The 72089-nt window shown below is 41.9% G+C and overlaps 1 protein-coding gene across 1 annotated transcript; it reads left to right on the forward strand.

Moving 5' to 3' along the window:
* The first annotated feature begins 1375 nt into the window (after positions 1-1375).
* LOC124798924 lies at positions 1376-54348 on the forward strand. The gene is made up of 6 exons (XM_047262457.1): positions 1376-1500; positions 8338-8473; positions 16332-16509; positions 41586-41805; positions 47866-48001; positions 54152-54348. Exons 1-6 carry the CDS (start codon positions 1441-1443, stop codon positions 54346-54348), a joined length of 927 nt encoding a protein of 308 aa, XP_047118413.1. The 5' UTR covers positions 1376-1440.
* Positions 54349-72089: the final 17741 nt, after the last annotated feature.

Raw genomic sequence — 72089 nt, forward strand, 5'->3', positions numbered from 1 at the left:
ACTGATATCCAGGTTCAAAGGATACCAATGATAAGATGCGCTGATGATTTGCTGCTCTTTCACAAGAGCGACATTTTCTGAATCGGTGCTGGTTATGAGTCAACAGAGTCATTTCGAGCATTGCGAAAGAAAAATAAACAAATAAACATCCGGAGAAGTGCGAGTAGGACTCACGTACCGAGGGTTTGGTACAAACTTTATTATTTATACAGACATTTCATTGACACCAGGAATTGAGAATCTAGACATTTCTGGCTTTTTATCGATATCGATGCAGGCAAGATATACACCTACACATTCCTGAGAAAAGGGGATCTTAACAGGACAGGGAGGCATTCGGATAACAAATGAGAAAGAAGTGATATGATTTAATTAAAAATGACCAATTATGGACTTTTTTCCTTTGCATGTAGAGTGAGACCTTGCTTCCTTGCAGATACTCTATAGTTTTGATGAGCCAGTTTGGGAGCACGAAAATTTGTGACATAAATAGCAATACCTTTTGATTCCATTGAGTTTGAAGCTTACGTTAATTATACCGCCAAGGACTGCAGACCTTGGAATACGTCACAAATTTCAAATTCATACGTCTACCTGTTGCTAATAAAAAGAGGTCTTAAAAGATGGATGAATAGACAGACAGTTATTTAATAAACAACCCAAAAGAATTTTTTTCTTGTGTTATAATTCCGATTTAATAATTTTCGGATTTTTTTCTTTAGTTGTAATGTGAAATTTTGATTCTTGTCAAATTTCATATTTCTAGGTCAACATGAAATACTGTATAGGTTTTGATGAGTTAGTTAACGAGTATCGAAATATGTGACATAAGTGGCCTTATCTTTTTGACCTTGTTAACCTAGAAGCTTAAATTCTTTCACCGTCAGAGACCTTACAGATTAAAATATGATATAAATTTAACCTTGATATTTTTAACCATTCTTTCCTTGAGAAAAGTGTGACAGACAGGCACCCAGAGGGACAGATGCAACAAAGTGATGCTATAAGGATTTCTCTTCTACCGACTGAGGTGTGGAACACTAATAACTGGAACAACACAGACTGAGAATTCGCCTAGAAAAAACGAAAGTTACTTTGCAACTCACAAAATTTAATAAGAAAGTTTTAGTCAACGATGATACCTGAACCTTGATGTGTCTTCGGCATTTGTGTGAGGCGGTGGAGAGTGGTTGAGGAGACTAGGTCGTGGCTTGTAATCAATGTGGAACACCGGCCGTGGTGGTGGAGGTGGTAACCGGCCGTGGCCCGCTGTGAACCAGTGGGGCTGAGGTGTCGGGTGATCGACCCCCGCTCCCTCCTCCGGCAGCCGCAGCGCGATACGCCGCCACTCCAGGCCACGCCAGGCCAGCATATAAGCTGCGCCACCCGTCACTGCGGCACAGCCGACAACAGGTAGCTCACAGCACCGACACCACCAGCATGAACCGTCACGTAGCTCTGCTCCTCTGCGCCTCCTTGGCGCTCGTCGCGGCCGCCGAGGTAAGGATCACCTCCCGTCGCCAAGGGCCACGCCGCGTTTCTAGTGCACAGTCTTCAATTAAACACAGTCTTCCTTAAGCACCCACAATTCTTCATACACAATTGTCGACAATGCTTTCAGGTAGCAAACTTACTTTGGGCGCTCCACATAGGAACTGCTGTACGACCTTTATTTTCAAGTATGTTTACAAGTAGCCTGGTGGGTAAGGTCGGAAGCTCCATGCTGCCATTCTCGTACAATAATGTACTGTACGTGGGTCCCAAATATTTCAGATATCGCATTTCACACTTTCTTAGACTGCCGTAGTTTCAATAGGGAATATATGACTTCAGGTTTGTAAGCATTCCTAACTTCAGCTGTATTCTTCAAAACCTACCATGTGGTTGCAATTAATGTGCATCTTCTCACAGAGGCCCAGTGTCAGCTGTGATTATCATACGGCACCGACACTTTATACATATCCTACTGCTTTAAAGCGGAACCGATTTACGCTGGCAACAGAATTAGTTCCAATTCTCGCCACCAGGTGCAAATCTGGCGCTGTGAATGCAAGAAGCGTAGAAATGTTACCATATGTAATGGATTAGGAACAGGACGTGGGCAGAAAATATTAAACAAATGAGAAAGGAATAATGTTGACTTTATTATTAACCCTGCTTACATAATTTGATCAATGTGAGCGCCGGAAACGTTGGCGAGATATTTTACAGGGATAGAGTTGGGAACTAATTTTTTCCAGCTTAAATAGGTTCCACATTAACGCACTAGCATGATTACCAGGTCTGACTACCATCCAATAATTACAGCCCACACAGAACCGTGAGTAGCTGCAGTTTAATTATAACCACCCAGCAGTTGAATATGTCGTACGACAACTTATTTTTATTCAGTCTGTGAAACTGGCAGCCTCGTTTCCATCATGGTATCGAAAATTGCTTCCATATTCAGATATATTTCTATGTTGATCTGAATTTTACACCTTCATTAAAGACTTGTCCTTTGATTTTTCTTCGATTTTTGCATCTATATTTCAGGCTGTAGGTCACTCACATTCACTGGTAGGCATTTACGCATTCTGATTTGAGAACGTGCTGTAGTTCCTAGTTTTGAGATTCCTGTAAACGCACTTGTTTTGCTGTTCTGTTATGTATTCTCGCCCTTCCGCCGTAAGGAGTAATTAGCGATAATAGTGACGTAAGCTAAGACATAATTTGTTGTTATGGTACTCAGTGCGAAGACTTATGTAGCTGTTCCAGTCGTCAATCTGCGGACTCCTCTACGTTTAAGGTGTGTGACACTCCCTATTTCGACTTATAGAGCGACGGTTTTGTTTTTCTTAATGACAACAACCAGCTCAGTAGTCCTCATGTGGAATTCCTAGTGGGGAACTATTTAACCTCCACATTATTTTATCTAAGGGGCTACCATGACCAATAAACGTTACATTGAAGCGTCATGTTCTAGGAAAAAATAATGGCTGTAGACTCCCGTCCTTTTCAGCTAATCACAGTAGCAACATAGCTTCTCCGTGGTGGCTTATGTCAGATACCAGCATAAGTCATTCAGACTGTTGCTACTGCAACTACATGGAAACGTTGCTGTACTACTTCCGGGACCATCTGCTGGTCTGGCCTCTCTACGGATATCTATACCTTGTGGTTGCACGAACCGTACGGTGGCTGAATCGTAGAGGAACACGAACGCGACTATCCACTCCACCCCTCGCCCCTTTAATGGTTAGGTGCGTGGTACGTAAGTAGTGGCATTGTAATCATGAAGCTCACTGTTACGTTAAGAATGGCAGCGAAAGTCTGATGTATGGATACTACCAAACACTTATGAAACGCATTGAATTCCCGTCGCCACTACTGAGAGCTAATTATTCACTTTAAACGTCAACCAAGGGACCTGTGCATAACTTTGTTACTTTTATAGTCTTCAATAATGGCAGTATTTGAAATGAATGTACTCGTTGGGATGAGGGTAGTTGTGGAAATGAAGAGAAAAATCTTTAAGAATGTATCGAACGACGTGAAATAATAATCATGAATTTATGATACGTCCTTGTATACACAGCACCATGTGTCTAAAACTATGTTTTGCATTCAGAAATTTTGTCCGGGTTGTACAGCCTCAGAGATCGGGGAGTGTCAGCAGGGCCACATAACCTGTAATTGCAACTCGACTAACATTTTCAACTACAGCAAGCACGTTAGGTCGTAGTAGCGATAGATATATCACAACTCAAGGCGACAATGACAAATATGTTTATCGCCTAGGAAAGTAAATTCATTTAGAAAAATGAACTTGTACGACAGATCAAGATAATGGACTACCGCAATGGCCACAGTCATTTTCTATGGCAATGCTGTATACATATTATACAGTAAATAAACACTTTCAAACAAATAAAATGTATTTGTAATAAGACAATACGAGAAGGGAGTCTCTAATTCGCAATTAATAAGTTACATTCGTAAACTATAGGTCTGCAGCTGTGCATCCATGATGCCTTTTTGCCTATGATACACTACTGGCCATTAAAATTGCTACACCACGATGATGATGTGCTACAGACGTGAAATTTAACCGACAGGAAGAAGATGCTGTGATATGCAAACGATTAGCTTTTCAGAGCATTCTCACAAGGTTGGCGCCGTTGGCGACACCGATAACGTGCTAACATGAGGAAAGTTTCCAACCGATTTCTCATACACAAACAGTAGTTGACCAGCGTTGCTTAGTGGAACGTTGTTGTGATGGCTTGTGTACGGAGGAGAAATGCGTAGGATCACGTTTCCGACTTTGATAAATGTCGGATTGTAGCCTATCGCAATTGCGGTTTATCGTATCGCGACATTGCTGCTGACGTTAGTCGAGATCCAACGACTGTTAGCAGAATATGGAATCGGTGGGTTCAGGAGCGTAATACGGAACGCCTTGCTGGATCCCAACGGCCTCGTATCACTAGCAGTCGAGATGACAGGCATCTTATCCGCATGGCTGTAACGGATCGTGCAGTGACGTCTCGATCCATGAGTTAACAGATGGGGACATTTGCAAGACAACAACCATCTGCACGAACAGTTCGACGACGTTTGCAGCAACATGGACTATCAGCTCTGCGACCATGGCTGCGGTTATCCTTGACGCTGCATCACAGACAGGAGCGCCAGCGATCGTATACTCAACGACGAACTTGGGTGCACGAATGGCGAAATTTCACTTTTTCGGATGAATCCAGTTTCTGTTTACAGCATCATGATGGTCACATCCGTGTTTGCCGACATCGCGGTGAACGCACATTGGAAGCGTGGATTCGTCATCGCCATACTGGCGTATCACCCAGCATGATGGTATGGGTGCCATTGGTTACACGTCTCGGTCACCTCTTGTTCGTGTTGACGGCACTTTGAACAGTGGACGTTACATTTCAGATGTGTTACAACCCGTGGCTCTATCCTTCATTCGATCCCGGCGAAACCCCACATTTCAGCAGGATAATGCACGACCGCGTGTTGCAGATCCTGTACTGGCCTTTCTTGGTACATAAAATGTTCTACTGCTGCCCTAGCCAGCACATTCTCCAGATCTCTCACCAACTGAAAACGTCGGGTCAATGGTGGCAGAGCAACTGGTTCGTCACAATACGCCAGTCACTACTATTGATAAACTGTGCATGGGCAGCTATACCTGTACACGCTATCCAAGCTCTCTTTGACTCAATGCCCAGGCGTATCAAGGCCATTATTACGACCAGAGGTGGTTGTTCTGGGTACTGATTTCTCAAGAACTATGCACCCAAATTGCGTGAAAATGTAATCACATGTCAGTCCTAGTATAAGATATTTGTCCAATGAATACCCGTTTATCATCTGCATTTCTTCTTGGTGTAGCAATTTTAATGACCAGTAGTGTAGATAAAAAACTCTTTTATGTTAAAACTTTCCACAAATAGTGAACTTCAGCACACAATTTTTGGACAATGTCAGAAACTGGTTAAAAAACCTTTCTGACCACATCGCGTTCGTTTCTGTACGATCAGAGTGTGTTGAGAAAAAGGGATGTTAACTTAAAAAATAATATATATGACCACAAAAAAAGTAAAATATAGTTGCTTGGGAGAGAAATGGGAGACTCAAATATCGTTATAGTGAAGATTAGTTATATCCAGTTCTATTTTTCTGGGGGAACGCTGGCGGATGCATATCCCAAAACTTTTTGATCGGCAAAGTATTTTTTTTACGATGTTGAGAACTTGGAAGAGTGCCAAGGATTTATTTCACGGACGTAAATTTTTTATTTCATTTTTTCTGGTTGGTAATTGCAGTACGAACGACACCAGTACAGTTTTTGGTGGGGAAAGCTATGTTATTGACTGTTTCCAGCATTTCGAAGCTGCGGCAACCGTTCTCGACAACTGAATCGCTGGCAGCCAGGTCGACAAGCATGTAGTGCCCTCTCCCGCTAATAGTGAGCGATGGTAGTGCTAAACTGATATGCATATGCTCAAAGACGAGCTACTGATAGATGTCTACAGTTCCGCTACCGTGATCCTTCGTGATTCATTGCCATCTTTGTTTTGTTATTGTAAATTCGTTTGCGTTTTGCCGTTCCGTTTGCTGTTTCATTTGAGGTGTATTATAGGTCAATTGAAGTGTACGACACCATTTTCTTTTACTGTTCAGGGGTTGATGGGAATCGCATACTTCATTTGAGGCGATGTAAACTGATGTGTTCGATAGCCCATTCTCTTGCATGTTTGGGTGTTTGTCGGTATCGCCTGCTTCATTTGAGCTGTAAAGTCAACTGAAGAGCCCGAAACCATTTTTTTTTCTTTTTTTTAGTTCTACATGTTGATGACGTCATGGCTGAAAGCAGACGGGTGGTATACCATGCTTCAGTTATAAGTAATTTTCGCTGGATTATTTCCAATGTCGGAGGCCCCTCAAACGTTTTTTTAGAAAAAAAGCACTGGTTATATCTCCATGCGAAGTGGTGATTACCGGCTAGCAGAAGTACACTGGCCGCAAAGATACGCTGTATGCAAACCAGATAGCCGTACTTGGCTTTGGAAAACAGCAAGTCAGTGTGGGTCAGCGGCGAGGCGCCAGGTACCCATACATACACACACACAGACGTACGCGTGTTGTGGGTCGGGAGGGAGAGCGGTCCAGTCGGCCGTAGCGCCACCACTGGCGCAGACCGCGGTTTCGCTGACTGGCACACAGGCGTCATGGCGTAATAGCTGCATCTGCAACTGACGACTGAGTAAAACTTTAATAGTAGCATACCACGCGATATCATACCACGCGATAGTATTACATTTATTGGTCCCATCTGCTACTGGATACCTAGGATCCTGAACAAATGTGAGGTCAACATCAGTGTGTCGTTCAAAAGTAACTCAATAATCCATCATACGCAAATAGCAAATAACGTAAACTCAATTAAGGCTTGAGTGTAACATTTTCAGCATAGTTGTCACAACTTGTGTATTAGACACAGGGAGAGCGTATTAGAACGTATGGAGCCCTTCCACGAAGTAATTACAGTAAGTGAACTGTTGGAATCCTTCTGTACCAGGCTGGACACAAAACGACAGACATCAATACCTGACTGACCATTTTGAATGCACAATCAAAAGGCATAAAGTAAAAGAGTGTGGAAAGCTCAGCAGTGCACAGAAACGAAAAACGACAGTGCGCTGTCATTCTGAACGAAACGATTGACAACGAACACGCAAAACTAATAAGGACCTAAGCGAAACATGTTCCTTCTCTCAAACCCCATGGTATGTAACAGATTGCACTTAGTTTTATTTATTATAGATCCTCTTTTTGTAGAAAATGTTATTTTTGCAAACATATCAAATTACAAACCGAGTAAGTTTATCCAGTAGCATTCGGATTTCAAATTCTGTCATACGCTTTAGTGTTTTTAATTAAATGGATGACATATTTGAAAAACAGACTAAACACATTACTCTTTGACGTAAGAAACCGTAAAAAATTTACATCTTCATAAATAGATAAACTATGTAATACCTCTCTTAACGGGGAAACGCTAGGTGCGTGAAACATCTCTAGTGATGTCTGTAAAGTCTGAAGTGTTACGTCCAAATGCATGGCCCTCCAGAAAGGTAGGCAACTAATATTCAGGGAATATATCATTTTTGGAATCCACCAAAAGAATTCTGAACAAAAAACGATAAATTTAAAACCTACATATTTCTACATCGATGTTTTTCCAAGTAAAATGCTACTAGACCTAAACCTGGGAACCAGCAGCTGATGAAGGACCAAAGCCTCAAAAATGCGTAGTCAATAATAAAAAAAGTAGAGGAACTTAAAATTTAGTTACTGTTTACGATGGGTCTATATTTATATTTGAAACATAGTCACAGTAAGTGCCTGCACGGCATGTGTATATGTAAGGCAGCAGAGTTCTAGTTCGAAATATAAGTGACAGTATCAACGATCAATTTCCGCTGTCGTTTTTTAAGTTTCCTCTACTTCTTCTTCTTCTTCATCTTCTGGTGCTGTACCCGAGTTAGGTGACAAACTTTTGGGATGTGGTCGTTAACGACAATTTCACCTTTCGAGGAAGACTTCAGATATGTACTACGTGAGGTGGATCATTGGCAAGGTGCCTAAACATTTTCGGAAGAAGGTGGCTCCAGTTCCCCAACAGGCTCCCGAGTTACAGTTTAAAGCGATTGCCAGGATGGTACCTTTGGAAGGGTACGGGCGATACCGCCACTTTTATTCGGCAATACGAATTAGTGTGCATGCAATGAGTCCTCTGGTTACAGCGAGTGGTGTGCTGTGTTGCAGGAGAAGTACCCGGCCACGTTCGACAGCCTGGACCTGAAGGAGCTGCTGTCGGATGAAACTCGAGTCCAGGATGCGATGCGCTGCCTGCTGGAAGAAGGAGACGCAGCGTGCAGACCCGCCGGGAAGGCGCTCAAGGGTGAGCCCCATCGTAGTCTACCCTCCGCTACCCAGTAGGATGGTATAGCCCACAGCACAAGCTCACGCACTTAAAATGAGGCCCGTGCCGTGGATGCAGTGAATCTGTATTCAGTAATCACGTAGCTGCAGATTGCAGTAACGGGACCCCAATGGAGCATTGACGATTGGAATATGAGTGTTCCCCGAATTTAAATAAGTTTGCTTAGAAAGAAATATATGGGTTGGAATAAAGATATAAGTCAGTCTGAAATTCCTGTCTACTGTCGTTGATACTGCAAGAACTATGTTGTGCACAGTGAACAACCTCCGAGACCATAGTCCAATTCCATACAAAAAATTAATTCTTCTCCCATAATACATAGTGTTTATTGGTCCCCAGCATAAAATTGGAGAAATCCTGATTTACTGCGGTACCAGTAACCTTGTGCGAGGCACGCACATTTGATTAGCTGTGCAGCTTATCTCCTTACGCTGTAACGCAACGCCAGGCCACCTATATATGTTCTTCCTTTGTGAATAATCTAATATTATTTGTTTTACGTGGTTAGCAAGAAGAGAAAGCGGAATTATCTTGATAGGGGGAGTGGCGATAAAAACCGGCACAGTCGATGGCTGTTTTTCCGTCACTAACAAAGTGATGTGTGGCCATGGAAAGAAATAAACGCATATCAACACTAGTATTTGCGTTGGTTAAGAATACTTCTTTTAAAAAGATCGAACTCCTTAAAACGAATGTTCAGTAGACACCGATTCCATTATAGATCATGCATCATCTATTTAAGGCTGCACCATATGCATGCCGATCAATAGCTATGCCTTATTAGCAACACCCAAATCCATTTGGAGTTACTCGTTAAAATCCAGGAAAACTATTTAAAACAGAGAATATTAGTAATACCGAACAAAAGTATTACAGCTTTGGAGCATATTAACCTAAGATGTAGGAGGATCATCAATATGACCTTCTGCTTTCTGTATTGACAGTAGAGAGGCCAAGAAATAAGTTCTACAAGAAACTGAACTAATTGCAGCAAATGCTTTATAGCAAAAGCACAACGAAAAGTTGACATAGGGGTTACAATTTTATACATCACCTCATATCTTGGGAGGCTGTGGATTCTCTTTCATATAATAATGTTCTATTACACTCCACAGGATGCACACAGATATACCCACTGAAGAAACCACCGTTGTCACACTATACACTTTTATCATCAGTGGACTAGTAAAAACAGAACAATTAGATCGATTAAAATGGAACATTGTTTACCGATCACAAGCCTTAATTCTTCCTTAAGGCATGTGATGAATTGCTCTGTAGTTCTCAATTAAAGAGGGCGGTCAGAAACAGTCTGAAAAGCTAGTAAAAGTGTTCCAGGGTAGCTTGTGCTGAGAAACAACTTTTAAGAATGAAATTCCAAACGTTGCGCCGTTTCCGACTTAATTAGCATTGAAATTAGTCAATCAGGTCGTTGCGCGAGCCAGAGAAGGTGTCGCCAAACGTGTTCATCGTTTGAGTTCCTAAAACCGAACAAGAGAGCGATAAAAAAGTTGAATATGGGACGGTAGTAAGTATCGAACTCGAGGAAAAGCCTGCGCTATAATCTGAGCCTGATTAGCTAACTACAATGTTAATTAACTCCGGAACAGCGCAACTTATCGAGTTATCAGCTGAACAATTATTTATTAGCATAACCTAATCTGCAACTCCCTTGCAAGCTTTTCAGTTTATTCCTCACCACCCTGTGTACCATCAACAAAGCTGTCTGGGATCAAAAATCAGCTCAAAATACTACACACACTGTCTCTAAATGAAAGAAGGAATATTAATTGGTTGACCAAAGCATAACACATGACACTACAACACTACTCATGGTGGTAACTCAGTTTCAATTCTATTACATCTTCAAGCTCGCCTAATGACTGTAGTGATGGCGGTATAACAGTTCATTCAGCTAGTCAGAGGCCTACTCTATCGTCCAGTTGTTCATTGTTATTACCGTTAAAAATTGCAAATCTCACAAGTAGACACCCGAACGAGCCAAAATTTTGTCACCAGCTGATTAGTATTCTTTTCGTACACTGTTGGTACGTAATAAGGAAGTGTGCTTGGAAAGATTTTTCAAAGTCCTAGTTGGATCTGTGAAGGTTTATGACACCAAATCTCTACGCACTGCCCACGAGTTTTCTGTAAATCACGGGCTGCAGATATGTAGTGGCGGAGCTGGCACCCTGAAGAGTCACAGATGCGTTTATTTGGTATCTTTTCATACGTATTTGGTGACCAAAATACCAATTTGAGTTCACTGTCTTGCTACTAAAACTGATGTAGCATGATTCTGGTCTTGTGATGCGGGCAGTTATACTGCTGGAAGATGCCATTACGATCGGGTAAGATATCAAACGTAAAGGGATACAGGCGGTCCGCAATAATGTTACTGTGGTCCACAGCTGTGATGGTGCCGTCAATTTTTACCACAGATCCTATGGAAATCCAAGTGAAAGTCCTCCATAGCGCGCTAAGCGGTAATCTTGGTGCGATGAACCTTCGGATTGATGACGGTATATCCAGACATGACCATCGACCTGGAGTAACAAGAAATGTGATTCAGCAGACCAGGTGACAAGCCTCCACTTGATCCACGGTCCAATACCGATAACGGCGTGTCCGTGCTCCGAAACACTTGTGCCCGGAGAGCGAGATATCTCCGAGCTCCACGTTATGTGGTGGAACGTGGACGTCCATCAGCTTGTGGTGTACCCGTAGTTTCACAACCTTCGCCGGCCGGAGTGTCCGTGCGGCTCTAGGCGCTACAGTCTGGAACCGGGCGACCGCTACGGTCGCAGGTTGGAATCCTGCCTCGGGCATGGATGCGTGTGATGTCCTTAGATTAGTTAGGTTTAATTAGTTCTAAGTTCTAGGCGACAGATGTCCTCAGAAGTTAAGTCGCATAATGCTCAGAGCCATGTCAACTATTTTTTTTTTCACAACCTTCAAACAGTTCCCGTACCGGTTCACGACCTAATCACGTGAAAAGCCGACCATATTCACCGTTTCATAGATGCTCTTACCGCAGCGTCGAACCATAACTATCTGCCCTTCGACAGAGTGGCTTATATCATTGGACTTCTGCATGTCGTAGGATAGGCCGCGAACTTACTTTCGCAATGCTTCCAGCAAGAGACATTACGTCGCTCTAACTTCTGGTACTCAGTTAATCACAAGTAAATGCCTAATTACCACTATCATTCTCCGCTAATTGATCTGTTCCTTTCCTAGCCTCAAGTCTCGTACAGTGGAAGATGGCATTCTGTCTACGCTATTCGACTCACTTTATGACAGTTCGCTACGGACAGCTATACGAGGGCGGGATGACTCCCTAGTTAATGTCAGAACCACACTTCCTGGTCCTTCTTCAGCCAGTCGATGCTTGTGTTTTGACTTTAGTTAACTTATTCTAAAGGCACTTGAACCCTAATATTTCTTCAATTCTATTAGCGCAATAGCTTGTTTCTACAAGCGTGAATTACCCAATTTGACACATGTATTCAATGTTTGGAATTACTTTACGTAAATGGTTTTATTGGAAATCTTGTTATTACCTTTCAACATAAAATTAATGCACTAGTTTCCACCCAGTAGGCCTCTATATCTAATAATCTACTGGCATACTCCCCATAGAATTTGGCGTTCGTAAGCGGTGGCTTATTACTCTTGGTGTTTATATTTTTATGGAGCGAAAGTTTCAGGTTGAGACAGATGTAATGTCTTCCCGTATTTCATTAAAACCTGAGCAGTACACGAATGAAAATATTAGTACCAAATCCCACTGCCTCTGAATTCTATGTGCTTCCCGAACAGTTTTGATACTGAAACTCCTTGGCAGAATGAAACTGCGATACCGGAACTCCAGACTCCAACTTTTGCCTTTCGCGGACAAGTGATCTACCGACTGGAATATCCAAGAACGTCTAAAGTGTTACACCGACCAAGCTATCGAAGAGTGACCCACGACTCGCCCTCACAGCTTTAGTTTCGCGAGAAATTCTTCTCCCGGCCCTACACACACTTTTATTCTCCCAGGAAGTTGAGAATTGTCGACTGGAAGACCGCCCCCTCCTTTTGCCACTAAGGTATAAGGTTATTGAGCCACCTGTTTGGAAAACAGTGTCAGTGTCAGTGTCATGTCCTAAGGGTATCTACTAAGGGTTGCTGATAGATGCGTGTGTAAACAGTTGACCTCATTTCTTGACTTTCTGATGACATTGACAACTAATGGAGGGGAGATGGTTATGAAAATTTCAACTCGTATGAAAACAAGCTAAATTTCGACCCTATGTTTTAGTGACTGTTTTCACTGCAGAGTGTCTTATTTGGTCAATAATTATAAGATACCTTTCTGCGAGTCTATTCTTAGACGTCTGTATATACCAAAAAATGTAATCAGCTTCGAAATGTTAACTTTTTTGGAACAAGGATGGGTTTTGGCGAAAAATCGTCTTCCCTGCCTGTCTTTCCAACAAGTATTCTTTTACCTGTATCTTTATTCACAAGCTGTACGCTGGTGAGGTAGTTATCTGTAGGCCTACACTGGAAAAGCAATTGCTATATATTTAGACATCCCTGCGTACAGCCTTTTTAGGAGTTACATATGCTGTGGAAGTGCGCATATTTGTCGTGATATAGTTTATGATAAATTTTCTCTACATACATAAATTAATCCTTTTTTCATAGATCATGAATACGACATTTCGTAATGATGTGGAACGTGTCTTCCTGTGCTCTCAGTTGCCCTGTTTCCCTTTACACAGTATTCCAAATTGTTTTAATTTTATTATCAGATGTGCTAATCTCAGACATAAGGACATACTTCTGAACTTTTTAAAATCTTTTCTTAATACAGTGCAGTAGTTTTTATAATGTTTCATAGTTTTGAGGTCATGACTCCTCCTAGCTATAAGATACATTTCCCTTTTCTGTTTGTAAGATATTTTTATCCCTTTGGTAAGCTATGACTTTTACAATTATATTTCACTGTTTTCTTAGGAAACTATTTTCAAATATACTCTCAAAGGTATTATGAAATAGGTTAAATTTTAAATTAGCATCATGTTCCCTGTGCACCTCATCCCAGTCTGTTGCAAGGTTCCCCTAAAATTTTGAAGTGTTAAATCGTTAATGGGACACACTATTTTGGAGGGCTGTTTTGCATTACTGTACAGAGCTATATCATATACTGTAACTAGCTTTGCATCATGATCAGACAGACCATGCTTAACTGGAAAAATTTTTGTTTAATTAAACTTATTTTCGTCTATGAAAACGTTATCTATCAGTGTGCTGATTTCCTGTACCACCCGAGTAGGAAAATCAATAACTGATGTCAAATTAAAAGAACCAAGTAATACTTCTAGGTCAAGCTTTCTATCTGACTCTTTCAGAAAATCTACGTTGAAATCCCCACAAACAATAATTTGTTTCCTTTTTCTGACAGGATGCACAACAAATAATCCACGGTTTTCTACAATAGTTGAAAATTTCCCAATGGGGAAACAGCTACAATTTTAAAAGTGCCTTTATTTAGTTTCTGCTCATATGCACATGATCTATGCGTTGGTCTGCGCAAAATTTTTTAGTTTCCAAATTTTTCATACTATGACTGATTTTAACATACGTCCTCGTTCCATAGTGACTCTACTTACATGTGCTGAAAGCTTATATCCACTTACATTTACCATTTCCATACCTGTGACTACATGATGTTCGGATGGGCATAGTAAATCTATTCCATCCTCAGTTTCTAAATATTCTGTACAAACAAGAAGCTTATCTACTTTGTTTTTTAATCCCCTGATATTCTGATGCAATATATTAACATTATTTTTATTGTACTTTTATGTGAATCTTGTGACATACAAACATTAATTTCACTGTACCGTTATGAGAATCTTGTGATATTTTCACATCCCTAGTGCCTGCCTGTCTGAACTTTTCATGAAGTTTGATTCCAACCAATGTAGGATGATTGGATACTGATCTTAGCCTAAAAAAGTAATCCCATGAGTTCCAGTGCCCCCAACTTAAAGATTTTGCTATCATCCCAGCCAGTTTACCTTCCCTTTCCTACTGAGATGCAGGCCATGTCTTGTGAAGTCCCACCTACCAATACCATCAGTATGAACCAAACCTATGCTTGAAAAAGTAGCTTCATATTGACCTTCCTGACAGAGCTGTTCAATTCGGGCCAGTCATACAGCATGAGAGCAAAAACCAAGCAAACATTTGTATGGTTCGTTGCAGATGTTATTTTCACTAGGTAACACTTAATATTGTAGCCCTGGTCCCCATCAATACTGTTTCCCGCTCCACCCACTACCACAACATGATCCTGCTTTGTAAAACCTTTGCACAATCATCCTACAGCGTCTATCACTTGGCTAAGACATGCACTGGGCTTGAAAATACTTGTGACTTTGTACCTGTCAGCTAATTTTTTCTGCAAATTCTGGCCTACACCTCTTTCATAGCTACTACCTGACAACGGAACTTTCCTCCTACTTTCTAGGTTTTTTGCCACAGTTGGTTTCCTAGTGAAAGTCTGTTGAGTGCTGAATACACTTTCATCTAGTTCAGACTCTTCCTTAGCTGACTGAGGTAACAAGGCAAATCTATTGTTTGTGCCAATGATGAAACTGTCTGATACTGTTCTCTTTCAGTGGCCCCTGTTCCTTGCTACCACTTCCCACCTGTCTTCACCCTCCTCCGCCCTTAACCTCATCAGTTCCTCCCTAGCACTATCCAGTTCAGCCTGATGGGCTCTTATGTTCCCTTCCCGTTCCGCTATTTTCCTATGCCTTGAAGATAATCTGCAATACCATGAAAGAGACCCATTCACTTCTCCGATTCCCATGGCACTATCGTCACCCCAATGTAAACATCTGCCACAACAGCTGCACAGAACCCCAGAACTGACTTTCCTACGGCAGCTCAAACACTTCTTGCTCATGGTTCTTTAAATATTTTTAACAAAATTTATTTAGGTAAAAACAATAATATTCTATTAACTACAGCTCACAAAAGCCACTAACGTTATGTGGAACACTAATATACATGTATAATATTAATATAGTAAAGTAATACAGTTAAACTAACGTTAAAAATCAAAACTTGTGTACCCGAAAAATTAGGCCTAAGATCGTGTATGTGCGATACGTACTTTACGCGTTTTGAAAGGAAATAAAAGATAGAAATTAAAACCTTTAATTCTGCTAGTAGATACGGTACTACTAAATATATGTGTAATTAAAACAACCTAAATTCTTCACTTAATACTTAATGTAGTACATCTTATAATTCTCTCCGTAATCCTGTTGTTGTCAGACATTTAAACGTCCTCGTAACAAAGTTAACCTGTAAAACATGGCCCACTATTTACTTCACGAATGTTCCATTAAGTTCTTGACTTGATATTTCCCCATAAGAAGACGTAGCAGCTTGATTGGTACCTAAGTTTTTGTTTAATGGCGTAGTTTCTTCTGCAGTATACTCAATTAGCCAAATGGCTATGTTTTAAAACGCCTGGGATCTGTCATTCATCTTTTGTCGTTGGCTACAGCCTTGATACTTCAGACCTGATGTCAAACGACAAGTTTTGAATCTGGGAATGTGATGATGTGGCAGAACTGTTGACGTAGTAGTATTTCCAGAAAAATTAAGGAGTAGCTGTGTTTGACGCCTGAGGACCCTAGCGACTATGTCAACAATTTACGCACTGCTCACCCCAATCTACACATTCAAAACCGGCCTCCATCCCGAAGCACAACAAAATTCAATGATTTTAAATTTTCTTTTGCAGAGGTGCTGCCCGAAATAGTGCGTACAGACTGCGCCAAGTGCACTGAGACACAGCACAAGAAGATCGGAGGTTTCTTCGGAGAGATTTCGCGCCGCCTCCCAGACCTCATGAAGAAGCTGCTGGACAAGTATGACCCATCTGGAGAATACAGGAAGAAGTACGCCAAGTCCTGGGCCGAGTACAGCATCCACCACTAATCCTCATCATGCCTTGTAACTCTTATATTCAATAAATCTATCACCTAACCTATAATGTGAAAGACCATTTCGACCTACCCACAAACACGGAAATACATGGAGCTCCTAAACTCGTTTGTTCTGTGAACACAGGAACGATCTGCTTTCACCTCAGTGATGAAGCAACATTTCATTTTAAAATCAGCGTCATTTGCACTTATGGGTCTCAAGAATCAAAACTGACAATGTTGAATGTCTATGGAAAAAGTTCAAGCCAATCGTAAAATACGTTTTAGACAGGTACGTACCGAGTACAACTGTGAGGCACGGGAGAAATCTACCGTGGTTCAACAACAAAGTTAGGAAACTACTGCGAAAGCAAAGAGAGCTTCACTGCAAGTTTAAACGCAGCCAAAACCTCTCAGACAAACAGAACATAAACGATGTAGAAATTAGCGTAAGGAGGGCTATGCGTGAAGCGTTCAGTGAATTCGAAAGTAAAATTCTATGTACCGACTTGACAGAAACTCCTAGGAAATTCTGGTCTTACGTTAAATAAGTAAGTGGATCAAAACAGTATATCGAGACACTCTGGGATGATGATGGCATTGAAACAGACGATGACACGCGTAAAGCTGAAATACTAAACACCTTTTCCCAAAGCTGTTACACAGTGGAAGACCGCACTGCAGTTCCTTCTCTAAATGCTCGCACGAACGAAAAAATGGCTGACATCGAAATAAGTGTCCAAGGAATAGAAAAGCTACTGAAATCACTCAACAGAGGAACATCCACTGAACCTGACTGGATATCTATTCGAATCTACACAGAGTACGGAAAGAACTTGCCCCCATTCTAACAGGCGTGTACCGCAAGTCTCTAGAGGAACGGAAGGTTCCAAATGATTGGAAAAGAGCACAGGTAGTCCCAGTTTTCAAGAAGGGTCGCCGAGCAGATGCGCATAACTATAGGCCTATTTCTCTGACATCGATACGTTGTAGAATTTTAGAACATGTTTTTTGCTCGCGTATCATGTCATTTCCGGAAACCCAGAATCTACTCTGTAGGAATCGACATGGATTCCGGAAACAGCGATCGTGTGAGACCCAACTCGCTTTATTTGTTCATGAGACACAGAAAATATTAGATACAGGCTCCCAGGTAGATGCCATTTTCCTTGACTTCCTGAAGGCGTTCGATACAGTTCCACACTGTCGCCTGCTAAACAAAGTAAGAACCTACGGAATATGAGACCAGCTGTGTGGCTGGATTGAAGAGTTTTTAGCAAACAGAACACAGCATGTTGTTCTCAATGGAGAGACGTCTACAGAGATTAAAGTAACCTCTGGTGGACCACAGGGGTGTGTTATGCGACCATTGCTTTTCACAATATATATAAATGACCTACTAGATAGTGTCGGAAGTTCCGTGCGGCTTTTCGCCGATGATTCTATAGTATACAGAGAAGTTGCAGCATTAGAAAATTGCAGCGAAATGCAGGAAGATCTGCAGCGGATAGGAACTTGGTGCAGGGCGTGGCAACTGACCCTTAACATAGACAAATGTAATGTATTGCGAATACATAGAAAGGAGGATCCTTTATTGTATGATTATATGATAGCGGACCAAACACTGGTAACAGTTACTTCTGTAAAATATCTGGGAGTATGCGTACGGAACGATTTGAAGTCGAATGATCATATAAAATTGATTGTTGGTAAGGCGGATGCCAGGTTGAAATTCATTGGGAGGGTCCATAGAAAATGTAGTCCATCAACAAAGGAGGTGGATTACAAAACACTCGTTCGACCTATACTTGAGTATTGCTCATCAGTGTGGGATCCGTACCAGGTTGGGTTGACAGAGGAGATCGAGAAGATCCAAAGAATATCGGCTCGTTTCGTCACAGGGTTATTTGGTAACCGTGATAGCGTTACGGAAATGTTTAGCAAACTCAAGTGGCAGACTCTTCAAGAGAGGCGCTCTGCATCGCGGTGTAGCTTGCTGTCCAGGTTTAGAGAGGGTGCGTTTCTGGATGAGGTATCGAATATGTTGCTTCCCCCTACTTATACCTCCGGAGGCGATCACGAATGTAATATTAGAGAGATAAGAGCGCGCACTAAGGCTTTCCGGCAGTCGTTCTTCCCGCGAACCATACGCGAGTGGAACAGGAAAGGGAGGTAATGACAGTGGCACGTAAAGTGCCCTCCGCCACACACCGTTGGGTGGCTTGCGGAGTAGAAATGTAGATGTAGATGTAGAAGAACCATAAGTCATTCGTTCAGCATAAAAGAGACTAGCCATAAGTGAAAGTGTTTTGTTTAATTTTTATGACAAGGTGTACCATATATTCTTTTTGAGGACATGCACAGAAACTGGAAAGATAGTCATGGAGTGCCACAGCCGTAGGTTTTTCAACAAATTCAAGAAGACATTAGTGATTTCATATGCAAACAACAGGGAGTCTCACTTCACTGGCGCAACAACGAGCGGCAATTCCTCAGTGACACACTGCTCCATGTTCTTGATGTCCATGTTTCCAGACACGATACCATCCTATAGTTCATGTGTACCTAAAGGATTCCTTACAACTTCTTCTCGTGACATGAAATAGCTCTTCGGCAGAACAACAAGAGCAGTGACTTTTGTCGTCAGAGGAATCATACTTAGCGTAAGTGAAGAATTTTGTAGACGTCATCTACATGATTAGTGATAATAACACAACGAAAAACTTTGGTCTTGTAAACATTTTGCGGATTTCTCCTGATTTAAAGTGATATTCCACTAGTAAATATAAGTGCTTATACTCATTGTATTCTTTTTGAAACCCAACATCCTAGCACCACCAGTGTCCAACGTAGATCCAGCTAACATAGATAACCAGATTTCCAAGGTATTAGCAGCAGAGAAACAGCTTAGCTACTTGTAACTACTGCATGATATAGCTTATGGAGACAGAATTCATCGACAAGCAAGTCGCTGAAACGGCGTCAGCTAAAGAGACTTGAAATACGGCGGCCGAACTCCGAAGGGAATATCCCGACCAATAAATGCCATACGATAATTTCATACACTGCTGTGGTCCAGACGTTCTTTCTCAGGAATTTCGTCTTCAATTTAAGACCCACGGTTTATGCTAGTAGACATACTTTGCCTGTTTGCCTGTGTTAGCGTTCTCCTTACAGCTTCCTTACTTCATCCATCGAGAACCAATATGCCGCTACGGCATCAGAATTTCTTCACTTCGAGTGCTATTTTGTCAGCAGGATTGATGTTAGGTATATTGCTAGTGTAACTTCAGCTGTAAATTGTTGCAACCACTTTGGTTTCATTTACTTTTAATTCTTATTCTGAGCTGAGTAATTTGGTCATTCTGTACAACAGTGTAATGGGGTTACAATCGCCAACGTCAATGTTAATGGAAGGACTGGACCACAGACCTCTGATTCATCATTCATCATTCATTGCATACAAAACAATTTCTTCATGAAAAGTTTTAGAATTAAAACCATGTATTTTACGTGGAAATACAAAGATCCCGAAACTCAAACAAAGTTTACAATTTTAAAGCAACAATTCGGAAATATAAAGCTTTTAGATATAAAAACAATAATTTAATTTAAAGGAACTTCAAAATTTGTTTGAATGACTTCAATAACAACCTCTTATTGAGCAACAGGTCAATAAGTAATACTTAATTTCAGATGAACCAATTAATAACCAAGTTCCAAATGAATAATGTCAAATACCAGAATATATTTACAACACATAAGAAACCTGAAGGGCTGGCAACCATACTAATAATGCCTTGCCCCTAAAGAGCAAGATACCAAGAGTTCGATACAGGGATATGAGGTGATTGCAACCCCACTCATTAAAGTAAATTTGAACAATACCCACTAATCGCTGTCACCGGGGCAAGAGGACCCCCCATAGTCTTAATGAATACCATTGGAGGGCAAAATTCATGTCCACTAACATTTTTAGGAACACATTAACATGGGAATCTTTTTTTCTTTTAGACGTATAAAAATACAATAGTAAGAAACATGCCAATCTCACTAGAGAATTTCAAGTTACGTTAATATACAAAATTAGAACTCTTTTCCCTAAAATAGAATTTGGTGTCTGCTTGGAGAGTACAAGCTACTAAAGAAAACACTCCCAACTTATGTCAAAGACTTTTCCAGGTAGTACAGAAGGAATTCTACTAATCTTTTGTGTAAGCTCCGTTCATGGAGAGGATCCCGATGATACCGTCGCACACAACAGTAGCCACAGCTAAAGCCTCGCTATCGCGTCGGCTCGCCAGACGCTGTACGGACAAGAAGTGTACTGACAGACTGCGGAGGTGGGAATTAAGGATCACAAGCCCCAACCAGGCTCGAAAACTCAAGCATTACAAGGCCCTTAAGAAGCCAAGTTTAGCGCAGATACCTACAGTACAAACCATCCACTAGTAAATATTCAGTTATGAACACCCCAGCTGCCCGCACACCAAACCAATTTATCACGGCTAATCTCACAACATCCCATTGAACCCCTATGCGCTGACACAATTTCAATTGAGTGTTCAAAATATAAATTAGAAACAGATAGGAGGCTACAGACAAATCATTTGAACAATAAATTTAATTATTGAAATGCTCAGGTCAAAACTACATCAAAAATGCCATGAAACTAGTTCACCAAGTATCCAATTATAAATCTGCCATATAGGCATTATATATCTGGTTCAAAGACAGTATCCAGATCGGCAGTACACAGAGAAAATGTCAGTACGGAGAGAGGGTAAAATAACAACACCCACATTGATCACTGATTTTCAAGGTAACAATGTCAGTGAAGCAACTTTGACGCTGGGCCCGGTAACTTGAATTACTGTTCTACACCACTCCAACACAATAAATCATGAATAAGAATTCTGAATTCCCGGAGCAAACAGGAAACTGCAATTAAACTAACTTCAGGGTAAACACACCGACCGCCGTGTCTTATAGACTGGCTTATGTACTTAAACTGTCGAATTTGTAAAAAAAGCTCCAGCCCACATATGTTTTGATATAAGGTAATTTCATTTTAATCTTTGGTACATACGCTACGTATATGTCTCGAAACTGTTGTGCACCTTAAGTGGGAAAAGCAAAAAAATAAGATTATCTCTATAGAGAAACTTTTAATCGGGAAAATAACACTGCAATACCATCATCTCTATATCGTCGCTGTCAATCCCTATGCAATTGTATCATCTCTTGACAACGTAGTTCCAATCTCAAGGAAGCATTGCAGCATCTTTCATATCTGCTTGTTCAACGTCTTCACAACTTTCTGAAAGAGTTGATCCTTCATCGGATCCAAAAATTGAAAATTACGTGTAGGACGTCACGACTGTAGGATGGGTGTAAGTCAGCTCATAAGTAAAATTTTTAATGCTCTGCAGTACTTCACCAGATGCGTAAAAGAGGGTATCATCCAGAAGTAACTTCGAAAGCTCCACTTTCCTTTTCGGTTTGAGTCAGGTTTTACGTCTCGCAGTAACTCACTGTAGCTGTCACTGTTCACCATTCGACACCACATAGTGCAGTGAACCAGCACTGGACCTTCCATATCCGAAGGCACTGTTATGACAGCCTCTCCTGCGGAAGATTGGTGTCTGAAACTTTTGCTGCGGGCTAAGGTGAAGGTTTGCACAGCATATCCGTCCATTTCGATGGTTCACAGTAATGGACCCGCCTCCCAACACTTACTGGGAGACTGTTAATTATTTTTCTTTGTCTTGAAAATCCTTTAAATCGGAATTCCACATCTCCGAAAGGTTTCTGTTTGCTACTTCTCGTGGTACCAAATGAGTACCAACTTTGCGACAGTTCAGATATTCATAGGCAAATGCAAAACCTGAAGCGTGGCCAAAGTTCAACTCATACCCAATATCACTGAGTCTGGCACGACAAATTCTTCAAGTCATTGGCTCAGCTGAATAAGATGTCTTAGACCAGAGAAGGAATGTAAGAGAACAGACAAAATACGAAAAGAAGATATTCGACAGGAGGTAAAAATTTAGATTGTGAATGAAAAGCTGGACGAAACAAAATGAAATGCAACGAACATCTACTATGAATGGATCCAGAGAGGCTAGGTGAGATAAAGAACTTTAAACCAAAAGCGAGGGATCCTGGAAGACTGACAAAATGTTGGTAACCGTATCAGGACATAACTGGCCTTGTACGGAAAGTGCGTGAGAAGAAGATTTCCCTTTTCAATTGATTTTTTTTTTACTGCCCAATACGACATATACAGTACAACAGTGTTATTCCTGTTTATGGCTGGACATTGTAGTGTAACGAAGTAAGTTTTTTATAACCGATTTTCGTTTGATATATGACCATGTGCAGACTTCGTCACCTACGTCAGTTACAGCCCACTTCAAAATGATTTATATTCTTTTTAAATTGTCATAGAATGTTTCTTGAACGAAACTGTAAAACATCAGTTGAGTCGTATGCAAAGAATTTCATCACTTGGACCAATTGGCTTTCATAAACTTTTTCGATTTAAATTTCTTTTGTTTCTCCTCAGAAATTATATTGACACACGTTATCTTGATTTAATCGATATCAGAATCACACATTAAATAAACCTTTGAGATTCAAAGTTTCGATGAACGCTGTCAGAATCAATAGTCTTGTCAAATATATTATTATTCCGTTCACATAATTCTTCATAAATAATCCTCAGAACACGTGTTTCAACTTTAGTAGCATACACTATTTTATTAGCTTCCTACACATACAGATGTGAACTTGACCGTTGGCAAAATAGGACTGACTTTTAATAAGATTAAGCTCTATATGACGTCATTGTTGTACAAAAAGAGTACAAAAAAATTCATTTTTAATTTTTTTAGAAGCACGACGCAACAACTCGGTTCCAGGATCTTCTGTTGCTCCTTGGCTGTCGACCCGCGACGTATAGCGGCCAGCAATTTCCTCTCTGGTCGCGGCAACGAAGATGCTGTCTCCGTTCATTGCGCCGCCCTCTCCGTACATGAAACACATAAAAAAAATACAAAACTTTTAGATAATTCACATCTATTACAAATAATAAGAAAAATACATAAACAAACTAAATTAAACTAATAGTCACCTGCAAACTGGGCTGACATTGGTGGATGGGTGACGCTTAATTTCGTCCCACTACAACATCCAACCTGGACTTTTTTCCTTTGTTTCCTCCTACATATAGCTCACTAAGAGACGATTAAAGTAAAATGAGAGAGATTCGAGCTCACACAGAAGCTCAGTAACAATTGTTCATTCCACAGACAATTCGCGACTGAAACAAGATTACAGGGAAGTAATAGTGGCAACAGTACGGTGCCTTACTGAGTACAGATATTGACGGAGATGTAGACATGTAAAATTTTACCGTTATGGTTTTAGTGGTTTTAGTTGACACTGGTTGTCTCCACAGGCTGTAAACCGAATCCTAGACATTCGCTCAGCAGAGGGAAGTTGACCTGGTACCTCCTGAACTTCTGTGACTTTTCGTTACCACTTACAGCAGAAATTTCACTACACCTTTGTGTTACATTTCTCTTATCAAAAGTAATCGCTACTGAATTTTATTGGTTTCTTTTAGCTTCATTTTATTGGAAGTTCTTTTTCGTGAGCTATGTGGTGTTGGTTCACAGCGTAGATACACTTACACGGATACCTCGATGTAGCAATAACTGGCTTCATGATTTCCCCGCCTCATTGACCCTCTTTGCTTTCTACAGCGCACTGCAGTATCTGCGGGAGAGCAGGCTTATCTCGTGCATAAGCCCGAACATGGGAGTTGAACTTCCTTCTTTTTCTTATATCGTCTTGTACGCTTTATTCTCACGAACTTCGGCAAGAATAATTTGTTCATCAAGAATCAACAAATTATGTTGTATGAGTGGCTATAAAATAACATGGTTGCTATTCTCACAGAGTAAGTAGGTATGTGACAAAGATGAACGATCAATATCTGTGAATCTTGAGGACTTTTCAGTCGATTTCTTCATCTCTGGTGTATGTAGACAAGTCAGTGCGACCGTGGCCTTCGTTTGTGTAAGGCCCGTTACTTTTCTTGCACGAATAATGGTAATGTAATAATAGAGCCACGAACTGTAGTGTTGTTTCGCACGTAACTTCGAGAAACTGCTGTTAAAACCTGTCTCCTGCTGAAACAACTGTATGGTGGAGACTGTATATCTAGTACACGAGGCTTTGAGTGGTTCAAGCGTCTCCGAAGTGACCTAGAAGACGCTGAAGACGACTCACGCACGAGATGCCCTTCAACATCAACAACACATGAAAATATCGAAAAGTAGGTAAGATGATTCGATATAACAATCGGCTGAGTATTAGACCGATCGGGGAAACTCTAGGAATTTACAAAGAACCAAATAACATGAAAAAAGTTATCGCAAATTCTCACGATCGATCAACAAGAAGTTCGTGAAAATGTTTGTACTCACATTTGCAATACCACTAAAAATGATCCTACTATCTTGGAAAGGACAACAAAATTTGACGAATCTTTATATTTTATTTATGAATTAAACAGTAAGCGCCAATCCATACACCGGAAGCCCCTAACTTTAGGTAGTTAAAGAAACTCGAATGGACATATCAGGATTAAAGCGATGACGATTGTTGTTTTCGATAATAATAGAACTATTATCTTCACTGGGTTCCTGAATGTCTAACTATTAATCAGTATTAGTATCTTGAGGTTACGGAGAAGCAGTTCATGGGTTCTGCATAAAGAGAACGCACTGGCCAACACCGCAGTGCCTGTTAAGGTGAAAAGCATCCTGGGTTTGGACGATCCACTTTATTCTTGGATCTAGCAGCATGTGTATTATGTATTCCCCAAGGTCAAATCTGCATTAAAAGAAACAAGACATCAGTGCGCTGAAGCATCGAAAGAAAAGGGAGTGCGTGCTATCAGGTCCCCACAGTGGAACCTTTCCAGCACTACTATCATCAATGGAAAATTTGTATGGAGCGTTGTAGGCATAGAGGAGGGACTAAGTACGTACGTTCCTGAAGTAAAATGTTTAACAGCAATAATCCCGTTATTTTATAACCACACCTCATTCAATGGACACACTTCTCTGACGTAGTTCCACGCCTTAGCGATAAATTATTTAGGGTTCAACTGTTATGTTTAAGGCATACAGTTACAGATTATATGGCAGAGAAACATAGTCGATTATAATTTTACTGCAGTGTACTCAAGAATAAAGTTACATGAAGAGTGTTTGTTTCCACTAGCCTCAAAGGAACGTTACATCATAACATGTCGCGGTAAACTCCAACCAAGCAAATAAATTCCTTGTGATGCCTCAAGATTTCATGATCTGTCCAACTGTTCTACATTAACTTGCTTAATATCTGCATAAATGGATGCGAGTGCAAATTTAATATGATGGAGGAGTCTCATTTCAGTGCTTTTTGAAATTCGGCCCTATTATTTACGACAAAATTGGACAAGAATATTTTGCCACTTTAAAGCTAAATCCTATATGTGCTTCACTTTCACCGTAAAGTTGTCTATTCGTTTTCCAGGAACAAAGATAGCGGCAAGTAGGGCAGAAACAAGCGGTGATGAGGTGAGTAGCAGCTTTGCGTCAAACAGGAATTGGTAATTGCCCTATTAAATACCTCCTGAAAATATTTTACTTCTAATCTGTCCTTTGCAAATGTCTGGACAGCTCATAAATCATGCAGCTATATGCAAAATCTCCCCTGTGAAACGTTCAGTGACAGTCAGCAAACGGTGACCAGTTCTACGTGTAACGAAGTATCGCGCGCTATCGGCAGTTTTAGGGAATGCAAAAGAGTTTGGGGCGTGGCACAGCACACGCCTATCTCTGACACACAGGCAGTCTGTGATACCCGTTGCTCGAGTTGCCACTACCGTTCTGCTTTCTACAGCTCAGTCGTTTCAATGAGAGTTGTATCCTAACTGCTGTTTTCTGTTGTTTGTTATGACAGAGTAAATGGTGGGCAACTCTATCTTCGTAGAGTGGAAAATTATAGCAAGCGCATGCCATTGCTTGCGTGAATACTACCATTAATAACGGCCTCATAATTTGGGTTAGAGACATCATCCGATACAACTTTTAAATCGCAACTGAAGAAGTCCAGTTATTACTCTAAATGTATGATAACTGAAAATTCTATTGTTGGATATCAAAAATGGCACTTATTATGTGATTTAGTGTTAAATCATGACCGAATTTTTTATTGGAAACCTGTACGCACCTCATAATTAATTTGAAATATGACTTCGTATTTTTGTGATATTATCAGTTTTAATAAAACCCTGCTTTTAGTTTTTCTCCTTGAAATCAATATATTTGTCCCGGGAATGTTAGCTAACCGATCGTAACTTTAGGTATGATATGCTTGGTTACAGACAGAACCAATGGACTAAAATAGATAACTACGACGCGTTCGACGGTTGCAAGTGTCTTTCTCTGCGTCTTCAAGTATCTCAGTTTCTTCATTCCATCACCTCACCAGTTTCCAGCTTTCCGTGTCTTTGCTCTCTGGGTGCAGGCTGTATATAATATTGTGAGGGTACTTTTCCGTCCATCCCTTGTAGTACAATAAGATTTCAGGAATCATGCGTGTTGCCTCCTTTTAATTTAATTCGGACGCCTGAATAGGAAGGGCGTCTGTGCGCTCTCTTCACTGAGCACATTTACTTTGGCGGTGAGAGCATTGGGTAACGCCACAGCAAGAGGTGCTCCACGGGCTGAAACACAGCAGCAGAGAAGATTTTAATGTACGGGTACTGCGACCCACTGCTAGGATTCAATGAGAGGTCATCGGCGCAGACGTACTCTTAAGGCGAAAGGTGGGAAAATGTATTGCACCCACGAACATGATCGTTTTAGCAGCCCAGGTGACATGGTAAGTGGAGGCGTAATGTTGCGTGTGTGTACTGACTAGTCACCAGTCAACGTTTTTACTGCACTGTACGTCTCCCCCATGAGCGTACACTCCACCCTGATCTCATTTTTATGGATGAAAAAGTGCGATCGCATCTAACAGCGCAGGTGAGTAACTCTTGGAACGAGAGAATATTACTCGGCGAATGGACTGTTCTGCCAATTCTCGCTCGACTTGAGTCCCATCGATCAAGTGTTGGATGTGTTGCGAAGACGTACAGCAGCACGTCCATATGCACCAACGGTCCCAACAGTTGTCAACCCGAGCAGGTGGAGGTACGGAAGGAATGTGGCCAGCATGGGAGTATTGTCGTCCGTGGTGATTACTCACCGTTCGTTGAATTAATGAGTCATTCCTGTTCGTCTCGTTTCGTCTGAACTTCACAGAAGCTCTCCTGGCAGGAGGTAGGGGAAGCAGACGAGGTACTGGCGGAAGTAAAGCTGTGACGACGGGTTGTGAGTCATGCTTGGGGAGCTCAGTCGATAGAGCATTTGCACGCGAAAGGCGAAGGTCCCGACTTCGAGTATAGGTCCGACCCACAGTTTTAATCTGTCAGGAAGTTTCATATCAGCGCACACACCGCTAAAGAGTGAAAATTTCATTCTGGGATGCTCAAAATGTCTTCTGTCATTAGGATTCAGACTAGTTATCTCAGGTTAAGTGTCTTCAAAATAGCGAATGTTACGAGGGCTGCTAAGAAAATGGCGTGTTTTGTAAGTAATTGGCAACAGCACAAACAGTACACACATAAATGGTAACATCGCCAGCTATACAAGCCAGATGAATACACACCATGTCGTAAATAAAACCGTCATTACTGCCGCCATGGTAACGGGAACGGCATACCCGGACCTTCTACCGTAACTGCGGAATGCCACTGAGGGAAAGCGAATAAGGGCTCGGCAAAGGCTCTGTTAGATATTCACCACAGTAGCAAATTTCATTAACTTGTTCAACAATTTTTTTGGTATAAGATACGGATCAGCTTAAGGCTTTTCGGTTATCTACATCCGCCGGTTATTTAAATAGATAAACTGAGAGATGAATTCTAAGGGAACCTTTATTACTCAAGCATTCCGTCTGAAATACATGGTAATCAAATGGATCATGAAAGAGATCTTCCGATAGCTGCAATTTTCACAAGTGAAGTGATACTAATGACAGTCAAATGGAAGGAAAGATACTTCTAAACCATCGACGGAACAGCAAAACCATTGTGAATTCAAGGGAAATGAAAGGTGAATATAAGAATATCAAATAGTTCAAATGCTGCGTTTCTATTATGTTCCGGTTTTCCCACAGTCACTATCAAAATGTGCAGAACGGTTCAAATGGCACTGAGCGCTATGGGACTTAACTTCTGAGATCATCAGTCCCCTAGAACTTAGAACTACTTAAACCTAACTAACCTAAGGACATCACACACATCGATCCCCGAGGCAGGAGTCGAACCTGCGACAGTAACGGTGGCGCGGTTCCAGACTGTAGCGCCTAACAACCGCTTGGCCACCATGGCCGGCTATAAGAATATCCTTTCATCCAAGACTATAAGGACTGACGCATGTGCAGGACACTTTTATGCAGGCTTTAATTCAACAACTTCGGACCGCAAAGCCTAGCAAATATTACCGATAATACACCCTAAAAGAAAGAAAAACCGGTGCACCACGAAGGAATTACTCGAATGGAACGGAAATCGGTAGATGTGATTTACAGAAAAGCAAATATTTATAACTTCAGAAGAAACCAATGAGTTGGTCAAGCGAAAGAGCTTCACAAATTGGGCAAGCCAAAATCACGTTAGTCCGCTATATGGAGACAGTTACTCTTCTTGGCACTAATTGACAGTTGTTGTACGTCCTTCTATTGTCAAACTGTGGCGTTAGATCGTCAAAATCCATAGATGGTAGAAGGGACCCGCCTATAATGTTCCAAGGATTGCAGATTGAGGAAAGGTAGGGTTTGGCAAGCACGGAGACAACAATAGAAGCTCTCGATGTGTGCGGACAGGCATAACCTGGTTGAAATGTAAGTCCATGATAGCTCGCCACGAAGGACAATAAAACAGGGTAGTAGAAAATCATCGACATACCTCTGTGTTGGAAGGGCGCCGCGGGTGACTACCAAAGAGAACCTGGTATGAAATAACGTGGCATCCCAGACCATCACTCCTGGTTGTCGAACACTCCAGTGAGGTCTGGGGCTTCACCAGACACGTCTACTCTCGTCATCGGGGCTCAGTGCGAAACGGGACTCATTCTAATAATTCCCTCGTGGTGCGTCGGTTTTTGTTTGTCTTAGAGAATATTTACAAGGAGTTTCTGAGTCTGAAATGTTATATGATAATCTTCCTTGTCCTTGTGATGGACGTTCTCCTTACGGCGTAAAATCGTCTGCCGTTTGTAAATGAATACTGCTCACAAATAGTGTGCTCTGAGATGCACCGATGTACTGTAGCTCAAAATTGCAGTTTGGCACCTAAGGTATAATTTTTTTATATCGTACAGGAAGTGAAGTCTGGAAGCACTCACTACATCGGTATCATGCTCATAAAGTAGTGTTATGCAACAGTTCTGATAAAGACTCATCTAGAATATCGCGTCAAAGTTCTTGAGGAAAAACGATCTTTTAGCTTACAGAAACTAGAGAGGTATAATTTAACTATTATTCGAAGCATCATGAGGAAAATACTTATGAAAAGGTTATAGAAGTAGGTCGACGTTCTTACCTCATACCAGTCGGTATTCGGGAAAGGTACGACAAGTATAAGCAGGATCAGTACTCTACACGTCATCAAGGAATAGTTTTCACAGTTTAACGTAACTTCTTGGATTTTGATCGTGCTTAGGAAATTGATTTATGAAACATCAGATGAAAAATATTGAAACAAGAACCATTGACGTGGATTCACAAGTAAGACACAAATGTCTGCTACCTCTTGTCCTAAATTAAACAGACTGCTTTACTAAGAAAATTTCGTGTCATTATTAGTAATAGAAATTTCCAGCGAACTGCGAATCAATATGGCATCCACGTAAGTGGAAACGCTACAGAGTAAGAAATTAAGTTCACTAATACCAGCAGATTGATGACAAGAGAAGATGGCGGATTATTAGCGCCAAATCAACAGTTCAAGGAGTACGCTGTGACAAACGCAATCTATTTGTGAAGCTTGCCAAATTCAATATCAAACACCCAATATTTAACAGAAACCTTCAAGTATTCGTGTTCTTCAAATATAACTCATCCCTGAAAGAGTTACGTAACCCACCTTTTTAAAGGATTCCTGAAATAATGCTACTGTAGGAGGATCTATGTCTTCTATAGTTAGTAACGTTTGAGAAATACCCACATAGAGACCAACAGAAGAACGAATTAAGAAGAGAATGTGGAGGCTCCTTTCAAATCCTTCACCTTGTCTCAGGGCAACCGACGACTGATGGGGTCGCACAAGCTGGGGGAAACTAGGACGACCTCGGATTACGTGAAGGAGATCTGCGGGCCGGGTACTTAGCAAGACGCAAAAGATACGACTCTAGAAGGCCTTTGGGGCTCTGCGAGGATAGCCTGTATTTAACTACGAATTAGAGTATTCTGTTATCGGCTGTCCACTCGGAACTATTAGACGGCCGGAGTGGCCGTGCGGTTCTAGGCGCTACACTCTGGAGCCGCGAGACAACTACGGTCACAGGTTCGAATCCTGCCTCGGGCGTGGATGTGTGTGATGTCTCTAGGTTAGTTAGGTTTAAGTAGTTCTAAGTTCTAGGGGACTGATGACCTCAGAAGTTGAGTCCCATAGTGCTCAGAGCCATTTTTTTTTTAACTATTTGGATCTTTCAGTTTTAAGTGATCCACAGTGAACATTCACAATCACTCCACTCACATCTAAACCCTATTCTTTCCCTTTTACTGTCCAGTGTTTCATTCCTCTTTCTGTTCATTGAGTGTATTTCAAATTCTGTACTTTTCCACTTTACTAATTTGCGAGCCTCAAAGAGATGGTTTATTTGATGAAAATCGACTCCTAGCTGAAAAAGGTTTGAATGCTGTTGCTTTTTATAGACCAATAACACGGCGATCCAGAGAAGCAATTTTGCTATTCAATTACCTCATACCACCTCACTTTGCTTCTAATCCTTCGAAAAGGCATTTACAAATTTTGAACGTTATGACACGGTAACTTTGTTCTTCTTCTTCTTCAATTGGCACTACATCCCGGCGTGGGACTTGGCCTCCTCAATAATTTTCTGCCATTCTTCTCTGGACTTCGACCTCAGTTACGGCAACCGACTCGGGCAGCGTCCTCTCCAACCTCGTCGCTCCGTCTCAACCTATGACTTACTCTTGCTCTCCTTCCTCCACGTTCACTGCAGCAGGCTTTCCTTGCGGGATCTGTCTCATCGAGTCGCATTACATGTCCAGCCCATCTCAGTCTACACATCTTTATGAACTTTACCACATCATCCGCCTTATAAAATTCGTTGTTCCTTCGCCCTCCCCAGGTCCAAAAATCCTCCTCAGTATACTTCTTTCACGTGATCTCAGTTTCTTTTCACCCTGCTTTGTAATTGTCCATATTTCTGAGCCATAAGTAAGTACTGGGTGTATCAGCGTTTTGCTAAGTCGGCACTTTGTCCCTCGTGATAGATTTAAAATGTCGCAACATTCCAAAGTAGCGACGGTTAGAAGTACATATGCGAGCGGTAATTTCAGTAAAGATGGTCCCATTTGCTTTTATCTTTAACCCCACATAGGTAAAACATTCCAATCGCTCAAATGTCATTCCATCAAGGGTTATCGTGGGCTGTAAGGGATGGTTAGTGCAATTACACATATACTTCGTATTTTCTTCGTTAATTCTCAGGCCTATCTTCTCTGGACTCAATTTCAAAGCTGAAAATATATTTTGTAGATCTCTAAGTGTTTTGCTCATTAAATACAAGTCATCTGCATATCCCAGCAACTGTACAGACTTATAGCGGATTTTACCTCTTGTCTGAATTCCCGTTTCACTTACTTCTTTTTCAAGTGTCAAGATGAAAAGTTGGTAGGAAAGCCCATCTCCTTGGCTTAGCCCAGTTCGAGTGGGAAACTGCGGTGATAGCCTGGGCTGCACCCGCAAGTTACACGGGGGATGCTTTAGGGTGACCTATAATAATTTTTCTCTCATTGCCTCATAAAGTTTGGGCAGGTTTATTGTGTCATACGCATATTTAAAGTCAATGAAAAGATGGTGGACACCAACATTGAATTCATGTGTCTTTTCTACTATTTGTCGGAGAACCAATATCTAATTAACAGTTGACTTTTCTGCTCTGAACCCGCATTGATAGTTTTCAATAATGTCTTCTGCTACAGGTGAAAATCCACTAAACAGGGTATTTTATAGTACTTTACTCGTACAATATTTAAAGGCTGTTATCCCTCTGTAGTGGCTGCATTCAAATAGAGCTCCTTTCCTACGCACCAGACGCACTGTCCCTACATTCCATTCTTCTGGAAACTCTTCCTTTTCCCAGATGAGGCACACAGTCTTGTAGATCCTACGATTTAGCTCAACTCTTTCAGCTTTCAATAGTTCAGATGTTCTATTGGCAGTCCCTGATGCTTTATTGTTCTTGAATCTAACAATTTCTTTGTTCATTTCTCGTTGGGAACGGGTGAGGTACTATGTCATCATCTTCTGGAAGGACTGGGATATCTTCGATAGGGACTCTGAAGCATCCAACAGTTCACTGAAATACTCTACCCAACGCTCCAATACCTCTTGATCATCGGTTAGTAGTGTCCCATTTTACTTTTACTCAGGTTGGTGACGTCTTAAATGCTCTTCTTTCTCAATTAATTTACTGATAAAATTTTCTAGTATCATTTGTCTTTCCAGTTGTCTCCAGTTCTACCATCTTCTTTCTTTCACGTTCCCTTTTCTTCTACCGGTACAGTTTCTTGTCTTCTTTCCTTTTATCTTGATAATTTCTTACCGCTAGACGAGTATATGATTACTCAAGCATTTTCCTGTATGCCAGGTTTTTCTCGCTTTCCCTTACTCCACCACCATCTTCAGACACCAGTCAGCACCTCTGATCACAGATGTTGCACTGAGGGCCGATAAAAGGGACAAACGCGCACGAAGCTGGGCGCATTTACTGAATTCTAATAAGCTATTGAACGTTATCCGTATTTTTCGCTTGTGAACGTGACCGTATACAATCCACCGGAAGTAGCATATTGACGCTCTCAGTTACATAATTTCTTGGTGATTCAAAAAAAAAAAAAAAAAAAAAAACCGCGAGAAAATTGTCACTGACTCCTACGTTATTTAGGAGTTCTTTTGTACTGAAATGTGTTCTATAACGACTGTCTTTGATCCGCTAAGAGAGGGAACTGTTGTTTCCAGTATTTTTCTGCATTTATAAAAAATTATGGACCGCCATTATAGCTGTCACGAGTCCAGTAACTAAATCTCAGATAGCTCATTGCAGAAGGCTGGAAAATCTAACATGTTGTGTAAGTGTTTTACAGCTGTGTATTACAGGTTGTGCTGATTCCTCAACTGATGTTCAAATATCCATCATTCCGGTTCCGGTCACTAGTGACACTTAGTTTCATTCCTGGGATGCTGAAATGTACAGTCAGAAGCTGCTGCGTAGGTAGATCATTGTTACTTGGGGCCGCTGTCAGCTAGGAGTATCGATAACCGTTTGCACACATTTTGGCCTATGAACAAGCAGCCTCGTACCAGGCATCCTCTCACACCTTAATACTGATCGGGCTTCCGTTTGTAGCGTAACGAAAGCTGCCACTGGAGCTATGAATCAGCTACCATTAGCTATTATGCCATGGAGCCCCTTTCAGCTAGGTAGAGGCGGTATATATCCGATCAGTGTGTGTGGTCGGGCCAGTGTGGCCGAGCGGTTTTAGGCGCTTCAGTCTGGAGCCGCGTGACCGCTACAGTGGCAGATTCGAATCCTGCCTCGGGCATGGATGTGTGTGATGTCCTTAGGTTAGTTAGGTTTAAGTAGTTCTAAGTTCTAGTCGACTGATGACCTCAGATGTTAAGTCCCATTGTGCTGAGAGCCATTTGATTTTTAGTGTGAGTGGAAACAACTGGGCAATACCAGGCAGCAGCATTAGTCACAAATCCGTATATGATGTGCAGATCCGTGGAATGGTATAACTGCACTCATTCAGTGTTTAATGATGAGAAGCTATGCATTAGCGAGACTATTAAGTGGACGACCACAACAACATCGTGAATCCTTGTGCAGACAGTTTTCGTGTTGCTTAAAATATTATTAGCATTGTGTCGAATTGTGTCATAAAAACTGGACAAAAATTCAATGAGTCAGTCGAACATATAGATGACGAGCAGCAGCCTTGTTGGAATGTTGCACAAATTCTATGACAGCATATGCCATATGCAGCTGCTACGACCAAAGAGTCTCAAACAGGACATTTTTCACGCTGGTCTATATGGTACAAAATGTTTCTGGGTTACTCTCTCCATCGCAGTCAGAGGCATGAGATGCACATCAGAGGTGGTATGGGAGAGTCATTAGTGGACGGCGATCGATCCACACTACATTACCGAGAAAATCCTTTGACTACGTTTATTTTATTTATTTATTTGTTTTTTTTTTTTTTTGAGTCAACAGTCATCTGACTGGTTTGATGTAGCCTAGCACGAATTTTCTCAGAGTAGCGCTTGCAACCTACGTTCTCAATTATCAGCCGCATGTATTCCAAGAGCAGTCTTCCTCTACAGTATTTGCCCTCTACAGCCCCCTATAGTACCATGGAAGTCAGTCCCTAATAACATAATATATGTCCCCTCATCCTGTCCCTTCTCCTTGTCAGTGATTTCCTCTCCGATTCTGCGCAACACCTCATTCCTTACCTCAACAGTCCACCTAATTTTCAACATTTTCTTGTAGCAACACAAATAAAATGCTTCCATTCTCTTTTGTTCCGGTTTTCCCACAGCCCATCTTTCACTACCATACAATGCTGTGCTCCAAACGTATATTCCAAGAAATTTCTTTCTCCAGTTTAGTCCTATGTTTGATACTAGTAGACTTCTCTTGGCCATCATCGCCCTTTTTGCCAGTGCTCGTCTGCTTTTGATGTCCTCCTTGCTCTGTCCGTGATTAGGTAATAGTAATACTGCACGAAAAAGTATTCGAAGATGACACACGACACTTCTGTGGTTGTCTCTCGTACGATTTTGTATTCCAGCGAACAAAGTGTTTGCAAATATCTGCTATAATGACTGAAGCTAATCTGCCACAAGTCTGTGGATTGGTAAATGATAATAATCACCAAGTGTGCAACCCGTGTTGTACAACAATAAAATTTCTTTCTTCTCGCACCACAGAAACAGACATGCACACACACACACACACACACACACACACAAACATAAATATACATGCATCATCAACGAACATCTGTCAAAGCTCAATATCAAAATTTCTAGCGCTTGGCAGTCACAATAATAAACATAATAATCGAGTTTGGTCACTTTTCGTACAGTGGAGTAGAAGTTTGTGGAATCTGTTGTCCTAACAAGTGTTTGTGACAGTGGTTTATCCTGTCACCATATTATCAATATCCAAACGTGTTTTCATATTTAAGTCCACTTGTCTCTCCAGAATTACATAAAAAGCTTGACAGTTCCATTAAAAACAATTCGGTATCACAATGCGGTAGCTATGAACGTAAAAATAACTTGCGTACGTCACAAAATTCATCCCAATGATCGCTGCGACTTTCTGGGAACCGCATCTCGAAGTACTCACTGATTAGAGAAGACATTTGTATATGATCGTATCAGGTAGGTTCAAGTTATATTTAGTATGCCATCGTTTCCAAATAAAATCTAGCATTCTAAAAAGTAATGCCTCTGAATTTTTCATGTAAAGACTCTAAACAGTTTTTTTAATTAAATGACTTTATTAATACTCTACATCTTCAGTCCTCATGCCTAAATATTTATTTCTCAACAGTCAGCCTGGCGATGAACACATTTCTCTCTACGAGACACCAGTTTTTTCATATCGTCACTGCAGAATGTTTGACTTTTTTGATGGAGTCCAACCTCACCTCTGCTTGCACCGCTTCATCACTATGAAAGTTAAACTCTTGAAGGTGTTGTTTAAGTTCTGAAAGCATGAAAATCGGATGGGTTGAAATCAGGATTGTATGGAGGAATATGAGTGACAGTGAACCCAAGGCGTCAGACTTTTGCGGATGTAGCTGCGCTCATGTGTGATCTTTTATTCTCATGTTCAAGGAGAGGGAGCTTATGTGTGGACGTAGTCTTCAAATTCGTGCCGTCAGGTTTCTGTGCTGTTTCACACTCACTGACATAGTTACGTTACCAATGCCGTGTTAGACGCTTCAATTCTGTACCCTCTGACGGCAGAGGGTTACAACATGCGTTAGTGATGCGACAAAGTCGACCGTCTAATAAGAATGACAGGTAACAAGTCAACCGATATTTAGAACAGAATGAAAAACTTGGTGGCATTACGTTTCAGCATACCCTCGTAACTGTTCCCTACTTCGGTAGAAGTGCTTAATCTGCCTCCACGTCTGCCAGCGGACATTGCAACACTATCTCACAAAGACGTCGAAACCCCGGTTAACAGCACCAGGCCTCCGTTTCGTTCTTACACCACCATCTTCTCTACCTCATCACGGTGACTGCAAGGCTAAAATCTCAATTAGTCAGTCTCGTTTGAACCCGACGGCACTGACACACATCTCAGCTTTATCTCTGTCTCATCCTGAGACCTTACAATACCTGCAATTATTTTTAAATAACAAATGTGAACGAGCCCAACATAATCATAACAGACTACATAGCAGATATCGGAAAAATGTATTTATCTAGCCAATTTGGAAAGAAACGTTTCCATCAGTACTAAAAATTCAGGCACGAAATCTTATGAATTTTATTGTGCTTAGTTTGAGAGCGACTGCGATTTCTTCGTCAACCAGAAGCAATACTACGAAGACTCCACTAAATCTTGTGACAGAAACGGTGCTAGGAATGACTTCTTGCTCCCGCATTTATATATTTTGGAATTTTGCAAAACCGGTCGATAAACAGGATCCATTTTTTTCACAGCAACAGTGTCATTTGAAGGTCATAATAATGGTATTAGTCGACAGAACAGAAGAATAAAATAATGCTAAACAGTGTCTAAACATTACAGACCAGGAAACTTCACGTTTATTAGAAGTTTTAATTCTTTGAGAATATTTCCGAAGTTGTCGATTTCAACTAAAATATTTTACCCCGTTTCCTTCACCAAACGTTAGAAAGACTTTTGCGCAATATTGATTGGAAACGTGGGATACAAATCAGTCATTTACTTCTGTGCAAACATGCAATTTTATCCTTAGTTTTCCTGGGTCAGAAATGGGAACCTTCACGTTGTGTCTGTGTTATACTCTGCACATCTATGGCAGAGGGTAAAGATGCCACCAACATTTTTCCTGCGTGTGAGAAAGCATCAGAAATGGAACGCCGTCCTGATCTATCCAGTGAAACTACAGAAATAAAAACACGCCTAATGTTAAGGGAGCGCAGATATCTTTCTAAGCGGTGTCCACTTCGAAGAACGCCTATCTTTTAATGATTGGTTCAAATGGTTCAAATGGCTCTGAGCACTATGGGACTTAACTTCTGAGGTCATTAGTACCCTAGAACTTAGAACCACTTAAACCTAACTAACCTAAGGACATCACACACATCCAGCCCGAGGCAGGATTGGAACCTGCGACCGTAACGGTCGCGCGGCTCCAGACTGTAGTGCCTAGAACCGCTCGGCCACCCTGGCCGGCTTTTAATGATTGAGACAACTCGCGTTTCATATCCGTGACAACTCTCCTCTATTTCGTGATAATACAAAACGAGCTGCCCTTCTTTGAACTTTTCTCACGTTATCCGTTCATAGCCGGTAAGGATCATATATGTGCAGCAATACTACAAAAAAGGACGAAAAAGCGTAGTATGTGCAGTCTTCTTAGTAATTCTGTTGCATATTCTAAAGTAATTAGTCTTTGGTTCATCTCTCCTATGACATTTCCTAAGTGATTTCAGTTCGTGCGTAGTGGTAAAATCAATGTATTTAGTTCAATCTCTCTCTTTTTCTTTTTCAGATTGGTATGATGTTTCATGCGACACCACGAAATCCTCTCCTGTATTAGTCTTTTCGTCTCAGAGTAGCACCGTACGTCTCAGTTATTTGCTGGATGTGTTCCAATCTTATTCTTCATCAACAGTTTTTATCCACTATAGTTCTCTCTTCCATTGTGGAAACAGTTCCCTCATGTCTCAACAGATGTCCTATCATGCTGGCCCTTCTTCTTACCGGTTTTGTCCACATACTCCTATGATCGCCGATTCTGCGGATAACCTCCCCACTCCTTACCTTTTAACTCCGCCTAATTCTTCTGTTGCACTATATGTCAGATACTTCGGTTCACTTCCGTTCCGATTTTTCCTCAATTCATGTTTCACTACCATACAGTGCTGTTCTCCAAATGTACATTCTCAAAAATTCCTTCCTTAAAATGAAGCAGACTTCTCTTGGCTAGGAATGCCCTTTTCTCCAGTGCTAGTTTGCTTTTTGTGTGCTCCTTGCTCCGTCCGTCCTCGGTTATTTTATTTCCTAGGTGGCAAAATTCCTTAATTTCGGCTATTTCGAGATTCCTGATTTTGATATCAAGTTTGTCATTTTTCCTACCGCTCATTCTTTTTGTCTTTCTTCGATGTAATCTCAGTCCATACTTTGTACTCATTGGACTGTTAATTCCACTCAACAGATCCTGTAATTGTCTTTCACTTTCGCTGAGAGCAGCAAATCATCAGCGCATCATATCATTGATATCCTTTCAACCTGGATTTCAGTCTCACTCTTGAACCTTTCTTTTATTTCCGTCATTGTTTCTTCAATGTTTAGATTGAATAGTAGGGACGAAAGACTACCTCCCTCTCTTACACCCTTTTTACTCCGAGCACTTCGCTCATGGTCTTCCACTCTCATTATTCCATGTTGGTGCTTGTACATATTGTATATTACTCTCTTTGCCCTACATCTTACGCCTATTCGCCTCAGAATTTCGAACATTTTGCACATTTGGACATTCAGGAACGCTTATTCCCGGTCGACAAATTCTATGAACGTGGATGATGTTTTTTAAGTCTTGCTTCCACTATCAATTGCAACGTCAGAACTGCCTCTCTAGTGCTTTCACCTTTATTAAAGCTGAACTGATCGTCATCCAGCAATTCCGAAATTTGTTTTCCCATTCTTAAATCTACAACCATTAAATCTGAGTTATTTAACATATAACCGACATTTTATGAAATTTATTAGTATTCGTGAGAAGGCCTTCACACTATTTCTTCTTTGGGGCCAACCGTGCAGATATCTTGTCGAAATTATTCTGCAATTCGTTCACATAGACCAGACAAGCTGATAGGGCGACTGAGATTGTCTGTTAAATTCTTGAAATAATTACGAACAGCAGAAGGCCTATAACGTTACATTTGGGAACCTCAGATACCATTTCTGTTTGAGTAGACGACGTCCCATGATACTACTCACTGTGATAGTTTTAACAGGAAGTCACGAATCCAGTCGGACAACTATGAGGATGTCAGACTGAATAGAAGCCATCTGTGATGAAAATTGTCAGTCACCCTTTGGAAATCTGGAAATAATCATCTTGAGATCACTTGTCGTTAGCATTGAAGAAACAATGGCGGAAATAAAAGAAAGGTTCAAGAGTGAGACTGATATCCAGGTTCAAAGGATACCAATGATAAGATGCGCTGATGATTTGCTGCTCTTTCACAAGAGCGACATTTTCTGAATCGGTGCTGGTTATGAGTCAACAGAGTCATTTCGAGCATTGCGAAAGAAAAATAAACAAATAAACATCCGGAGAAGTGCGAGTAGGACTCACGTACCGAGGGTTTGGTACAAACTTTATTATTTATACAGACATTTCATTGACACCAGGAATTGAGAATCTAGACATTTCTGGCTTTTTATCGATATCGATGCAGGCAAGATATACACCTACACATTCCTGAGAAAAGGGGATCTTAACAGGACAGGGAGGCATTCGGATAACAAATGAGAAAGAAGTGATATGATTTAATTAAAAATGACCAATTATGGACTTTTTTCCTTTGCATGTAGAGTGAGACCTTGCTTCCTTGCAGATACTCTATAGTTTTGATGAGCCAGTTTGGGAGCACGAAAATTTGTGACATAAATAGCAATACCTTTTGATTCCATTGAGTTTGAAGCTTACGTTAATTATACCGCCAAGGACTGCAGACCTTGGAATACGTCACAAATTTCAAATTCATACGTCTACCTGTTGCTAATAAAAAGAGGTCTTAAAAGATGGATGAATAGACAGACAGTTATTTAATAAACAACCCAAAAGAATTTTTTTCTTGTGTTATAATTCCGATTTAATAATTTTCGGATTTTTTTCTTTAGTTGTAATGTGAAATTTTGATTCTTGTCAAATTTCATATTTCTAGGTCAACATGAAATACTGTATAGGTTTTGATGAGTTAGTTAACGAGTATCGAAATATGTGACATAAGTGGCCTTATCTTTTTGACCTTGTTAACCTAGAAGCTTAAATTCTTTCACCGTCAGAGACCTTACAGATTAAAATATGATATAAATTTAACCTTGATATTTTTAACCATTCTTTCCTTGAGAAAAGTGTGACAGACAGGCACCCAGAGGGACAGATGCAACAAAGTGATGCTATAAGGATTTCTCTTCTACCGACTGAGGTGTGGAACACTAATAACTGGAACAACACAGACTGAGAATTCGCCTAGAAAAAACGAAAGTTACTTTGCAACTCACAAAATTTAATAAGAAAGTTTTAGTCAACGATGATACCTGAACCTTGATGTGTCTTCGGCATTTGTGTGAGGCGGTGGAGAGTGGTTGAGGAGACTAGGTCGTGGCTTGTAATCAATGTGGAACACCGGCCGTGGTGGTGGAGGTGGTAACCGGCCGTGGCCCGCTGTGAACCAGTGGGGCTGAGGTGTCGGGTGATCGACCCCCGCTCCCTCCTACGGCAACCACAGAGCGATACGCCGCCACTCCAGGCCACGCCAGGCCGGCATATAAGCCGCGCCAGCCGTCACTGCGGCACAGTCGACAACAGGTAGCTCACAGCGCCGACACCACCAACATGAACCGTCACGTAGCTCTGCTCCTCTGCGCCTCATTGGCGCTCGTCGCGGCCGCCGAGGTAAGCATCACCTCTCGTCGCCAAGGGCCACTCCGCGTTTCTAGTGCAAAGTCTTCAATTAGACACAGTCTTCCATAAGCACCCACAATTCTTGATACACAGTTGCCCACAATGCTTTCAGGTAGCAAACGTACTTCAGGCGCACCACTAAGGAACTGCTGTAGGACCTTTGTTTTCTAGTAAGTTTATAAGTAGCCTGGTGGCTATGGCCCCATGCTGCCATTCTCCTACAATGATGTTCTGTGCGTGGGTACCCAAATATTTGAGATATCTCATTTTACACTTTCTTAGACTGCTGTAGTTTCAATAGGGAATATATGACTTCAAGTTTGTAAGCATTCCTAACTTCGGCTGTCTTCTTAATAACCTACCACATTGTTATCATTAAAGTTCAGCTACTCACAGAGGCCCAGTGTCGGCTGTGATAATCATACGGCACCGACACTTGTACGAATGCAGTTCAATAAGTAATATAACACATTTTTTTTCTGAAACAGGGGTTGTTTTATTCAGCATTGAAATACACCAGGTTATTCCCCAATCTTTTAGCTACACAACACTATTTTTCAACGTAATCTCCATTCAATGCTACGGCCTTACGCCACCTTGAAATGAGGGCCTGTATGCCTGCACGGTACCATTCCACTGGCCGATGTCGGAGCCAACGTCGTACTGCATCAATAACTGTTTCATCATCCGCGTAGTGCCTCCCACGGATTGCGTTCTTCATTGGGCCAAACATATGGAAATCCGACGGTGCGAGATCGGGGCTGTAGGGTGCATGAGGAAGAACAGTCCACTGAAGTTTTGTGAGCTCCTCTCGGGTGCGAAGACTTGTGTGAGGTCTTGCGTTGTCATGAAGAAGGAGAAGTTCGTTCAGATTTTTGTGCCTACGACACTTCAGAGTTGATCGTTTGACCATGGAGAAGGACATCGAACAGAATAACCCCTTCAGCGTCCCAGAAGACTGTAACCATGACTTTACCGGCTGAGGGTATGGCTTTAATCTTTTTCTTGGTAGGGGAGTGAGTGTGGCGCCACTCCATTGATTGCCGTTTTGTTTCAGGTTCGAAGTGATGAACCCATGTTTCATCGCCTGTAACCATCTTTGACAAGAAATTGTCACCCTCAGCCACATGACGAGCAAGAAATTCCGCACAGATGGTTCTCCTTTGCTCTTTATGGTGTTCGGTTAGACAACGAGGGACCCAGCGGGAACAAACCTTTGAATATCCCAACTGGTGAACAATTGTGACAGCACTACCAACAGAGATGTCAAGTTGAGCACTGAGTTGTTTGATGGTGATCCGTCGATCATCTCGAACGAGTGTGTTCGCACGCTCCGCCATTGCAGGAGTCACAGCTGTGCTCGGCCGGCCCGCACGCGGGAGATCAGACAGTCTTGCTTGACCTTGCGGCGATGATGACACACGCTTTGCCCAACGACTCACCGTGCTTTTGTCCACTGCCAGATCACCGTAGACATTCTGCAAGCGGCTATGAATATCTGAGATGCCCTGGTTTTCCGCCAAAAGAAACTCGATCACTGCCTGTTGTTTGCAACGCACATCCGTTACAGACGCCATTTTAACAGCTCTGTACAGCGCTGCCACCTGTCGGAAGTCAATGAAACTATACGACACGAAGCGGGAATGTTTGAAAATATTCCACAAGAAATTTCCGATTTTTTTAACCAAAATTGGCCGAGAAAAAAAATGTGTTGCATTACTTATTGAACTGCCCTCGTACATATCCTATTGCTTTAAATTGGAACCCACTTACACTGGAAAAAGAATTAGTTCCAATTTTGGCCACCAGGTGCAAATCTGGCGCTGTGAATGCAAGAAGTATAGAAATGTTACCATATGTAATGGATTAGGAACAGGACGTGGGCAGAAAATGTTAAACCAATGAGAAAGGAATAATGTTGATTTACACAAATTGTTCAGTGTGTGCGCCGGAAACGTCGGCGAGATATTTTACAGGGATAGAGTTGCACCTTGTGGGCAAATTCGAAACTATTTTTTTTTCAGCATAAATAGAATCCACATTAATGCACTAGCATAATTACCACATCTCGTAGCCATACAATAATTACAGCTCACACAGAACGGTGAGTAGTTTCACTTTAATCATAACCACCCAGCAGTTGAATATGTCGTACGACAACTTATTTTTATTCAGTCAGTGAAACCGACAGCGTCGTTTCCATCATGGTACCCAAAATTGCTTCCATATTCAGGTAGATTTCTATGTTGACCTGAATTTTACACCTTCATTAAAGACTTGTCCTTTGATTTTTCTTCGATTTTTGCTTCCATGTTTCCAACTGTGGTTCTGTCACATTCACTGATAGGCATTCTGATTTGAGAATGCGCAGTAGCACGTAGTTTTTGAGATTCCTGTGAACGCACTTGTTTTGCTGTTCTATTATGTATACTTGCCCTTCCGCCGTAAGGAGTAGTTACCGACAATAGTGACGTAAGCTAAGACATAATTTGTTGTTATGGTATTCAGTGCGAAGACTGATGTAGCTGTTCTCGTCTTCTCTTCTGCAGACGCCTCTACGTTTAAAAGATGTCATACTCCATGTTTCGACCTACAGATCAAGGGATTTGTTTTTCTTAATGACAACGACCAGTTCAGTAGTCCTCATCCGGAATTCCTGGGGGAACTATTTCACCTCCACAATATATTATCACAGGGGCTACCATCATCAATAAACGTAGGATTAAAACGGCATGTTCTCGGAAAATATAATAGCTGTAAACTCCCGTCCTTTTCAGCCAATCACAGTACCAACACACCAACTCCTTGTTGGCTTATGTAAGATTGCAGCATAAGTCATTCAGACTGTTGCTCCTGCAACTACATGGAAACGTTGCTGTACTACTTCCGGAACCCTATGCTAGTCTGGCCTCTCTACGGATATGTATGTGTTGTGGTTGCACGAACCGTACGGTGGCTGAACCGTAGAGGAGCACAAACACGACTGTCCACTCCACTCCCCCGCCTCCCGCCCCCTTTAATGGTTAGGTGCGTGGTACGTGAGGGGTGGCATTGTTATCATGAAGCTCACTTTTACCTTAAGAATGGCAGCGAATGTCTAATGTATGGATACTACCAAACACTTATGAAACGTATTGAAATGATCCCGTCGCCACTACTGACAGCTAAATATTCACTATAAACGTCAACCAAGGGACCTGTGCATAACCTTCTTACTTTTATAGTCTTCAACAATGGCAGTATGTGAAATGAATGTATTCGTTGGGATGAGGGTGGTTGTGGAAATGAGAGAAAACTCTTTAAAAACGTATCGTATGACGTGAAATAATAATCATGAATTTATGATACATCCTTGTATACACATGACTATGTGTCTAAAACTATGTTTTGGATTCAGAATTTTTCTTCTGGCTTGTGCAACTTGCAGAGATCAGAGAGTGTCAGTAGGGCCACATAACCTGTAATTGCAACTCGACTAACATTTTCAATTACAGTAAGCACGTTAGGTCGTAGTAGCAATAGGTAAGTTTGATTTTATCCATACATCCAATAGGTAAATCACAACTCAAGGCGACAATGACAAATATGTTTGTCGTCAAGGAAGATAAATTCATTTAGAAAAATCGGCTTGTACGGCAGACAGAGATAACGGACTACCGCACTGGCCACGGTTATTATTTATGGCTATGCTGTATACATATTATACAGTTAATAAATACTTTCAAACAATTAAAATGTATTTGTGATAAGACAAAATGAAAAGGGAGTCTCTAATTCGTTATTAATATGTTACATTTGTGAAGTATTGGTCTGCAGCTGCGCATCCGTGATGCCTTTTTGCCTATGGTAGTCGAAAATCTCTTTTATGTTAGAATTTTCCACAAACAGTGGAATAGCGCAATATTGTTGCACAATGTCAGAAACTGGTTAAAAAACCTTTCTGACCACATCGCATTCGTTTCTGTACGATCAGAGTGTGTTGAGGTAACGGAATGATGACTTAAAAAATAATGTATACGATCACAAAAGTAAGTAAAACATGGTTGCTTGGGAGAGAAATGGGCGAAACAAATAGCGCTACAGGGAAGATTAATTATATCTCTACGCGAAGAAGTGATTACCGGCTAGCAGAAGTAGACTGGCTGGAAAGATACGCTGTATGCAAACCAGGTAACCGTACTTGGCTTTGGAAAACAGCAAGTCAGTGTGGGTCAGCGGTACCCATACACACACACACACACACACACACACACACACACACACACAGACGTACGTGCGTTGTGGGTCGGGAGGGAGTGATCCCTCCGATAGTGAGAGCGATCCAGTCGGCTGTTGCGTCACCAGTGCCGCAGGTCTCGGATTCGCCCACTGGCACACAGGCGTCACGCCGGAATAGCTGCATCTGCAACTGACGACACAATAACCTTTAATAGCAGCATACCCCGCGATAGTATTACATTTATTGGTCCCATCTGCTATTGGATACCTAGTATCCTAAAAAAAATGTGAGGTCAACATCAGTATGTCGTTCAAAACCCATCCTACGCAGTTAGCAAATAACGTAAACTTAATTAAGGCTTGAGTGTATAAATTTCAGCATAGTTGTCACAACTTGTATATTAGACACAGGGACAGCGTATTAGAACGTATGGAGGCCTTCCACGAAATAATTACAGTAAGTGAACTGTTGGAATCCTTCTGCACCAGGGAGGACACAAAGCGACAGACATGAATACCTGACTGACCATTTCGAATGCACAATCAAAAGGCATAAAGTAAAGGATTACGGAAAGCTCAGACGTACACAGAAACCTAAAACGACAGTGAGCTGTCATTCTGAACGAAAAGATTGACAACGAACACACAAAAGTAATAAGGGCCATAACAAAATAATCCTCTTATTTCAAACCACATCATATGCAATAGAATACACTCAGTTTTATTTATTATTGATCCACTTTTTGTAGAAAATGGTATTTTTGCAAACATATCAAATTACAAACCGAGTAAGTTTACCCAATATCATTCAGAATCCAAATTCTGTCATACGCTTTAGTGTTTTTAATTAAATGGATGACATATTTGAAAAACAGCCTAAACTCATTACTCTACAACGTAATAAACTCTAAAAAATTAAGATCTTCATAAATAGAAGAACTATTTCATACCTCTCTCAATGAGGAAATGCTAGATGCGTGTAACGTCTCTAGTGATGTCTGTAAACTCTGAATGTCTTAAGTCCAAATGCAGCGCTCCAGAGAAAGGCTGCAACGAATATTAAAGGAATATTTCGTCATATAAATCCACCAAAAGAATTCTGAACAAAAAGCGATAAATTTAAAACCTACTTGGTTCTACATCGATGATTTTCCAAGAACAACGTAACTAGAACTAAACCTGCAAACCAGAAGCTGATGAAGGAGCAAAGCCACCAAAATACGTCATAAACAATAAAAGAAGAAGAGTAATTTAAAATTTAGTAACATTTTACGAAAGGTCTATATTTCTATTTCAAACAGAGTCACAGTAAGTGCCTGCACAGCATGTGTATATGTAAAGTAACAGAGTTCTAGTTTGAAATATAAGTGACAGTATCAACGATCAATTTCCGCTGTAGGTTTTTGAGTTTCCTCTTCTTCTTCTCGTGCTGTACCTTAAGTTTGGTGACAAAGATTTTGGGACGTGGTCGTTAACGACAATTTCACCTTTTGTACATATAAAATTAATCGCGTAATTCAAGTACACACTTAGCACAAATTTATTGCATACTCTCATACCAATGCTAATTTTGGTATACATATCTTCAACAACTCATTACGGAAGACTTCAGAAATGTACTGAGTGAGGTGGAGCATTGGTAAGGTGCTAAGAACGTTTTCGTGAAGATGGTGGCTCCAGTTCCCCAACAGGCTCCCGAATTACAGTTAAAAGCGATTGCCACGATGGTATCTTCAGAAGGGTACGGGCGATACCGCCACTTTATTCGGCAACACGAATTAGTGTGCATGCAATGAGTCCTCTGGTTACAGCGAGTGGTGTGCTGTGTTGCAGGAGAAGTACCCAGCCACGTTCGACAGCCTGGACCTGAAGGAGCTGCTGTCGGATGAAGCTCGAGTCCAGGATGCGATGCGCTGCCTGCTGGAAGAAGGAGATGCAGCGTGCAGACCCGCCGGGAAGGCGCTCAAGGGTGAGACCCATCGAAGCCTACACTCTGCTACCCAGTAGGATGGTATAGCCCAAACCACACCGAGCGAGGTGGCGCAGCGGTTAGCATACTGGACTCGCATTCGGGTGGACGACGGTTCAATCCAGCATCCGGCCATCCAGATTTAGGTTTTCCGTGATTTTCCTATATAGTCCAGGCAAACGCTGGGATGGTTCCTTTGAAAGGGCACAGCGGACTTCGTTCCCCGTCCATCCCTAATCCGATGAGACCGATGACCTCGCTGTTCGGTCTCTTCCCCCAAACAATCCAATCCAATCCAATCCCACACCACAAGCTCACACTCAAAATGAGACCCGTGCCATGAATACAGTGAGTCTGTATTCAGTAATCGGGTAACTGCAGATGGCAGTAACGGGGTCCAAATGGAACAATGATGACTGGATTATGAGTGTTCCCTGAATTTAAACAAGTCTGCTTGCAATTAAAATTGAGTGTTGTGATAAAGGTATAAGTCAGTCTGTAATTCCAGTCTACTGTGGGTGATACTATGTTATGCACAGTGAACAACCTCTGAGACCATACTCTGGTTCAATACAGGGAATTGATTCTTCTCTCTGAGTATATAGAGCTTATTGGTCCCCAGGGTAAAATTAGGAAAATCCTGCTTTACTGCGGTACCAGTCAACTTTTCTGAGGCATGTACATTTGATTAGCTGTGCAGCTTATTTCCTTACCCTGTAACGCAACGCCAGGCCACCTGTATATCTTCTTCCTTAGTGAATAATCTGATATTATTTGTTTTACGTGGTAAGCAAGAAGAGAAAGCGGAATTTTCTAGATAGCGATGTGGCGATAAAAACCGGCACAGTTAATGACCAGGAATCAGAAGTTGGTCCGTCACTAACAGAGTGATGTGTTGCTGTGGAAAGAAATAAACGTATATCAACACTAGTATTTGCGTTTGTGATGTTCGGTTATTCATTGCATTTAATATTTGATCAGTCAAAGCATATATAGCATTTTCTGTTGAAAAGCCTTTCGGAAAACCAAACTGACATTTTGTTAGTACTTCATTTTTACAAAAATACACTCCTGGAAATGGAAAAAAGAACAAATTGACACCGGTGTGTCAGACCCACCATACTTGCTCCGGACACTGCGAGAGGGCTGTACAAGCAATGATCACACGCACGGCACAGCGGACACACCAGGAACCGCGGTGTTGGCCGTCGAATGGCGCTAGCTGCGCAGCATTTGTGCACCGCCGCCGTCAGTGTCAGCCAGTTTGCCGTGGCATACGGAGCTCCATCGCAGTCTTTAACACTGGTAGCATGCCGCGACAGCGTGGACGTGAACCGTATGTGCAGTTGACGGACTTTGAGCGAGGGCGTATAGTGGGCATGCGGGAGGCCGGGTGGACGTACCGCCGAATTGCTCAACACGTGGGGCGTGAGGTCTCCACAGTACATCGATGTTGTCGCCAGTGGTCGGCGGAAGGTGCACGTGCCCGTCGACCTGGGACCGGACAGCAGCGACGCACGGATGCACGCCAAGAACGTAGGATCCTACGCAGTGCCGTAGGGGACCGCACCGCCACTTCCCAGCAAATTAGGGACACTGTTGCTCCTGGGGTATCGGCGAGGACCATTCGCAACCGTCTCCATGAAGCTGGGCTACGGTCCCGCACACCGTTAGGCCGTCTTCCGCTCACGCCCCAACATCGTGCAGCCCGCCTCCAGTGGTGTCGCGACAGGCGTGAATGGAGGGACGAATGGAGACGTGTCGTCTTCAGCGATGAGAGTCGCTTCTGCCTTGGTGCCAATGATGGTCGTATGCGTGTTTGGCGCCGTGCAGGTGAGCGCCACAATCAGGACTGCATACGACCGAGGCACACAGGGCCAACACCCGGCATCATGGTGTGGGGAGCGATCTCCTACACTGGCCGTACACCACTGGTGATCATCGAGGGGACACTGAATAGTGCACGGTACATCCAAACCGTCATCGAACCCATCGTTCTACCATTCCTAGACCGGCAAGGGAACTTGCTGTTCGAACAGGACAATGCACGTCCGCATGTATCCCGTGCCACCCAACGTGCTCTAGAAGGTGTAAGTCAACTACCCTGGCCAGCAAGATCTCCGGATCTGTCCCCCATTGAGCATGTTTGGGACTGGATGAAGCGTCGTCTCACGCGGTCTGCACGTCCAGCACGAACGGTGGTCCAACTGAGGCGCCAGGTGGAAATGGCATGGCAAGCCGTTCCACAGGACTACATCCAGCATCTCTACGATCGTCTCCATGGGAGAATAGCAGCCTGCATTGCTGCGAAAGGTGGATATACACTGTACTAGTGCCGACATTGTGCATGCTCTGTTGCCTGTGTCTATGTGCCTGTGGTTCTGTCAGTGTGATCATGTGATGTATCTGACCCCAGGAATGTGTCAATAAAGTTTCCCCTTCCTGGGACAATGAATTCACGGTGTTCTTATTTCAATTTCCAGGAGTGTATGTAATGCTACACTTGAATACATTTCTTTTCCAAGAATTTTGGATAAAGATGTCAGAAGTGTGATTGGGCGATAGTTGTTAGTATCAGATCTATCCCCTTTTTATGCAATGGTTTAACAATAACATATTTCAATATATCTGGAAAAAATTCCCCGTTTCAGTGAGCTACTACATATGTGGCTGAGAATCCTACTTATTTATTGGGAACAGGTTTTTAACATTATATTGGAAATGCCATCTATTCAATATGAACTTTTACTTCTGAGTGAATTTATTATTTCCCTAATTTCAGTGGGAGAGGTGGGTTCAATTTCGATTTTATCAAATTGCATACGTACTGCTTCTTCCATATACTGCTTTGTATTTTCTAATGTATATCTGGGACTTATTTTCTCTACAACACTTAAAAAATGATTATTAAAATGTTTTCTACTTCTGACTTCTTGTTAACAAACTTTTCATTGTGTTTGATAGAAATACAATCTTCCTGTGCTCTCGGTTGCCCTGTTCCCCTTTTTGCAATAGTCCAAATTGTTTTAATTTTATTATCAGATGTACTAGTCTCAGATATAATGCACATAGTTCTGAACTATTTAATACCTTTTCTTAGTAAGTGCAGTAGTTTTTATAATTTTTCATTGTTTTGTGATCATTACTCCTCCTTCCTATTAGATATATTTCCCTTTTCTGTTTACAAGATATTTTTATCCCTTTAGTAAGCCATGGCTTTTTTACCTGGATTTTTGCAATTTTATTTCACTGTTTTCTTAGGAAGCTGTTTTCAAATATACTCTCAAAGGTGTCACGAAATAGGTTAAATTTTAAAATAGCATCATGTTCACTGTACACCTCATCAGTTTTTGTAACTTTTCATTGTTTTGAGATCATTACTCCTCCTGGCTATAAGGTACATTTTCCTTTTCTATTTACAAGATATTTTTATCCCTTTATTAAGCCATGGCTTTTTTACATGGTTTCTTACAATTATATTTCACTGTTTTCTTAGGAAACTGTTTTCAAATATACTCTCAAAGGTAGCATGAAATAGGTTAAATTTTAATTTAGCATCTTGTTCCCTCACAGCTCATCCCAGTCTGTTGCAGGATTTCCATAAAATTTTGAAGTGTTAAATCGTTAATGGAACACACCACTTTGGAGGACTGTTTTGCATTACTGTATGGAGCTATATCATATACTGTAACTAGCTGTGCATCATGATCAGACAGACCATTCTTAACAGGAGCATTTTTTATTTAATTAATTTTATCTTGGTCTATGAGAAAGTTATCTATCAGTGTGCTGCTTTCCTTTACCACTCGAGTAGGAAAATCAATAACTAATGTCAAATTAAAAGAACCAAGTAATACTTCGAGGTCGAACCTTCAATCTGAGTCTTTCAGATAATCTACGTTGAAATCCCAACAAACAATAATTTGCTTTCCTTTGTCTGACTGGTAGTACAACAAATAATCCAAGTTTTTCAAAAATAGTGATAATTTCCTAGTGGGGAAATGGCTACAATTATAAAAGAGCCTTTATTTAGTTTAAGCTCACATGTACATGCTTCTGTGTGTTTCTCTACGCAAAATTTTTTGGTTCCCAAATTTTTCACACTACAATTTTAACATATATGGCATCTCCTCCTCTCTCCATAGTGTCTCTTCTTAATGTGCAGAAAGCTTATATCCTACATTTACCATTTCCATACCTGTGACGATATGATGTTCAGACAGGCACAGTAAATCTATTGCACCCTCCGTTTCTAAATCTACTATGCAAACAAGAAGCTTATCTACTTTGTTTTTTAATCCCCTGATATTCTGATGCAATATACTAACATTATTTTTTACTGTGCTTTTATGTGAATCTTGTGACATACTAACATTATTTTTCACTGTACTGTTATGAGAACCTTGTGACATTTTCACATCTCTAGTTCCTGCCTGTCTGAACTTTTCATGAAGATTGATTTCAATCAATGTAGGATGATTGGATACTGATCTTAGCCTAAAAAAGTACTCCCATGAATTCCAGTGCCCCCACTTAAAGATGTTGCTATGATCCCAGCCAGTTTACCCTATTGAGATGCAGCACATATCTTGTGAAGTCCCACCTACCAATACCATCAATAGGAACCAAACCTATGCTAGACAAAGTAGCCACCTGAAGCAACTGATCTAGCTTCATATTGACCTTCATGACATAACTGATCAGTTGGGGCTGGTCATACCGTATGATAGCAGGAACCAAGACAACATTTGTATGGTTCGTTGCAGATGCTATTTTCACTACGTCACACTTAATATTGTACACCTGGTCCCCATCAATACTGTTTCCCGCTCCACCCACTACCAACCCACAATCCTGCTTTGTAAAATCTTTGCACAATGATGCTATATCCTCTATCACATGGCTACGACATGCACTGGGCTTGAAAATACTTGTGACCTGGTACCTGTCACCTAATTTTTCCTGCAAATTCTGGTCCACACCTCTTCCATGGCTACTACCTAACAACAGAACTTTCCTCCTACTTTCTACATTTTTTGCAACAGTAGGTTTCCTAGTGAAAGTCTCTTGAGTGCTGAATACACTTTCATCTACTTAAGGCTATTCCTTAGCTGATTGAGGTAGCAAGGCAAATCGGTTGTTTGTGCCAATGATGAAACTGTCTGATACTGTTCTCTTTCTGTGGCCTCTGTTCCTTCCTATCACTTCCCACCTTCCTGTTCCGCTATTTTCCTGTCCCTTGAACATAATCTTCAATACCATGGAAGATACCCATTTACTTCTCCGATTCCCATGGCACTATGTTCACCCGAATGCAACCATCTGCCACAACAGATGCACAGAACCCCATAACGGAATTTCCTATGTCAGCTCAAACACTTCTTGCTCATGGTTGTTTAATACTATTAACATTGTAACGTAATGAAGTTAAACTAACGTTAAATATCAAAACATGTATACCTGAAGAAATTAGGCCTATGATCGTGTATGCAAGATACGTACTTCCCACGTTTTTAAAGGAAATAAAAGATAGAACTTAAAACCTTTAATTCCCCAAGTAATTAAGGTACTACTAAATATATGTGTAGTGGAAAAACGTAAATTCTTCACTTAATACTTAATGTAGTACATCTTATAATTCTGCCCGTAATCATGTTGTTTTAAAACATTTATACGTCCTCGTAACAAAGTTAACCAGTAAAACATGGCCCACTATTTACTTCAACAATGTTCCATTAAGTTCTTGACTTGATGTTTCCCCATAAGAAGACGTAGCAGCTTGGTTGGTACCTAAGTTTTTCGTTAATGGCGTAGTTTCTTCTGCAGTATTCTCAGTTAGCCAAATGGCTATGTTTTAAAACGCCTGGGACCTGTCATTCATCTTTTGTCGTTGGCTACAGCCTTGATACTTCACACCTGATGTCAAACGACACGTTTTGAATCTGGGAATGTGATTATGTGGCAGGACTGTTGAGACGACGCAGTAGTATTTCCAGAAAAATTAAGTAGTAGTTGTGTTTTGACGCCTGAGGACCCTAGCGACTATGTCAGCAATATGCGCACTGCTCACCCCAATCTACACGTCCTAAATAGGCCTCCATCACGAAGCACAAAACAATTATACGATTCTAACCGTATTTTCCTTTGCAGAGGTGCTGCCCGAAATAGTGCGTACAGACTGCGCCAAGTGCACTGAGACACAGCACAAGAAGATCGGAGGTTTCTTCGGAGAGGTCTCGCGCCGCCATCCAGACCTCTTGAAAAAGCTGCTCGACAAGTACGACCCATCTGGAGAATACAGGAGGAAGTACGCCAAGTCCTGGGCCGAGTACAGCATCCACCACTAATCCTCATCATGCCTTGTAACTCTTATATTCAATAAATCTATCACCTACCCTATAATGTAAAAGACCATTTCGACCTATCCACAAACACGGAAATACATGGAGCTCCTAAACTCGTTTGTTCTGTGAACACAGGAACGATCTGCTTTCACCTCAGTGATGAAGCAACATTTCATTTTAAAATCAGCGTCATTTGCACTTATGGGTCTCAAGAGCCAGAAGTCAATCGTTCAGCATGAAGGAGACTAGCCATAAGTGCTTTGTTTAATTTTTTGATGACAAGGTGTACCATGTATTCATTTTGAGGACACACACAGTAACTGGAAAGATAGTCATGGAGTGCCACAGCCGTAGATTTTTCAACAAATTCAAGAAGACACCAGTGATTTTGTATGCGAACAACAGGCAGTCGAAACTTCCTGCCTGATTAAACCTGTATGCCGGTCCGAGACTCGATCTCGGGACCTTTTCCTTTCGCGGGCAAGTGCTTTACCAACTGTGCTACCCAAGCACGACTCACGCCCGATCCTCACAGTAGGAGGCGAGGTACTGGCAGCAGTAAAGCTGTGAGGATGCGACGTGAGTCGTGCTTGGGTAGCCCTGTTGGCTGGACCACGCATTTGACCGAGTTGACCACCATTTCCTGCACGCTGCCTTAGAGAAGATGGGACTGTTCTCAATATCGGCAGGTGTGGTTCTCCCTCTCATCCAAGGAGCCCCTTCCACAGTTCTCGTCAATGGCTACCGCTCACCACCGTTCACTCTAGAGCGTTCAGTGCGACAAGGATGCGCTATCAGCCTTTCTCTTCGCTGTCGCCCTCGAGCCTGCACTTCATGGTCTACGACAGCGTTTGGAGGGCATTCGCCTCCGCGATGTACATTTTAAATGTTGTGCCTATGCGGACGATGTAGTATTCTTGGGGAGGTCCGCAGAAGATACATGTACGGCCATCGCGTGGCTTCATCAATACGTATAGGTGGCCGGGAGCCGTACCAATCTGCATGGATGTTGACAGAGGACTACTAACGAGTACGCCAGTGTCCATTACCAGAGTCCCGGCGATGAAGTGTTTGGGAGTGACCTTCCATGGGAACGTGCAGCGTACAGCAGCATACACGTATTGCAGACTACTTAATGTGATACGCACGCAAGTTCGCCTCCATAACTTTCGAACACTTTACTTGATCATGCGTGTACATTTTGTCAACGTGTACCTCGCTCCGAAACTTAATCATTACACACACGTTCTCCCGACGGCTGCTACGGTCGCTGTCAAGTTCCAGGCGGCCTTCGGTCATTTCGTCAGTGAGGGTAGGGTGTTCAAGAACCGTTACGACACGCTAACGTTGCCCACACATGTAGGCGGCACTGGATTGATAAACGCGCACAACAGGGCGCGCGCTCTCTTCCTGCGGACGATGCATCGCCTACGTACTTCAGACGTGGCTACCCTCCCTCGTACACTAGTTCAGGAAGTGGTGCCTCAATCCATCCGTCCGCCGATTCCTGTTGGACATATCACGCCAGCACTGTGTCACATTCGCACCTGTCTGGTCGACATGAGCTATCTGTTGGATGTCTTGCCGACCACGCGGGATCCTAACACCAAGGACTTCTACCGCTACTTTCAACGAACGCTGCATGCTAATTTCGTTGAACGCCGACATCCGACGCTTGGCTGGAGACGGGTGTAGAGTAACATACACGCCCCTTTCCTTCCCACCACGGTCAGGGCGCTGTGGTATGTGATAACGACGGAAAAATTCCCCACCCGACAACGTTTACACATGATCCATCTTGCCGAGGATCCTCTCTGCCCCAGATGCGCCGCTGTCGACACCAACATTCACCATTTCATTTGTGGTACGGCTGCCGACTGCTGGCTCCTCACACGGCCTATGTTGGCTTTGTCGTTACGACGGACGCCTCAGTCCGTAGGGCCCGCCCATCGAGCTGATCCATCCCGACGTCATTTACTTCCCTGCTACTCGTCATAACGCCACGGTGTGGGTTAAGGATATATCACTGTCATACTTTTTTAATGAGAGCGTTGCTGGGGTGTTAGATTTCTGGAATTATTTAACGAGTAACTACACAATTTTACGGCGTAATGCGTCGTATGGTACGCTACCAGGTGTGAGAAGAGAATTATAGGGTGTTTCACCCTCGCTGAGTGAGGCATGGAAGGTACCCATTTACTTCTTCGATTCCCATGGCACTATATTCACCCGAATGCAACCATCTGCCACAACAGATGCACAGAACCCCATTACTGAATTTCCTGTCAGCTCAAATACTTCTTGCTCATGGTTGTTTACAATACTTTTAACAAAATTTGTCTAGGCAATAACAATAATATTCTATTAAATACAGATCACAAAAGCCACTAATACACGTGTATAGTATTAATATAGTAACGTAATGAAGTTAAACTAACGTTAAATATCAAAACATGTATACCTGAAGAAATTAGGCCTATGATCGTGTATGCAAGATACGTACTTCCCGCGTTTTTAAAGGAAATAAAAGATAGAACTTAAAACCTTTAATTCCCCAAGTAATTAAGGTACTACTAAATATATGTGTAGTGGAAAAACGTAAATTCTTCACTTAATACTTAATGTAGTACATCTTATAATTCTGCCCGTAATCATGTTGTTTTCAAACATTTATACGTCCTCGTAACAAAGTTAACCAGTAAAACATGGCCCACTATTTACTTCAACAATGTTCCATTAAGTTCTTAACTTGATGTTTCCCCATAAGAAGACGTAGCAGCTTGGTTGGTACCTAAGATTTTCTTTAATGGCATAGTTTCTTCTGCAGTATAGTCAATTAGCCAAATGGCTATGGTTTAAAACGCCTGGGATCTGTCATTCATCTTTTGTCGTTGGCTACAGCCTTGATACTTCAGACCTGATGTCAAACGATACGTTTTGATTCCGGGAATGTGATTATGTGGCAGAATGCAGGACATCCCGCCGTCCGGCTGCTGTGGACAACCCCCGACGGAAAAAAAGAAAAGTAGAACAACAACAAAAATTACAAATATCTTAATGAGAACAAAACGAGCAACAAATAGAATATATCTACATCTACATCTACATTGATACTCCGCAAGCCACCCAACGGTGTGTGGCGGAGGGCACTTTACGTGCCACTGTCATTACCTCCCTTTCCTGTTCCAGTCGCGTATGGTTCGCGGGAAGAACGACTGTCTGAAAGCCTCCGTGCGCGCTCTAATCTCTCTAATTTTACATTCGTGATCTCCTCGGGAGGTATAAGTTGGGGGAAGCAATATATTCGATACCTCATCCAGAAACGCACCCTCTCGAAACCTGACGAGCAAGCTACACCGCGATGCAGAGCGCCTCTCTTGCAGAGTCTGCCACTTGAGTTTATTAAACATCTCCGTAACGCTATCACGGTTACCAAATAACCCTGTGACGAAACGCGCCGCTCTTCTTTGGATCTTCTCTATCTCCTCCGTCAGACCGATCTGGTACGGATCCCACACTGATGAGCAATACTCAAGTATAGGTCGAACGAGTGTTTTGTAAGCCACCTCCTTTGTTGATGGACTACATTTTCTAAGCACTCTCCCAATGAATCTCAACCTGGTACCCGCCTTACCAACAATTAATTTTATATGATCATTTCACTTCAAATCGTTCCGCACGCATACTCCCAGATATTTTACAGAAGTAACTGCTACTAGTGTTTGTTCCGCTATCATATAATCATACAATAAAGGATCCTTCTTTGTATGTATTCGCAATACATTACATTTGTCTATGTTAAGGGTCAGTTGCCACTCCCTGCACCAAGTGCCTATCCGCTGCAGATCTTCCTGCATTTCGCTACAATTTTCTAATGCTGCAACTTCTCTGTATACTACAGCATCATCCGCGAAAAGCCGCATGGAACTTCCGACACTATCTACTAAGTCATTTATATATATTGTGAAAAGCAATGGTCCCATAACACTCCCCTGTGGCACGCCAGAGGTTACTTTAACGTCTGTAGACGTCTCTCCATTGATAACAACATGCTGTGTTCTATTTGCTAAAAACACTTCAATCCAGCCACACAGCTGGTCTGATATTCCGTAGGCTCTTACTTTGTTTATCAGGCGACAGTGCGGAACTGTATCGAACGCCTTCCGGAAGTCAAGAAAAATAGCATCTACCTGGGAGCCTGTATCTAATATTTTCTGTGTCTCATGAACAAATAAGGCGAGTTGGGTCTCACACGATCGATGTTTCCGGAATCCATGTTGATTCCTACATAGTAGATTCTGGGTTTCCAGAAATGACGTGATACGCGAGCAAAAAACATGTTCTAAAATTCTACAAGAGATCGACGTAAGAGACATAGGTCTATAGTTTTGCGCAACTGCTCGACGACCCTTCTTGAAGACTGGGACTATCTGTGCTCTTTTCCAATCATTTGGAACCCTCCGTTCCTCTAGAGACTTGCGGTACACGGCTGTTAGAAGGGGGGCAATATAATAAAGTATTGTACCATTTCCTTTCTTCTTTTCTTTTTTTTTTAAATAAAATGTTCAGAGGCATATTTAATTTTTGTTCGTGGGCGGAATCTGAAGATGTGGTGAACGGCCTTCCTAGTTAGCTTTAGGATGAAAGTGGCGGTGGCACTAGCTTTGTTTTTGTTTTTAGGATAGATAAGTTTTTGGGGCTTGTATGAGTGATAGGGGCCAAAGCCTGAAGTGGAAGAGGTGATGTTCTTTCTTTCCTTTTATATAAGTTGATAGAGCACTTGAGCGCCAAAGGCAAAGTTCCCGAGTTAGAGTCTCACTCCGCCACACAGTTTTAATCTGCCAGTAAGTTTCATATTAGAGCACACTCCGCTGCAGAGTGAAAATCTCATTCAGTGTACCGATAGACTGCGGAGGTGCGAAACAAAAATCACAAGCCCCAACCAGGCTCGAAAACTCAAGCATTAAGAGGCCCTTAAGAAGCCAAGTTTAGCGTAGATACCTGCAGTACAAACCACCCACTAGTAAATATTAAATTACGGACTTCTCAACTGCGCGCATACCAAAACAAATTAAGACAGTTAAGCCCAGAACATCCCAAGGAACCTCTATGCACTGACACAATTTCAACTGACTGCACAAAATATGAGTTACAAACAGACAGGAGGCTACAGCCAAATCAAGTGAACAAAAAATTTTATTATTGAAATGCTCAGGTCTAAACTACATCAAAACTGCCATGAAACTAGTTCACCAAGTATCCAATTATAAATCAGCCATATAGGCATTACATATCCCGTTTAGAGAGAATATCCAGATAGGCAGTAGACAGAGTAAATGTCAGTACTGAGAGAGGGTAAAATAACAAACACCCACATTCATCACTGATTTTCAAGGTAACAATGTCAGCGAAGCAACTCTAATGCTGGGCCAGATAACTTGAATTACTGTTCTGCACAACACAATAAATCAGGGATATGAATCAGAGTTCCCGGGGCAAACAGGAAACTACAATTAAAACAACTTCAGGGTCAACACACCTGCAGATATAGGGGCCAGGAAACATGTTAAAATAAAACGCAGGAAACTCACCTTCAAATATTTTCAAGAGCCCTCTTCTGACAGCATGAATTCTCCATGCCTAGGATAATACTGCCGACGCCGGCCAAACCGACGACGACTTCGCAAGGCACTTGCTGGCTCGTAGTGCTCTGATCTCTTTCCAAAGACCCCTTTCCTCTCTCGTACAGTGCACCACATCGTGCTATAAGTGATGGCCGAAGATCAAAACAGAGGGAAAGGGTCGATATCCAGAGAGTCGCCACGGCTCAAAGCTGTTCTTCTAATTTTTCTTTCCTTTCGCTTATGATAAAAATGTAAGCACTGATATTCTTTCACCCTGAATTTTAATCTCACTGTTGAACCTTCCTTGTACTGCTTCTCTCATGTATCCCAACTTGGCGTGCTTCAAGGTTCGCCGTACTCTATGGAAATCAATGAGGACCGTTAGGTAGTGCGGCTAGGTTTTCGGGCACTGCTGTCGCCGCCGCGAGCGCTGCAGCAACGACAGCCAGACAGGGCAGTTGTGATTTCTCTGCGCGACAATACTGATCAACATACACACCGTTGTCTTGGTTCTGAATTCGCTAGTCTTCGTTTTCGATTTCCGTTTGCTCGCTGGACTCGTTGTTATTCTGTCTCGAGTCTCCGTTCTCCGCCATTCTTTCGTGTTGTCGACCTGTTACTTTCTTGAAGTTCGCTTCCGATGCTCCCGGCCAGTGGGCCAGCCTCCGCTGGGTCTCGTGTCATTTCCGGTTTTGCCGCATTCCGGCCATACACCACGTACAGATTGAACAGTATTGGAGGAAGACTGCATCCCTGTCTAGTTCGGTCACTTCTTCCTCGCCCTTACATTCTTGTTGCTCCTCCTTCGTTGTTGTTTGTATTGTGTATTACCCATCTACTACCACAAGCTTCGCATCGGACATACTTTCTAGGTTTGCAGGTCGTTTGAAAGTATCTTAATTTTTCTTAAACCTAAACTCCGTCATCAACTACAAAGAAAGAACTGCTTTTCTCGAGTCTTTACCTGATGTAAAGAAAATTTTACTCTCTACTTAACCCTTAGTTTTCCTTTCAGTTGTTTAGCATACAGCTGTTCTCAACATCTTAGGTGATTGAGCTAATCATATTTTTATCATTTTGTGAATGACACCCTTTCAAAGGATGATTCTCATACATTAAAACACAGTAACTTAAATAATCCTTTGCTTGACATTTGCTCGAATAATATTAATAATTCTGTAGGAATATCTATACCTCATGCTTTGTATAGTTACAGGTTCTACAAAGGTCTCTCAAACTATAATTTTAGATACCCTAAATCTTAGAAATCGACATTCATTTCCTTCTCCATCACTTCAGCAAATTTCCTACCTTTCGTAGTGATATTTAAGGCTTTAAATGCTAGCGACGTACATTATCCGTGTACGGTAGTCGTGCTAAGACGTACACTGAGATGGCGAAAGTAACGAGATACCTCGTAATATAGTTTCGGGGGCGGGGATTTGCTAGCTTAGAGCAGGGACTCAACCAGTCGTTGGAAGTCCCCTGCAGAAATACTGAGCCATGCTGCCTCTACAGCCGTCCGTAATTACGAAAGGGTTGCCAGAGATGGATTTTGTGCAACAACTGACCTGTAGATTATTTCCCATTAATGTTCGATAGGATTCATGTCGGGCGATCTGAGTGACTAAATCGTTCTCTCGAATTGTCCAAACTATTTTTCAAATCAATCGTGAACAAATGTGGCCCAACGACATGGCGCATTGACATTCACAATAGTCCATCGTTGTTTGGGAGCATTAAGCCTATGAATGGCTGCAAATAGTCTCCAAGTAGCCGTGCTAAGACACACGGCGTTCCGTATTACCCTCCTGAACCCACCGATTCGATAGTCTGCTAACAGTCATTGGATCTCTACCCACCCGAGCAGCAATGTCGCGATACGATATACCGCAATTGCGCTAGGCTACAATCCGACCTTTATCAAAGTAGGAAACGTGATGGTACGTATTTCTCCTCCTTGCACGAGACATCACAACAACGTTTCACCAGGCAACGCCAGTCAACTGCTGTTTGTGTATGAAAAATCAGTTGGAAACTTTCCCCATGTCAGCACGTTGTAGGTGTGGCAACCGGCGCCAACATCGTGTGAATGCTCTGAAAAGTTAATCATTTGCATATCACACCATCTTCTTCCTGTCGGTTAAATTTCGCGTCTGTAGCACGTCATCTTCGTGGTGTAGCAATTTTGGTGGCTAGTAGTGTAATTAGATATTCGCTACGTGAGCCAGTGTAGAGTAAAACTTTTTACCATATGGGTACCCAAAGCTGGCCGCTGTGGCTGAGCGATTCTGGGCGCTTCGGTTTGGGGCCGCGTTGCTGCTGCGGTCGCGGGTTCGAGTCCTGCCTTGGGCGTGGATGTGTGTGGTGTCCTTGGGTTGGTTGGGTTTGGGTGGTTCTAGGCCTGGGGGACTGATGACATCAGATTTTGGGTCCCATCGTGCTTAGAGCCATTTTGTTACTCAGATTTGTAGTAATGATGTTCAGACTGCGCGCTCGAGGATTTGCGTTGTTGGTAGCGTCAGTGTCACGTCTTGCCGTTAGGTGGCAGCACTGGTAGGGCTACGCAGGTTTGAAACACATAACCGCTGCAGGCAGTCATCACGGGTCCGGACATCGTGACCAGGCTTTATCCGTAAAGCTATTTCATAAAAAGAATGGCAGTTGTGCTACTGCTCTTGGTGAGCACAAACGCATTAAAGGAATGCAGAGAGGCCCTCTTCCCGTACCGGGATTGAAGAAATGATTCGGAAGTTCGATCTGACTGGCGTTGGGAATTGCCTCTGGGAGAGACCGACAGCCAACTGCGGCCCAAGTTGTTGAACAAGTTAAGCGCTGCAATGAGTGAGGATGCTGGATGCAATTTGCTATCTTCAAGCAGTGCAGGAGATGTATCATGACACCAGAACATTCCAGGGTCCACCATTATTTCGGCCAGCAGTAGAGATATTATCTCTTGCGCAGTTACAAGTTGTCATGGATGCAGGTGGTCGTTACAATGAACAACATTTTGCCGATGATACAAGTATAGCTATCACACCCAACAGACAAGAATTAACTGGTGAAATTGCAAACGATGTTTTTCAGAAAATCGTTAAGTGGTTCTCTGCAAAGGGCTCTCATTAAACTTTGACAAAACAGAGTATATATAATTCCACACAGTAAATGGAACGACACCATTAATAAATATAGACTTCGATCAGAAATCGGTAGCTAAGGTAGAATATTCAAAATTTCTAGGTGTATGCATTGATGACGGGTTGAACTGGAAAAAACACACTGAGGATCTGCTGAAACGTTTGAGTTCAGCTACTTGTTAGGGTCATTGCAAATTTTGGCGATATACATCTCAGTAAATTAGCTTACCACGCCTATTTTCATTCTCTGCTTTCGTATGGCATCGTATTCTGGGGTAACTCATCATTGAGTAAAAGAGTGTTCATTGTACAAAAGCGTGTAATCAGAATAATTGCTGGAGCTCATCGAAGATCATCCTGCATACACTAATTTAAAGAACTAGAGATCTTCACTGTAGCCTCACAATGTATATATTCACTTAAGAAATTTGTTATTAACAATCCGAACGAATTCAAAGTAATAGCAGTGTACTCAAGTGGATAAAGATAACAAGATGCAAACACATCTCAAGACTAATGAGGACAAAGCGCAAAGGAAGCAAGATAATTTCTGTGTGGCTAAGATGTGAATTAGGGTCTGATGGGAGGGGTACTAGAGTAGTGCGTGCAGTTGCCGTGACCACTGTGTATGGATGGCGCAGTAGTCAGCTCACCTGCCTAGTAAGCAAGAGACTCGGTTCGAATCCTGGTCCGGCACAAATTTTCAACTATCCCTATTGATTAAAATCAATCCCCACTCACAGCCAACGCCTGAATTCCTTTATATCTCACATTCCACACCATTATTGAGCTACCACTAGCTGGCACTGTGCATTGTTGACAATTTGGGTCCATGGCTACGTGTGGTAGCCTACCACCAGCCTATCAGCTCTTACAACTGAAATCGGGACTCATCTGACCAGTCCGTGGTTTTTCTGTAGTTTGGGTTCCATCGCTATTGTCACGAGCCCAGTAGGGCGCTCCAGGCGATGTCGTGCTGTTACCAAAGGCGCTCTACCGTCATAGCTCATAAACGCCAAACTTCGCCACACTGTCCGAACAGGTACGTTCATCGTCCGTCCTCCATTCATGTTTGCGATTATTTCACGCAGTGTCTGTTAGCTCTGACAAATCGACGCAAACGTCGTTGCTCTCGGCTGTTAAGGCCGTCGGCACTGTCTTGTTCGTAGTCGGAGATATTGTGCCCGAAATGTATTATCGCCACTGTCTTGACACTGTGGATCTCGGAATATTGAATTCCCTAACGATTTCCAGACTGGAATGTTCCACGCGTCTAGCTCCAACTAGTCCCGCGTTCAAAGTCTGTTAATTCCCATAGGGCGGCCATAATCACGTCGGAAATCCTCTCACACTAGTCACCTGTGTACAAAAGACAACTCCTCCAATGCACAGCCCTTTTGTATCTTGTGTGCGCTGTACTACCACCATCTAACACCGTCTGTGTGTATGTGCATATCGCTACCCTATGATTCTTATCACCTCAGTGTATACTTGCATATGCGAAAGAAACTTGAGTGTGCCAGGAGTACTAATAAACGACAAATACATTTCAATATTTTGTTAGTAAATTCCAGTGATATGGCAGTATGAAAAAAAGAGAGAAAAACATGCAAAGAGCCAAAGAAATGTTTAAAAGGAAGACGTTTGTCTATTCGAAATATGCGGCATTCAAAACGCAAGAGCCGTATGAAGATTAGAAAAGCACTCATAATGAAACAAAATCACTAGTGAATTGTTATATTAAAAATGGAGGCTAATGTAGCAGAGGAAAGAATTAAACAGAATTTTGAATGTTAACGACATGAATGAGAAATCATGTGTTGTATACCGAACAGCGTCGTTTAAAGATAAGAAATTATCAGAAAAGCAAAAGAAATCAGATATCGGCATACAAGTAAACGTTGGTACCACTGTTTTGCTTGCAGGAGAAGAAGAATCTGTAACTCTGCTAAAAATTTGTAATTTTCATGGAATGAAAGGATTCCCAATGAATCAGTGAAGTATGGAGGATATCGACTGACTGAAAAATGAACCAAGTAAGATAACAATGTTATAACTCTTATTAAAGTTCCATATCAATTGTGAACTAAGCTTACTATTCTCACATACTAAAGAGGACACAAAAGAGAACCATCAAATCACAGAAGGATAAATATGGATAATTCAATTTTTAAACACTTAACAAAGTAACAGGAATTAAAAACATTATTATAAGGCTTGCAAGCAGCAGTATGGTTGTCGATCTGGTCGGTCGTGAACAGATGCAGTGTTCATTTTTAGACAGGTTGTTGTGGACATGATCATTGGATACAAAAGACAAGCTTATCTTTGTTTTACTGGTTCTCAGAAAGATTTCTATACGATTCAGTTAGCAAATTTGGCAAACACGCTCAACAATTGTGGCATTACTTCCAACTTACTAAAAACAACTGAAGACATTTATTCCAAAACTACATCCAGGTCAATATAGGTTCCATGTTAACTAGCTGTGTACTAGTTAATGGGTGTATTAGACGAGGTGAATCTTTGAGCACGCTAGTTTTTAATATTGTCATGGGCAATGTGATAAAGAATGTATGGGTTGGCAGTGGTTATAGGATGGAGAAATCAGAGACAGTTACGCTAGCGATGCAATTCTGCTGGCAAATAGTGAAGGTGTCCTGCAGAGATTTTCACATAAATTTTCACATAAGTTTTTAGCAAACAGAACACAGCATGTTGTTCTAAATGGAGAGACGTCTACAGACGTTAAAGTAACATCTGGCGTGCCACAGGGGTGTGTTATGGGACCCTTGCTATTTACAATATATATATAAATGACCTAGTAGATAGTGTCGGAAGTTCCATGCGGCTTTTCGCGGATGATGCTGTAGTGTACAGAGAAGTTGCAGCATTAGAAAATTGTAGCGAAATGCAGGAAGATCTGCAGCGGATAGGAACTTGGTGCAGGGAGTGGCAACTGACCCTTAACATAGACAAATGTAATGTATTGTGAATACATAGAAAGAGGGAACCTTTATTGTATGATTATATGATAGCGGAACAAACACTAGTAGCAGTTACTTCTGTAAAATATCTGGGAGTATGCGTGCGGAACGATTTGAAGTGAAATGATCATATAAAATTAATTGTTGGTAAGGCGGGTACCAGGTTGAGATTCATTGGGAGAGTCCATAGAAAATGTAGTCCATCAAAAAAGGAGGTGGATTACAAAACACTCGTTCGACCTATACTTGGGTATTGCTCATCAGTGTGGGATCCGTACCAGATCGTGTTAACGGAGGAGATAGAGAAGATCCAAAGAAGAGCGGCGCGTTTCGTCACAGGGTTATTTGGTAACCGTGATAGCGTTACGGAGATGTTTAGCAAACTCAAGTGGCAGATTCTGCAAGAGAGGCGCTCTGCATCGCGGTGTAGCTTGCTCGCCAGGTTTCGAGAGGGTGCGTTTCTGGATGAGGTATCGAATATATTGCTTCCCCCTACCTATACCTCCCAAGGAGATCACGAATGTAAAATTAGAGAGATTCGAGCGCGCACGGAGGCTTTCAGACAGTCGTTCTTCCCGCGAACCATACGCGACTGGAACAGAAAAGGGAGGTAATGACAGTGGCACGTAAAGTGCCCTCCGCCACACACCGTTGGGTGGCTTGCGGGGTATAAATGTAGATGTAGGTGATGGCTTTGAAGTGGCATGACAAAAGCGACGTACATATTTTGATGACGTTTCATACGGGTGAAGTGAAATTCCCTGGGAAATAAATCGCCAAACTGATACCGACAAAAGGAAAACTAAATGTGTATCCCATTACAAATAGTCGAGTGCAGTGGTTCCCAACAGGTGGTCCGCGGACCCCTAGGGCTCCGTGAGCTATGTCAGAAGAGTCCGCAAGACGCTATTAGAATAAAAATTATATTAAATATATTTCGTATGATCACAGATTTTTTGTTTTGGCTGCGCCGCCGCCTGTGGCCGAATGGTTCTAGGCGCTACAGTCTGGAAACGCGCAACCACTACTGTCGCAGGTTCGAATCCTGCCTCGGGCATGGATGTGTGTGACGTCCTTAGGTTAGTTAGGTTTAAGTAGTTCTAAGTTCTAGGGGATTGATGACCTCAGCAGTTAAGTCCCATAGTGCTCAGAGCCATTTGAACCATTTCTTGTTTTGGCTGCTTTCTGCATGAGCAAATATTCTGGGTTCCAGTTTCGGTCCGGCCCCCAGTTTAAATATGGCAGGAAGTTTAATATCAGCCGACACTCCACTGCGAAGTAAACATTCATTCTGTTGGATGGTTTTTGGTGGTATGTGAAACTGCAGCAATACGTCACAACCGCGCATCCCACACGTGGTTGATGAGGTGTAAGTTGGGGTACGGGGATTCCAGTCCATTCGCCGAATATCCTCTCGTGTCTACAGCTCATTCAGCTGCTCTGGAATGGAACGTCCTACAACAAGAGCCCTCACCAACTTCGTGGACAACATGGGAGCACGTTGCAATGCGTGCTTTGCCATCCGTGATGGTCACATACCCTATTAAGAATCATGCCTCGCCTCTGGTAATGGCCAAGGAACATCCACAAATTCGGTAACTTTGCAGACGCTGGTCTTATTTCATCATCTGCTATTATCGAATCTGAGATTTATTCATACCTACTATGGGCGCTTGGTTGTCTCATTTGTTAATACTGCAGATGGTTATTGCTTGAAGCTACCTCTCACTGCTTTCTATGGCTTGTGGCAACAGGGTTTCTTTTGAATTACTGTCCCGTTAATTAATTGATTAATATTAGTTAATTTTCATCACTCAATTAATTGAAATGAAGCACAACGGATAATGCTTCCTGACTTAATTTCTCTCGGGTAATTAATTTAAAAAGTCGTGTGGAGAGGGCTTCCCGGCGGGTAGACCCGATCGTCCAGTGCAAGCCTCTTGAGGTGACGCCACTTCGGTGACTTGCCCGTCGATGAGGATGAAATGATGATGATAAAGACGACACAAACACACAGTCCCTGAGCGGAGAAAATCTCCAACCCAGCCAGGGATCGAAACCGGGCCCCCTGGCGGACAATTAATTAATTATCCTCCTATACCGAATACAATCAAGTACTGGGAATTTACTTTGGCTTGGAATGAGTGAAGGTTTCCCTCACATCAATAGCAACAGAGGGATCTTGATGTGGAGAGATTATCCCCCAAGTTGACAATCATATCATAGTTACCTCTCCCCTCCACATTAGGACTTTTACATAAGACTATATATAATAATTACTAGTAGGGATTCGTCTTCGTCTCCTAGGGCTAATATAAGATCGTCATACTGTTAGGTAGCATGAATATTTACATAACGGAATAAATCTCGCCTCACAACACACAATTCTGACTGTCATTCAAGATTGTATTAACTACCAGTTGTTGAGAGCCAAGCATTTGATATCAGCTGAGTCAGTTACGACCATCAGATCTCATAATAACGTACTGCACTCAAAAGCTATCGTGCTGTTTGGATTATTAAGGAATGGATCAGTGAATGGAAATCTACCCTTGATTATATTAGCAACGAACTGAGTGAACTTCGTAATCATTTCAGAGAAAGTATTCAAACATGAACTGACTATACAATAACTCTCGTGATTTACGCAAAATGTAACGAACTTAAATTGACGAAATTGTGTTAAATGTGCGCTATGCTCTTAGAGAATTTATAGTGGCGGTCTACCGATTTTAATTGACACAAGCATGACAGAATTCTTAGATCAGAAACCACCACGGTTTTTTCTTAAAAAGTAAATTAAAATTAAGGGCCTCAAAATTCGAGCACAGTTTGCCAAACAATGATTGCACAGCCAGGCTATTGTGGCATCGATGTTCTGTGATGTAAAACTGCATCCTGAAACTCTCTACAGTGCACTAAACAGAGTCACGCAAGGCATAACACGTAGTACCGCCACCTCACACAATGAAAACGTGAAAAACAACCACCATCAATAAACATACACTCGCGGATCTGCTGTTTTCCTTAGCAATGTCTGAGCATTAATAAAAAAAACATACACAAATGATTACTGGCCACTGAGAACTGGTCCACTAACTTGGTGCAAAACATGTGCTACAAAGCAATTAACAAAAAAGAGAGAGAGAGAGGTAGGGTGGATGGGAGAGGGAGAGAGACACCAAATCGAAATAATTACACTGCAAAATGATTTCATATCAGACTATATCCCATCTAACAACTGTTTAGCAAACACACTTACAAAATTACCAGATTTCTCATAGTCTCCGTTACCTTGGTGTGCCAGTCACAAAGGAAACTCACGAAATGTTAAAACTGATCCTGTTAAACTGTTATGATTAGCTTTGGACCTATATAGCAATTACGAGCGGTTGTAGTACCGCGTCAAACTTTGAAATTTTATATCTTATGGCTCCTTTACGTTTTCAGTATGAAATGAGCTCAGTACCGAATAAAATCTGTCATCTTGTCCATGGAACTGAATAATTCTATTCGTTCCCTTAACTGAAGAGAACTTAACACAATTGTTCAGCGCTGAGAGGCAGCACTACACCCGAACTGCTGTAGATACAATACTATAATTATCAAAATTATCCAAAATATGAAAATTACAGCGTCTTCTAGCGTTTCGCTATCTGTGTTCGCTTTATTTAATACGTTTCGACTATGATCAAAGACAATATAGCTAATTTTTCATGCAGTTTTTCTTACCATACCAGTACACTCGACGACGAGACATCCGCGCTGTAGTCCCTCGAACTACACAGTGCCTAAAAGGGCGCACCCAGGGACGAACGTCTTTCAGTTTGAATCTCTGGGGGTGGAGGGGGTGATGAAAGTTTCTCTTTGGTGGAGTTATCTGACTATCGATACAATATGAATACCTCTGCTATCCTCATTGTTCAACCTTGCTCACATATTTCTCTTCGGAAAACTACCACCCTCTATTCGTCTGTGGTTAGTTCTATCTATTCCACATCACAAACACTCATAGTTTCATTCACTCACTTTCACGTGAACGAAAAGACGGGACTAAGGATAAGTGATTAGTAAACTAAATCACAGTTTAACAGTATTTTCACATCCAAATAACCATTGTTTGAGCGAATTATCTCACGTAGCTTCTCTGTATGCTACCACAATATATTTTACATTAACACACGTCAATATGTAGAAGTGCAGTCAAACGAAATCCACCGTTTACAAGGTATGAGGCACTGTGCCCACGGGAGGTACTGGAAATATAATGAAAATTAAGGAGGACATCGAAATAAAAGTCAAATTTGTGAGGTGTGATCTGCCACAAATGTCACCTGCTGACAAACGACTAAAATTTCCTGTTTGAGAAACTGAAAATGTGAGAAATTGTACATGCATACGCAAGCGAATGGACAGTGAAATTTACGAACAAAACATAAGTGCTTTGTAGGAATTTCTGGCGTACACATCCGATTTACTTACGCAAATATGCTATTGGTAAATGAAGAATCCTGGTGAATTGCAGAGGGCGCTAACCTGTGTAGAGAAATACTACTGAAATTTTAAGGGAAGCATGAAGATGTTTCATATTGGCAGATAATCTGTAAGCAAGATTTTTGCTACCATGCCATGGTCTGCGAGCTGGTAGTCCATGCTGCTGCAAACGAGATAAAACTATTCGTGCAGATGGTTGTTGTCTTGCAAATGTCCCCATCTGGTGACTCAGGGATTGAGATGTGGCTGCACGATCCGTTACAGCAATGCGGATAAGATGCCTGTCATCTCGACTGATAGTGATACGAGGCCATTGGGATCCAGCACGGCGTTCCGTATTACCTTCCTGAACCCCCCGATTCCATATTCTGCTAACAGTTATTGGATCTCTACCAATGTGAGCAGCATTGTCGCTATACGATAAACCGCTGGCGCGATAGACTACAATCCGACCTTTATAAAAGTCGGAAACGTGATGGTACGCATTTCTCCTCCTTACGCGAGGCATCACATCAACGTTTCACCGGGCAACGCCGGTCAATGGTCGCTTGTGTATAAGAAATCGGTTGGAAACCTTCCTCATGTCAGCACGTTGTAGGTGTTGCCACCGGCGTCAACCTTGTGTGAATGCTTTGAAAAGCTAATCATTTGCATATCACAGCATCTTCGTCCAGTCGGTTAGATTTCGCGTCTGTGGCACGACATCTTCGTGGTGTAGCAATTTTAATGGCCAGTAGTGTAGTAAACATTTTGCAATAGATATGTAAGCGGATGAGTGAAGCCAGGTGGAGTGGACGTCATTCTATCATTTAGACGGAATTACAAAACTCTGTGGGAACGCAGGAGATCGTCACTCTGGTTCATACGTCATGGAGGCAAAGCCTGCTGAATGAAACATCTGCTAGTCATTGATAATTAATAGTAAACTACGGAAAACAAGAACTTACAGACCGACTGTGATGCGGTAATTAAGTATCGTATGGCACATAAGACCATTTTTCGCACCGTTTGCCATACTTGTAAATCTTGGCTGCACAGCCCACACCATAGTTCCCACTCTGCGCTAACGGAGTGTCCTCTTTGTCCATAGTGAACTATGTCGCATTTAAATGTGTCAACTAATTATATGTTTCTCATAATTAATATAAGCGCTACCGGCCTCTTTTTCAAATTAAATTTTTACAATGACCGAACGGCTATAGGGTTCGCCTCTTTCGCACCGAGAAGAGTTGCTCAGTATGACTGGAAGATATTCTGTGCATCAAACATTTTTCCTCTACATATTGGTAGCTGTCCATGGGTAAGTGGCATCAGATGTCCACACACAGATGAGTTAATTTGCGTGTATTAGAGGTGGTGTGTAGTGGGCGCGGTCCTGGAGCCCGATGTGGTCCCACATGTGTTCCATCGGGTTCAGACAAGGAGATTTTGGTGGACGGACATCACTATAGCACGATTCTGACGTTGTGACTCGGATATTTGCCCTGCTGGCAGATCTCATC

This window comes from Schistocerca piceifrons, chromosome 5, assembly GCF_021461385.2.
Source record: "Schistocerca piceifrons isolate TAMUIC-IGC-003096 chromosome 5, iqSchPice1.1, whole genome shotgun sequence".
NCBI classification, from domain to species: Eukaryota; Metazoa; Arthropoda; class Insecta; order Orthoptera; family Acrididae; genus Schistocerca; species Schistocerca piceifrons.

Bases quoted from the DNA above. Each gene is read 5' to 3' on its own strand.
- LOC124798924 (XM_047262457.1), top strand. From the start codon at position 1,441: ATGAACCGTCACGTAGCTCTGCTCCTCTGCGCCTCCTTGGCGCTCGTC. The intron at 41,806-47,865 runs GTAAGCATCACC...GCTGTGTTGCAG, and splicing joins CGCTCGTCGCGGCCGCCGAG to GAGAAGTACCCAGCCACGTT. The intron at 48,002-54,151 runs GTGAGACCCATC...TTTCCTTTGCAG, and splicing joins CGCCGGGAAGGCGCTCAAGG to AGGTGCTGCCCGAAATAGTG.